Genomic DNA, 72089 nt, shown 5'->3' on the forward strand with positions numbered 1-72089 from the left:
CAGGTGAAGACAGGACGCGAGCCTCCGCCTCCGCCATAGGACCAACACCATCGACGACTTCCTCGAGTGCCTGCACCAAGAGAGGAAGCAGCTGGGCGGGGCCGTCCTTGTCGGTGGCCAGCGACCTCTCCAGGCCGTGCTTGTAAAGCATCTTCAGCGCCTTGCGGGACCTCTTCTCGAGATCGGCAAAGGTGAAAGTGCAACTATCCCTAGGTGGTTTTGGTAATTCCTAACAACATATAGCTCATTGAGCTAATGCTATTCCAAGATTAATATTTCACGAAAAGCTCAATGAATGGCATGGCATGGATGAGGAAAGTGGACCCCTCAAAATATTAAGGACAAAAAGATTAGCTCAAGCTCAAAGCTCAAGACTCTACATTTTATATTTTAGTGATCCAAGATCACATTGAGTCTATAGGAAAAGCCAATACTATCAAGGAGGGATGAGGTGTTGCTTGATGAGGTTCTTGCTTCATAGTGCTTAGTGATATGCTGCAAAACCCTCAACTACCTTCCCACATCCACATATGACCTAAACCAAAAGTCAAACTCGGCCCCACCGATTCTTTCTATCCGGCGCCACCGAGTTCAGATGTCATAGCCACTGCCACAAACCCTAGGCAAATCGGTCTCACCGATAGGGATCTCGGTCACACCGAGATGGGGTTGTAATCTCTCTGTTTACCTTCGTAACGTTTCGGTCCTGCCGAGATGAGCGATCGGTCCCACCGAGATTGCAATGTAAATTCTCTGTTTCCCTTTAGTAACATTTTGGTCCCATCGAAATGAGCGATCGGGCCCACCGAGTTTACCTGACCAACTCTCTGGTTAGCTTATTACCAAAATCGGTCCCACTGAGTTTGTGTAATCGGTCACACCGAGATTACGTTATGCCCTAACCCTAACCATATCGGTCCTATCGAGTTGCATCTCAGTCCCATCGAAAATCCTAACGGTCACTAAGTTTGCTAAATCGGTCTGACCGAGTTTCTTATTTCGGTCTCACCGAGATTGGTAAATTGTGTGTAACGGTTAGTTTTTGTGTGGAGGCTATATATACCCCTCCACCCACTCTTCATTCGTGGAGAGAGCCATCAGAACATACCTACACTTCCAATACAGATTTTCTGAGAGAGAACCACCTACTCATGTGTTGAGGCCAGGATATTCCATTACCACCATATGAATCTTGATCTCTAGCTTTCCCCAAGTTGCTTTCCACTCAAATCTTCTTTCCACCAAATCCATATCCTGTGAGAGAGAGTTGAGTGTTGGGGAGACTAGCATTTGAAGCACAAGAGCAAGGAGTTCATCATCAACACACCATTTGTTACTTCTTGGAGAGTGGTGTCTCCTAGATTGGCTAGGTGTCACTTGGGAGCCTCCGACAAGATTGTGGAGTTAAACCAAGGAGTTTGTAAGGGCAAGGAGATCGCCTACTTCATGAAGATCTACTGCTAGTGAGGCAAGTCCTTCGTGGGCGATGGCCATGATGGGATAGACAAGGTTGCTTCTTCGTGGACCCTTCGTGGGTGGAGCCCTCCGTGGACTCGCGCAACGGTTACCCTTCGTGGGTTGAAGTCTCCATCAACGTGGATGTACGATAGCACCATCTACCGGAACCACGACAAAAACATCCGTGTCTCCAATTGCGTTTGAATTCTCCAAACCTTTCCCTTTACGTTCTTGCAAGTTGCATGCTTTACTTTCCGCTGCTCATAGACTCTTTGCATGCTTGCTTGAATTGTGTTAAGATTGCTTGACTTGTGGTAAGATAGCTAAAATCTTCCAAACACTAAAATTGGAAAAGGATAGATTTTTAATTGGTCAAGTAGTCTAATCACCCCCTCTAGACATACTTTCGATCCTACAAGTGGTATCAGAGCTTTGGTCTCCATTTGCTTTGATTTCCATAGCTTTTGGTGGTCATAGCCTTGGTTTCACAACCTAGGAGAGTATGGCGTCTAGTGACGGAAATTAGCACCGTAGAGGTCCTTACTTTGATTGTACTAATTTTGCTAGTTGGAAGCATAAGATGAAAATGCATATTCTTGGACATAACCCCGCTATTTGGGCTATTGTGTGTGTCGGCTTGCAAGGTGAATTCTTTGATGGGAGAGAACCGAATCATGAAGCTACCGCGGAAGAGTTGAAAATGCTGCAATACAACGCTTAAGCTTGTGATATCCTCTTCAATGGATTGTGCCCCGAAAAATTCAACAAAATCAGCCGTCTTGAGAATGCAAAGGAAATTTGGGATACTTGATTGACATGCATGAAGGTACCGACTCCGTTAAGGAATCCAAGTTGGATGTGCTTCAAAGTCAACTTGACAAGTTCAAAATGAAGGATGGTGAAGGTGTCGCTGAAATGTACTCTAGGCTTGCTCTTATCACAAATGAGATTGCCGGCTTAGGAAGTGAAGAGATGACCGACAAATTCATCATCAAGAAGATCCTAAGAGCCTTGGATGGAAAATACAATACCGTATGCACATTGATCCAAATGATGCCAAATTACAAAGATCTCAAGCCAACAGAAGTCATTGGAAGAATTGTTGCTCATGAGATGTCATTCAAGGATAAGGAGGAGCTCCATAACAAGTCAAGTGGTGCTTACAAAGCCTCATGTGAAGCTCCCACATCATCAAGTGAGAAACAAACCTTCAATGAAGAATTGAGCCTAATGGTGAAGAACTTCAACAAGTACTACAAGAATAGAAGCAAAGAGAGAAGTTCCAAATCAAGGTTCTACAATGACAAAAGATCTTCTAGTTGAGAGCGAAACTGCTACAATTGTGGAAGACCCGGACACTACTCCAATGAGTGTACAACTCCCCATAAGAGAAGAGAATATTCTCCCAAAAGAAGAAGTAGAAGAGAAGAATCACCATCAAGGGAGAGAAGGAGTAGGGATGATCAATATGAACGAAGACCCTCTCGAGAAGCAAGGATTCGGAAAGGAAGGACAAGTCATCAAGGAGCTACACAAAACGAAGACATCAAGCTCATGTTGGTTAATGGGTATCCAGCTCCGACTCCGACAATGACTCCGAGAGAAGCTATCACTCCAACTCCGAATATACTCAAGATGAAGGTGTTGCCGGTCGAGCACTTGTGTCAACCAACTCCTACGACATATTTGATTCACCAAATGAAGGAATTGGAAGATGCTTCATGGCCAAAGGTCCAAAGGTATCACACCCCGAGTATGTTGATTTCAGTAGTGATGAAGATGACTTGTTAGGTGATGATGATTTACTTGTTGACAACTATAGTGATGAATACTATGATGAAAGGTCAATTAATCATGCTAATCAAGATGAAACGAATGACAATGATAAGGAGAAGATTGAGTCTCTAACTAAAGAACTAAACACTCTTAAGTTAGCTCATGAAACTATCTTAGGAGATCATCGAGAACTTTTAAGGACTCATGAGAAATTACGTTTTGAAAAGCTCAACCTTGAGCAAGAGCATGAGTTCTTAAAGGAAATCAATGATGATCTTTGCAAGAAAAGTTCTTCTTACATTGCCAAGCGTTTACTCTTATCCACTTACATGCCTCAAGTCAAGTCTAGTAATAAGAACAAGAAAGATTCTTCCTCTAGTAGTAACAATAATCATGCTAAATCCAATGTTGTTGCTTCTAGTAGTTCTCTTGATTCCACTAATGATTCTCTTAGCCAAGTTACACTTGAGCAAGAAAATAGCTTATTGAAGGGAATTATAGAGAAAGGTGTTTACAAGAGCCTTGCCGGGAGTAAGCAATTCGAGGAAATTGTACGCAAGCAAGGAAGGCACCGGAAGAATCAAGGTATTGGTTTTAAACGAAAGTTCAATGCCAATGGAGTTGAGTGGGAAGAAGATCAATACCCCAAGATGAAGTTTGTTCCTCAACAAGAGAAGTATGATCCTACTTCTTTCAAAGGGACACAAGCTCAAGATGATCTTCCACCACAAGACCACAAGCAAAAAGGCAAGGACAAGCTTCAAGAGGAAATTGATGCATTTTAAGAAGCTCCTAAGGCCTTGGTCAAGTGGGTTCCCAAGACTACATCAAGTTCCACTTCATCAAGTACAACTACAACTCCGAGGATTCCCATCAAGATGGTGTGGATCCCAAAGAAGAAGAACTAGAGAGTTCTTGAGGGTGACTCCGCCAACATATTTCACTCTTATCATTTTGGCAAGAACAAGTGCAATCAACTTCCACATCTTTCACTAGTTCAAGGAGTCACAAACCCTCTTATTGGTAAGACAAGGGACAAGGTAACCTAAAGCTTTCATAGACATCATCTTGTGTGTGCATCACTCTATGCCTATGGATATCCTTGTTTGTTCCTTGTGGGACTAACCCGTGTAGGTATTGGAAGTGCAACTCACTCCAAAGGATAGCTCCAAATGATCTACATCAACATTGAGCATCCACATCTTCAACATCTACATGAAGTCATCATCGACAAAACCCAAGGTTAGTTCATACCTCTTAGGGGGGATCTCACATCTAGGGGGGGCTTTACTCTAACAATTGAGTTAAAGCAACTCTAATGGTGTGAACACAACAACGCTTTATGTAAAAGTGGTAACCCCACTTGTGCTTAAATGATGAGTATGACCTATGATCAAATGTTCTCATTTGACTCCTAAGTCAATATACTCATATATAGATGACCTAGTCATCGCCAATTGCTTGATAGATGCTAGAATTGTTTGTGCATGTTTTGCCACATATTTCATTTGTCATTTTATTGCGTGAGCGTGTTGGTTGCATAATTTCCTCATTCGAGGACATCCACTTGTTGTTTTGATTGATTGGTTTCCTTTTCTTTTGGCCAAGTGGATGGACAAGAATGCCTAAGAACCTTCTCTAGCTATCTATGCTTTTCTCGTCTCAAACTCTATTCATGCTGCATCACAAAGTTTGATCAAGTCAGATTCGAACCACTCTATGTGAGGAGCACTCGGAGTCCCCGATTCGTCATAGACTTAAACTTCCAAAACTTCTTTGTGTGTTTCGGTCTGACCGATTCATCCATTTCGGTCATACCGAGATCACTAAGTCAATCTAGGTTTTCAATCTCGGTGCAACCGATTCAAACTTTTTGGTCAGACCGAGTTTCAGTACCTGCTTGCAGTTATGAATCTCGGTGCCACCGAGTTGTTCCACTCGGTCACACCGACAGGGTCAGGCTATATATATCCACGGGTCAAATTTTGGAAAACTTTCCGAACCTCCTCGCTCGCGCTTAGCATGCTCTGCCTCCCTGGGTCTCCGGATCATTCTCCTCGTCGCCAGCCGCCTCCTGTCGCCGGTCTCTGCCGCCGTCAACGGGATCATCTTCGCCGTTGTCGCCGTAGCAAGTTCATCGCCGAACTAGGGTATGGACTTGAACTTTGTGCTATTCTAACTCCGATTCCCCAGCACATTGCTTTGCCATGTATCTTGCCACGATTGAGATCATTCTATCCATCGAAAACACTTCGTAGTTTAGTCGTGAATTGAAAATTTAGGGTTAGGTTTCCGCCGAAACCATCTCGGACCGACCGAGTTGATGAAATCGGTTCCACCGATTTGGCTCAGGCCATTGCACATGTGATTCTCGGTCTGACCGAGAATTGCAAATCGGTGTGACCGAGTTCAGCACTTTGTGAAACCCTAGCAGTCTCGGTGCCACCGAACTGTGACTCGGTCTGGCCGAGTTCACTAGTTTAGGTTCCAAAAGCTGCTTCGGTATCACCGAGTTTACAAATCGGTTTATCCGAAATGCTTTCTGAGGAAAACTAAAACTAAGTTTTTGATTCATTCTTTTGCAAAAACCTCTGTACTTTGTGATGCTCATCCACTCTACCTCATCTATAATCTATTCACGGGGTCAGCTGTCAGAGATTGCATTATGTCTGATCAAAGTGACAATCAGAATAAGTCAAAGGAGCAGGTTCACTTGAGTGAGGGCACTAGTCCCTCTAGCAGCTCAGATGATGGCAGCAGGAGCACACCAAGCAATCTGCCAAAGGCTGCCACCAGGGCCAGCAAGAAAAGAACCTCAGAGTCAAAGGATGAGGACTATGTGGCCGAGGAAGAAGAAACCACCTCAAAGAGGAAAGTCCTCAAGAAGGAATATGGCACAGCTGCTGCCACCAAGCCAGGAATGAAGCAAAAGGTTCCTGCCAAGAGAGCTCCAATGTCTAAAGCCAGAGCATCTACTCAAGAGACTTTGGGATCTGCACCCAAAGAGCAGGTTGTGGCAGAAAAGAAAAGGAAGGAAAGGGTCAAAAAGACCACTGCCAGAGTGCTTGGAAGATCTTCAATCATGAAAGACTCTGAAGAAGAGGAAGAGGAAGAGGATGCAACACCAGCACCCAAAGCTCAGAAGCTTATGGGAGATGCCATAATATCCGGGGCTGCTCAATCTAAGCCCAAAGGAACTTCCAAGCCAGCTGCTCCAAAACCCAAAACTGCACCAAAGAGGAGTACCAGGAACATTCCAGCTGCTAAGAAAAACAAGGCCCCAGTGCCTGAAACTGTTGCTGAAGAAGAAGATGATGAGACACATGTTTTGAGGAAGTTAAAGCCAAAAATTCTAGATCATAGTGATGCTCATCCTGTAGCAGAAAACATGAAGATCAGGAAGGACTCAAGATTGAGGCTATGGAGAGAGTCAAATCCATATGCCACCAGAAGGAGAACTGCTGTGGACTACAGGTTCCATACCAAAGAACAGCATGATTTTTATGAGACAGTGTTGCTTGACAAGAAACCAATAGTATGTGACATGAGATGGGTCAACTGGGAGTACATCAAGGAGAATGAAGAACATTATCCAGGAGTATATGACAGTTTCAAGGCTTGTGGAGTTGATGAGTTTGTGGCTCAGAAGCTCACAAAGTGGAATGATGAGCTTATCATGTAGTTCTACTCCACAGCTCACTTCTACCCAGATGGCAAGATAGTCTGGATGTCTGAAGGCACTAGATACCAGTCAATAGTAGCAGAATGGGCTCAATTGATCAATTCTCCTCAGGACCAACGCCATCGACGACTTCCTCGAGTGCCTGCACCAAGAGAGGAAGCAGCTGGGCGGGGTCGTCCTCGTCAGTGGCCAGCGACCTCTCCAGGCTGTGCTCGTAAAGCATCTTCAGCGCCTTGCGGGACCTCTTCTCGGGATCGGCAAAGGTGAAAGTGCAACTATCCCTAGGTGGTTTTGGTAATTCCTAACAACATATAGCTCATTGAGCTAATGCTATTCCAAGATTAATATTTCAGGAAAAGCTCAATGAATGGCATGGCATGGGTGAGGAAAGTGGACCCCTCAAAATACTAAGGACAAAAAGATTGGCTCAAGCTCAAAGCTCAAGACTCTACATTTTATATTTTAGTGATCCAAGATCACATTGAGTCTATAGGAAAAGCCAATACTATCAAGGAGGGATGAGGTGTTGCTTGATGAGGTTCTTGCTTCATAGTGCTTAGTGATATGCTCCAAAACCCTCAACTACCTTCCCACATCCACATATGACCTAAACCAAAAGTCAAACTCGGCCCCACCAATTCTTTCTATTCGGCACCACCGAGTTCAGATGTCATAGCCACTGCCACAAACCCTAGGCAAATCGGTCTCACTGATAGGGATCTCGGTCACACCGAGATGGGGTTGTAATCTCTTTGTTTCCCTTCGTAACGTTTCGGTCCTACCGAGATGAGCGATCAGTCCCACCGAGATTCCAATGTAAACTCTCGGTTCCCCTTTTGTAACATTTCGGTCCATCGAAATGAGCGATCGGTCCCACCGAGTTTACCTGACCAACTCTCTGGTTAGCTTATTACCAAAATCGGTCCCACTGAGTTTGTGTAATCGGTCACACCGAGATTACGTTATGCCCTAACCCTAACCATATCGGTCCTACCGAGTTGCATCTCAGTCCCATAAAAAATCCTAACGGTCACTAAGTTTGCTAAATCGGTCCGACTGAGTTTCTTAATTCGGTCTCACCGAGATTGGTAAATTGTGTGTAACAGTTCGTTTTTGTGTGGAGGCTATATATACCCCTCCACCCACTCTTCATTCGTGGATAGAGCCATCAGAACATACCTACACTTCCAATACACATTTTCTGAGAGATACTCATGTGTTGAGACCAAGATATTCCATTCCCACCATATGAATCTTGATCTATAGCCTTCCCCAAGTTGCTTTCCACTCAAATCTTCTTTCCACCAAATCCATATCATGTGAGAGAGAGTTGAGTGCTGGGGAGACTATCATTTGAAGCACAAGAGCAAGGAGTTCATCATCAACACACCATTTGTTACTTCTTGGAGAGTGGTGTCTCCTAGATTGGCTAGGTGTCACTTGGGAGCCTCCGACAAGATTGTGGAGTTGAACCAAGGAGTTTGTAAGGGCAAGGAGATCGCCTTCTTCATGAAGATCTACCGCTAGTGAGGCAAGTCCTTCGTGGGCGATGGCCATGATGGGATAGACAAGGTTGCTTCTTCGTGGACCCTTCGTGGGTGGAGCCCTCCGTGGACTCGCGCAACCATTACCCTTCGTGGGTTGAAGTCTACATCAACGTGGATGTATGATAGCACCACCTACCGGAACCACGACAAAAACATCCGTGTCTCCAATTGCGTTTAAATTCTCCAAACCTTTCCCTTTACATTCTTGCAAGTTGCATGCTTTACTTTCCGCTGCTCATAGACTCTTTGCATGCTTGCTTGAATTGTGTTAAGATTGCTTGACTTGTGCTAAGATAGCTAAAATCTGCCAAAGACTGAAATTGGAAAAGGATAGATTTTTAATTGGTCAAGTAGTCTAATCACCCCCCTCTAGACATACTTACGATCCTACAAAAGGCCGCACGGTCTTCCGTCAGGACTCGTGCCTTGGCGTCGAGCTCAGCCTCCCTTGCCTTCGCCTCCTGCTCCAGCTCTTCCAACCGGTTGCGCTCGGCGGCCTGCGTCTACCCCAACTCCGCCAGCTCGGCATCACGGTTCTTGACGGCGTCCTCCCGGGCCTTCATTTCCCCCTCCTTTGCTTGGTGGCAGTGTGATTCTTCGGTGAGCTTGGTGCGTAGGCCATGCAATTCGTCCTCCAGCGCCTGGCAGCGGTCACGGGTGACCTCGGCGTCTTTCAATGCCATCTCACGACCGGCTGCGGCGTTGGCGGCACTCTGCTTCTCCTTCGCAGAAGCCGCGGCGGCCTGGCCCAGCGCTGCGCGAACCGCCAAGTCGGAATGGAGCCAGCCTAAAGCCAGCTCCAGGCGCCCGGCCACAAGGCATGGGTCCGCACCCAGGACATCCGCCTGCAGCTGGGTCATCCCCGAGAGAGCATGTTCCAGAGTAGCACCCGGAGCAGAAGAACCTAGAAGTGGAGGTGCAGCAGTGGGAGGAGGCGACATCATCACCAGGGCCTGGGAGACCGCGACCTCCGGAGCAAATGGGACCTCGTTAGCCGCACCAGGCGCCGACACTTCTAGAGCTAGCAGGGCCATGGGGGCTGGTTCCACGTGGCGATGCTCTTCTTGGCCCTGCGAGGACGACCGGGCCGGGGAGATGCGGGCGCTGCTCCCACCTTTCCCCGAGGAAGGAGGCACGGACGCCGCACCCTCCTTCATCTTCTTCCTAGAAGACGTCGACCTGACCAACCAAGGGCCAACATCAAGAAATGAAGAGTACAAACAGGGACAAGGCAAAGCTTGAAACACTTACTGATCCACCGCGACATACTTCCACTTAGGAAGCCTGAAGCCTGACAGCATCGGGGCGGAGGCGGCATCGGGAGGCACTAACGACGACCTACCCCTCGTCGGGATGGGGGGCTGCTCCCTCTCCCTTTGGCGGGCGTCGGCCTCGACATCGTCAGGAAGGGCACGGAGGATCTTGGCCTTGCTCAGAGGGGAAGTCTCCCCCACCTCTTCCAGAGTCTTCGCTGGGTCCACCTCCTCTCCCCCCTCCCCGCGGGGCTCGCTAGAAGACACCTCCACCGGTTTCGGTGTCGCGGGGGCTCCGAGGTGTTGGGGAACGTTGCAAAAAACAAAAAAAATTCTCTATGTTTCACCAAGATCTATCTATGGAGTCATCTAGCAACGAGAGGGGAGTGCATCTACATACCCTTGTAGATTGCGCGCGGAAGCGTTCAAGAGAACGGGGATGAGGGAGTCATACTCGACGTGATCCAACTCACCGGAGATCCTAGCGCCGAACGGACGGCACCTCCGCGTTCAACACACGTACGCTGAGCGTGACGTCTCCTCCTTCTTGATCCAGCAAGGGGGAAGGAGAGGTTGATGAAGATCCAGCAGCACGACGGCGTGGTGGTGGATGCAGCAGTCACCGCAGCAGGGCTTCGCCGTTCTTCTGCGAGAGGGGGAGGTGTAGCAGGGGAGAGGGAGGCGCCAAGACTTCAGGGTGCGGCTGCCCTCCCTCCCCCCATTTATATAGGCCCCCTAGGGGTGCGCCGGCCCTAGGAGATGGGATCTCCTAGGGGGGCGGCGGCCAAGGCGGTGGAGTGCCCCCCAAGGCAACTGGAGGCGCCCCCTCCCCTAGGGTTCCCAACCCTAGGCGCATGGGGGGCCCAAAGGGGGGGCGCACTAGCCCACTATGGGCTGGTTCCCTCCCCACTTCAGCCCATGGGGCCCTTCGGGATGGGTGGCCCCACCTGGTGGACCCCCGGGACCCTTCCGGTGGTCCCGGTACAATACCGTTGACCCCTGAAACTCCCCCGATGGCCGAAACTGCACTTCCTATATATAATTCTTCACCTCCGGACCATTCCGGAACTCCTCGTGACGTCCTGGATCTCATCCAGGACTCCGAACAACTTTCGGGTTACTGCATACTCATATCTCTACAACCCTAGCGTCACCGAACCTTAAGTGTGTAGACCCTACGGGTTCGGGAGACATGTAGACATGACCGAGACGGCTCTCCGGTCAATAACCAACAGCGGGATATGGATACCCATGTTGGATCCCACATGCTCCTCGATGATCTCATCGGATGAACCACGATGTCGAGGATTCAAGCAACCCCGTATACAATTCCCTTTCTCAATCGGTACGTTACTTGCCCGAGAGTCGATCGTCGGTATCCCAATACCTTGTTCAGTCTCGTTACTGGCAAGTCACTTTACTCGTACCGTAATGCATGATCATGTGACCAGACACTTGGTCACTTTGAGCTCATTATGATGATGCATTACCGAGTGGGCCCAGAGATACCTCTCTGTCATACGGAGTGACAAATCCTAGTCATGATCCGTGTCAACCCAACAGATACTTTCAGAGATACCCGTAGTATACCTTTATAGTCACCCAGTTACGTTGTGACGTTTGGTACACCCAAAGCACTCCTACGGTATCCGGGAGTTGCACGATCTCATGGTCTAAGGAAAAGATACTTGACATTGGAAAAACTCTAGCAAACGAACTATACGATCTTGTGCTATGTTTAGGATTGGGTCTTGTCCATCACATCATTCTCCTAATGATGTGATCCCGTTATCAATGACATCCAATGTCCATAGTCAAGAAACCATGACTATCTGTTGATCAACGAGCTAGTCAACTAGAGGCTTACTAGGGACATGTTTGGTGTCTATGTATTCACACATGTATTACGATTTCTGGATAACACAATTAAAGCATGAATAAAAGACAATTATCATGAACAAGGAAATATAATAATAATCCTTTTATTATTGCCTCTAGGGCATATTTCCAATAGTCTCCCACTTGCACTAGAGTCAATAATCTAGTTACATTGTGATGAATCGAACACCCATGGAATTCTGGTGTTGATCATGTTTTTCTCTAGGGAGAGGTTTAGTCAACGGATCTGCTACATTCAGGTCCGTATGTACTTTACAAATATCTATGTCTCCATCTTGAACATTTTCATGAATGGAGTTGAAGCGACGCTTGATGTGCCTGGTCTTCTTGTGAAACCTGGGCTCCTTGGCAAGTGCAATAGCTCCAGTGTTGTCACAGAAGAGTTTGATCGGCCCCGACGCATTGGGTATGACTCCTAGGTCAGTGATGAACTCCTTCACCCAAATTGCTTCATGTGCTGCCTCCGAGGCTGCCATGTACTCCGCTTCACATGTAGATCCCGCCACGACGCTCTGCTTGCAACTGCACCAACTTACTGCCCCACCATTCAAAATATACGCGTATCCAGTTTGTGACTTAGAGTCATCCAGATCTGTGTCAAAGCTAGCATCGATGTAACCCTTTACGACGAGCTCTTAGTCACCTCCATAAACGAGAAACATTTCCTTAGTCCTTTTCAGGTACTTCAGGATATTCTTGACCGATGTCCAGTGTTCCTTGCCGGGATTACTTTGGTACCTACCTACCAAACTTGTGCCAAGGTTTACATCAGGTCTGGTACACAGCATGGCATACATAATAGACCCTATGGCTGAGGCATAGGGGATGACACTCATCTCTTCTATATCTTCTGCCGTGGTCGGACATTAAGCTGAGCTCAATTTCACACCTTGCAACACAGGCAAGAACCCCTTCTTAGACTGATCCATATTGAACTTCTTCAATATCTTATCAAGGTATGTGCTTTGTGAAAGACCTATGAGGCGTCTTGATCTATCTCTATAGATCTTGATGCCTAATATATAAGCAACTTCTCCAAGGTCCTTCATTAAAAAACTCTTATTCAAGTAGGCCTTAATGCTGTCCAAAAGCTCTATATCATTTCCCATCAAAAGTATGTCATCTACATATAATATGAGAAATGCTACAGAGCTCCCACTCACTTTCTTGTAAACGCAGGCTTCTCCATAAGTCTGCATAAACCCAAATGCTTTGATCATCTCATCAAAGCTAATATTCCAACTCCGAGATGCTTGCACCAGCCCATAAATCGAGCGTTGGAGCTTGCACACCTTGTCAGCATTCTTAGGATCGGCAAAACCTTCCGGCTGCATCATATACAATTCTTCCTTAAGGAAACCATTAAGGAATGCCGTTTTGACGTCCATTTGCCATATCTCATAATCATAGAATGCGGCAATTGCTAACATGATTCGGACGGACTTCAGCTTCGCTACAGGTGAGAAGGTCTCATCGTAGTCAACCCCTTGAACTTGTCGATAACCCTTAGCGACAAGCCGAGCTTTATAGATGGTCACATTACCATCCGTGTCTGTCTTCTTCTTAAAGATCCATTTATTTTCTATGGCTCGCCGATCATCGAGCAAGTCAGTCAAAGTCCATACTTCGTTTTCATACATGGATCCTATCTCGGATTTCATGGCTTCCAGCCATTTGTCAGAATCCGGGCCCGCCATCGCTTCTTCATAGTTCGAAGGTTCACCGTTGTCTAACAACATGATTTCCAAGACAGGGTTGCCGTACCACTCTGGTAGGAACGTGTCCTTGTGGACCTACGAAGTTCAGTAGCAACTTGATCTGAAGTTTCATGATCATCATCATTAACTTCCTCTCTAGTCGGTACAGGCACCTCAGGAACATTTTCTTGAGTTGTGCCACTTTTCGGTTCAAGAGGTAATACTTCCTCAAGTTCTACTTTCCTCCCACTTACTTCTTTCGAGAGAAACTCTTTCTCTAGAAAGGATCCATTCTTGGCAACAAAGATCTTGCCTACGGATCTGAGGTAGAAGGTATACCCAATAGTTTCTTTAGGGTACCCTATGAAGACACATTTTTCCGACTTGGGTTCGAGCTTTTCAGGTTGAAGTTTCTTGACATAAGCATCGCATCCCCAAACTTTTAGAAACGATAGCTTAGGTTTCTTCCCAAACCATAATTCATACGGTGTCGTCTCAATGGATTTCGACGGAGCCCTATTTAAAGTGAATGCGACAGTCTCTAAAGCATAGCCCCAAAATGATAGCGGTAAATCGTTAAGAGACATCATAGATCGCACCATATCTAATAGAGTGCGATTACGACGTTCGGACACACCATTACGCTGAGGTGTTCCAGGCGGCGTGAGTTGTGAAACTATTCCACATTTTCTTAAGTGTGTGCCAAATTCGTGACTCAAGTATTCTCCCCCATGATCTGATCGCAAGAACTTGATTTTCCTGTCACGTTGATTCTCAACCTCACTCTGAAATTCCTTGAACTTTTCAAAGGTCTCAGACTTGTGTTTCATTAAATAGACATACACATATCTACTCAAGTCATCAGTGAGGGTGAGAACATAACGATAGCCACCGCGAGCCTCAACACTCATTGGACCGCACACATCAGTATGTATGATTTCCAATAAGTTGGTTGCTCGCTCCATTGTTCCTGAGAACGGAGTCTTGGTCATTTTACCCATGAGGCATGGTCCGCACGTGTCAAATGATTCGTAATCAAGAGACTCTAAAAGTCCATCTACATGGAGCTTCTTCATGCGTTTGACACCTATGTGACCAAGGCGGCAGTGCCACAAGTATGTGGGACTATCATTATCAACCTTACATCTTTTGGTATTCACACTATGAATATGTGTAGCATTACGCTCGAGATTCATTAAGAATAAACCATTCACCATCACAGCATGACCATAAAACATATCTCTCTTATAAATAGAACAACCATTATTCTCGGATTTAAATGAGTAGCCATCTCGAATTAAACGAGATCCTGATACAATGTTCATGCTCAAAGCTGGCACTAAATAACAATTATTGAGGTTTAAAACTAATCCCGTAGGTAAATGTAGAGGTAGTGTGCCGACGGCGATCACATCGACCTTGGAACCATTCCCGACACGCATCGTCACCTCGTCCTTCGCCAGTCTCCGCTTATTCTGCAGCTCCTGCTTTGAGTTACAAATGTGAGCAACTGCACCGATATCAAATACCCATGAGCTACTACGAGTACTGGTAAGGTACACATCAATTACATGTATATCACATATACCTTTCGTGATGCCGGCCTTCTTGTCCGCTAAGTATTTGGGGCAGTTCCGCTTCCAGTGACCACTTCCCTTGCAATAAAAGCACTCAGTCTCAGGCTTGGGTCCATTCTTTGGCTTCTTCCCGGCAGCTTGCTTGCCGGGCGCGGCAACTCCCTTGCCGTCCTTCTTGAAGTTCTTCTTACCCTTGCCTTTCTTGAACTTAGTGGTTTTATTCACCATCAACACTTGATGTTCCTTTTTGACTTCTACCTCTGCTGATTTCAGCATTGCAAATACTTCAGGAATGGTCTTTTCCATCCCTTGCATATTGAAGTTCATCACAAAGCTCTTGTAGCTTGGTGGAAGCGACTAAAGGATTTTGTCAATGACCGCGTCATCCGGGAGATTAACTCCCAGCTGAGTCAAGCGGTTATGTAACCCAGACATAGTGAGTATGTGCTCACTGACAGAACTGTTTTCCTCCATCTTACAACTGAAGAACTTGTCGGAGACTTCATATCTTTCGACCCGGGCATGAGCTTGAAAAACCATTTTCAGCTCTTCGAACATCTCATATGCTCCGTGTCTCTCAAAACGCTTTTGGAGCCCCGGCTCTAAGCTGTAAAGCATGCCGCACTGAACGAGGGAGTAATCATCGGTACGTGTCGGCCAAGCGTTCATAACGTCTTGTTCTGCAGGGAGAGCAGGTGCTTCACCTAGCGGTGCTTGTAGGACATAATCTTTCTTGGCAGCTATGAGGATGATCCTTAGGTTCCGAACCCAGTCCGTATAGTTGCTGCCATCGTCTTTCAGCTTGGTTTTCTCTAGGAACGCGTTGAAGTTGAGGACAACGTTGGCCATTTGATCTACAATACATGCTGTAAAGATTTCAGACTAAGTTCATGATAATTAAGTTCATCTAATCAAATTATTCAATGAACTCCCACTTAGATAGACATCCCTCCAGTAATCTAAATATAACATGATCCGAGTTAACTAGGCCATGTCCGATCATCACGTGAGACGGACTAGTCAGCATCGGTGAACATCTTCATGTTGATTTTATCTTCTATACGACTCATGCTCGACCTTTCGGTCTTCTGTGTTCCGAGGCCATGTCTGTACATGCTAGGCTCGTCAAGTCAACCTAAGTGTTTGCATGTGTAAATCTGTCTTACACCCGTTGTATGTGAACGTTAGAATCTATCACACCCGATCATCACGTGGTGCTTCAAAACAACGAACTGTCGCAACGGTGCACAGTTAGAGGGAACACTTTCTTGAAATTATTATGAGGGATCATCTTATTTACTACCGTCATTCTAAGTAAACAAGATGCAAAAACATGATAAACATCTCATGCAATCAAATAATAATGACATGATATGGCCAATATCATATAGCTCCTGTGATCTCCATCTTGGGGCTCCATGATCATCTTGTCACCGGCATGACACCATGATCTCCATCATCATGATCTCCATCATCATGTCTCCATGAAGTTGCTCGCCAACTATTACTTCTACTACTATGGCTAACATGTTTAGCAATAAAGTAAAGTAATTTACATGGCGTTTCTCAATGACACGCAGGTCATACAAAAAATAAAGACAACTCCTATGGCTCCTGCCGGTTGTCATACTCATCGACATGCAAGTCATGATTCCTATTACAAGAACACGATCTCATACATCACATATATATTCATCATTCATCACAACTTTGGCCATATCACATCACAAAACACTTGCTGCAAAAACAAGTTAGACGTCCTCTAATTGTTGTTGCAAGTTTTACGTGGCTGCAAGAGGGTTCTAGCAAGAACGTTTTCTTACGTACGTTAAAGCCACAACGTGATTTGTCAACTTCTATTTACCCTTCATAAGGACCCTTTTCATCAAATCCGCTCCAACTAAAGTGGGAGAGACAGACACCCGCCAGCCACCTTATGCAACTAGTGCATGTCAGTCGGTGGAACCGGTCTCACGTAAGCGTACGTGTAAGGTTGGTCCGGGCCACTTCATCCCACAATACCGCTGAAGCAAAATAAGACTAGTAGCGGCAAGAAAGTTGACAACATCTACGGCCACAACAAATTGTGTTCTACTCGTGCAAAGAGAACTACGCATAAACCTAGCTCTGATACCACTATTGGGGAACGTTGCAGAAAACAAAAAAAATTCTCTATGTTTCACCAAGATCTATCTATAGAGTCATCTAGCAACAAGAGGGGAGTGCATCTACATACCCTTGTAGATTGCGCGTGGAAGCGTTCAAGAGAACGGGAATGAGGGAGTCGTACTCGACGTGATCCAAATCACCGGAGATCCTAGCGCCGAACGGACGGCACCTCCGCGTTCAACACACGTACGGTCAGTGTGACGTCTCCTCCTTCTTGATCCAGCAAGGGGGAAGGAGAGGTTGATGAAGATCCAGCAGCACGATGGCGTGGTGGTGGATGCAGCAGTCACCGCAGCAGGGCTTCGTCGTTCTTCTGCGAGAGGGAGAGGTGTAGCAGGGGAGAGGGAGGCGCCAAGACTTCAGGGTGCGGCTGCCCTCCCTCCCCCCCCTTTATATAGGCCCCCTAGGGGTGCGCCGGCCCTAGGAGATGGGATCTCCTAGGGGGCGGCGGCCAAGGGGGTGGAGTGCCCCCCAAGGCAAGTGGAGGCGCCCCCTTCCCTAGGGTTCCCAACCCTAGGCGCATGGGGGGCCCAAAGGGGGGGTGCACCAGCCCACTATGGGCTGGTTCCCTCCCCACTTCAGCCCATGGGGCCCTCCGGGATGGGTGGCCCCACCCGGTGGACCCCCGGGACCCTTCCGGTGGTCCCGGTACAATACCGTTGACCCCTGAAACTCCCCCGATGGCCGAAACTGCACTTCCTATATATAATTCTTCACCTCCGGACCATTCCGGAACTCCTCGTGACGTTTGGGATCTCATCCGGGACTCCGAACAACTTTCGGGTTACTGCATACTCATATCTCTACAACCCTAGCGTCACCGAACCTTAAGTGTGTAGACCCTACGGGTTCGGGAGACATGTAGACATGACCGAGACGGCTCTCCGGTCAATAACCAACAGCGGGATCTGGATACCCATGTTGGCTCCCACATGCTCCTCGATGATCTCATCGGATGAACCACGATGTCAAGGATTCAAGCAACCCCGTATACAATTCCCTTTCTCAATCGGTACGTTACTTGCCCGAGACTCGATCGTCGGTATCCCAATACCTTGTTCAGTCTCGTTACCGGCAAGTCACTTTACTCGTACCATAATGCATGATCCTGTGACCAGAAACTTGGTCACTTTGAGCTCATTATGATGATGCATTACCGAGTGGGCCCAGAGATACCTCTCCGTCATACGGAGTGACAAATCCCAGTCTTGATCCGTGTCAACCCAACAGATACTTTCGGAGATACCCGTAGTATACCTTTATAGTCACCCAGTTACGTTGTGACGTTTGATACACCCAAAGCACTCCTACGGTATCCGGGAGTTGCACGATCTCATGGTCTAAGGAAAAGATACTTGACATTGGAAAAACTCTAGCAAACGAACTATACGATCTTGTGCTCTGTTTAGGATTGGGTCTTGTCCATCACATCATTCTCCTAATGATGTGATCCCGTTATCAATGACATCCAATGTCCATAGTCAGGAAACCATGACTATCTGTTGATCAACGAGCTAGTCAACTAGAGGCTTACTAGGGACATGTTTGGTGTCTATGTATTCACACATGTATTATGATTTTTGGATAACACAATTAAAGCATGAATAAAAGACAATTATCATGAACAAGGAAATATAATAATAATCCTTTTATTATTGCCTCTAGGGCATATTTCCAACACCAGGAGCATCGGCGGCACCAACCCACGCGCATCAAAGTTCGGCCTGGAGGCGACAAATTCCTCCCGATCCTTGCGCTGGAACAGGGGGACGAAGGCGCTTGGTGGGTACTCCTGGTTGTCCCCAACTATGAGGCGCAGGACAGCGGCCAATTCATCGTCAGGCAGGGCCCCCGGCCTCAGGCGGGTCATGTTCCCCTCTTCTTCAAGCTCCCACAAGGGGGGTGCACGCGCCTGGAGTGGAGCTACTCGCAGGGTCAAGAACTCCCTCAGAAGCATGACCCCCATCACCTTTGCCGCCCTCGCGTTGCCCGGTTTCAGGTTGGTCACCATCTGCCCCAACACTGACGAGGCCCGCTCATCAGCAAGCTCTGCCCTGGGCCATCCCCCGTGGAAAGAGGGCGCCGCCGCGGGCAACGCCTGACGCGGATCGGCGCACTTGACGTCCATCATGACCCATTTGGACCGAATGTTGTCGGACCTCTTCCCGGTGCTCGAGATCGAGTTGGCCTTGCCGGATGCAACGAAGTTAGCGCATCCAGAGATGTTACCCTCGCTGACGCGGAGGAAGAAGAAATGGCGCAGGAGCACCACGGACGGCATCACGCCCATGTACGCCTCACAGTAGTAGGCGAAGATGGAAAGGAGGAGGACATAGTTGGGATGGAGATGCAACGCCTGCAGCCCATAGTGGTCGAGGACTTCGTAAAAGAAATCGGAGAAGGGAGGAACCAACCCGACGGCGACGCTGCTCGAGAAGAAGGGGAAGAAGGTGCTTTTCTCGGGCTCCGGCGCATCAGAGGCAAGCCGGAGCTCGGTCTTCCCCCACTCATTACTCTCGCCTGCCGTCAACAGTCGCACGGAGGCGAGGCTCTTCTCCGTGACGGTGGGCGCCTCAAGGGCCGGCTCATACCAAGCTGGTGCTGAGGAAGCCTTGGCCTTGCACGACACCATGGATCGCAGCTACGGGATGAGATTGGAGCGGATCTGGAGATAGCGGTGGCAGAGAGCAAGGAAGGGGATCTGGAGCAAGGCAAGGAAGAAGCAATGAAGGCAAGTGCTGCCTGCGCCAGCCTTTCGTTAGGTCGAGCAGTTGTCGAGGCAGCGTGGGGAAGCGGAGACGCCCACGTCCAATCAACCGCCATGCGTCAATCGAGGTCGCAGGCTTTTGGGCCCTGCGGTGCTCCGTACTTGGCCCTTGGCTTCGCCGCAAAGCTAAGCCCGAGCGCACCTTGGGCCCGGGGGCTACTGTCGGTGTTCTGGGAACGGGGGTCCCCAGACTTGCCTGCCTGCGGCCCGTGGCGTGGCTAAGCTAGCAGGTCGTACGACCCATCTTCATCAATAAGGCATCCAAGACCCTCGCGTGGGGCCAAGCCTCGCAAGGCGGACGACACAAGACCTCCTCTGGAGTGTCCCAGTCGGGCAGGCTCACAAGGAGCGGAGATACCAAGGCGAGGTGAACCTCACGAGGCTCTCATGACGTGAGCCATGACGATCGACACCAGGCGGGCGCCAGCGCGCGCAGCGTCCTTGTTTCCTCTTTGGTGCTAAGGAAACCAGCGTAGGCGAGGAGTACCGAGGATCAGGCAAAGGTTGCCATTTTGGTGCAACAAGACCAAGACCAGAAGGATGGCAAGGCGGAGGTCATTGTGGAGCCCAAGACGGTGTCACCACCAGAGCCTTTCGCAGGCGCAGACCACCTTTTGTCAGGATAGCTTGTACTAACTGTCCCCCTTCAAATTTGCCCACCATTGTTGGCTCCCTTCCCGATCAGTATTTGGGAAGAGAACCAGGGCCTCTATAAGTAGGACTAGCCACCACCATAGGCAGGGAGAGGACATCTTAGATCACTCTCACCCACACAAGTTAGCCTAGCACAAGAACACATCAACCTCAGGAGGATGTTCTTCCCATTGTATTGTTCATCATCAGCCCAAGAGGCAATCCACCACCACCATACTGGAGTAGGGTTTTACACCACAACGGTGGCCCAAACCAGTATAAATCTTGTGTCTTTCTGTGTTGCAGTGCGTCGAGTTCGTCCGCGAGATCTTAGCGAGCTAGGGCATAGATCGGTGAGAGGAAAAGACTTCGCACGCCCCCCAGTGTTCGAACCTTAAGGGTTTGCCGGAACCCCACATCCGACAGTCGGGGCTTGCTGCACCGTCCTAGAACACCTGACAGTTCGGCTTACTGACGCGTAGACGTGTGGCGCGATCTCCTGCAGCCGGAAGCCACCGAGCCACCGGTCTTACCATAATAGGGTGTGCATTCCGTTCCCGGCGATGGAGCACATGGCCGCCGCATAGAGCGCCCTTGCTTTCTTCGGGACTTGGATGTCGAATTCTGCCCATGGCCTGGTGGCATCAATTCGCTGCAGTCATGGCCATTGTGCTTGCATAGCGACGTTGAGCCAACTCAGGTTCGGAACACCTAAGCCCCCTGCCCACTTTGGTGTGCATAGCTTGTCCCACGTGACCATGCACTGTCCCCCATTGGCTATGTCCTTGGCGCACCACAAGAAGCTGAAGGAAATATGCCCTAGAGGCAATAATAAAGCTATTATTTATTTCCTTATATCATGATAAATGTTTATTATTCATGCTAGAATTGTATTAACCGGAAACATAATACATGTGTGAATACATAGACAAACAGAGTGTCACTAGTATGCCTCTACTTGACTAGCTCGTTGATCAAAGATGGTTATGTTTCCTAACCATAGACATGAGTTGCCATTTGATTAACGGGATCACATCATTAGGAGAATGATGTGATTGACTTGACCATTCCGTTAGTATAGCACTTGATCGTTTAGTTTGTTGCTATTGTTTTCTTCATGACTTATACATGTTCCTATGACTATGAGATTATGCAACTCTCGTTTACCGGAGGAACACTTTGTGTGCCACCAAACGTCACAACGTAACTGGGTGATTATAAAGGTGCTCTACAGGTGTCTCTAAAGGTACTTGTTGGGTTGGCGTATTTCGAGATTAGGATTTGTCACTCCGATTGTCGGAGAGGTATCTTTGGGCCCTCTCGGTAATGCACATCACTTAAGCCTTGCAAGCATTGCAACTAATGAGTTAGTTGCAGTATGATGTATTACGGAACGAGTAAAGAGACTTGCCGGTAACGAGATTGAACTAGGTATTGAGATACCGACGATCGAATCTCGGGCAAGTAACATACCGATGACAAAGGGAACAACGTATGTTGTTATGCGGTCTGACCGATAAAGATCTTCGTAGAATATGTGGGAGCCAATATGAGCATCCAGGTTCCGCTATTGGTTATTCACCAGAGACGTGTCTCGGTCATGTCTACATTGTTCTCGAACCCGTAGGGTCCGCACACTTAAGGTTTCGATGACAGTTATATTATGAGTTGATGAGTTTTAATGTACCGAAGGAGTTCGGAGGAGTCCCAGATGAGATCCGGGACATGACGAGGAGTCTCGAAATGGTCGAGACGTAAAGATCGATATATTGGGCGACTATATTTGGACATCGGAAAGGTTCCGAGTGATTCGGGTATTTTTCAAAGTACCGCAGAGTTACGGGAATATGTATTGGGCCTTATTGGGCCATACGGGAAAGAAGGAAAAGGGCCTCAAGGGTGGCCGCACCCCTCCCCTTGGTCTGGTCCGAATTGGACTAGGGAAGGGGGGCGCACCCTTCCTTCCTTCTCCTTTTCCCTTCCTATTTTCCTATTTCATATGGGAGGTGGAATCCTACTAGGACTAGGGAGTCCTAGTAGGACTCCACACTTGGCGCGCCCCCTCCTAGGGCCGGCCTCCTCCTCCCTTGCTCCTTTATATACGGGTACAGGGGGGCACCCCAAAGACACAACAAGATGATCTTCGTGATCGTTCTCTTAGCGTGTGCGGTGCCCCCTCCACCATAATCCTCGATAATATTGTAGCGGTGCTTAGGCGAAGCCCTGCGATGGTAGAACATCAAGATCGTCACCACGCCGTCGTGCTGACGGAACTCTTCCCTGACACTTTGCTGGATCGGAGTCCGGGGATCGTCATCGAGCTGAACGTGTGCTAGAACTCAGAGGTGCCGTAGTTTCGGTGCTTGATCGGTCGGGCTATGAAGATGTACGACTACATCAACCGCGTTGTGCTAACGCTTCCGCTTTTGGTCTACGAGGGTACATAGATGACACTCTCCCCTCTCATTGCTATGAATCACCATGATCTTGCATGTGCGTAGGAAAATTTTGAAATTACTACATTCCCCATCAGTGGCATCCGAGCCTAGGTTTTATGCATTGATGTTGTGCACGAGTAGAACACAAGTGAGTTGTGGGCGATATAAGTCATACTGCTTACCAGCATGTCATACTTTGGTTCGGCGGTATTGTTGGATGAAGCGGCCCGGACCGACATTACGCGTACGCTTACGCGAGACTGGTTTTACCGCCGTGCTATGCACACAGGTGACTAGCGGGTGTCGGTTTCTCCAACTTTAGTTGAACCGAGTGTGGCTATGCCCGGTCCTTGTGAAGGTTAAAACAGCACCAACTTGACAAACTATCATTGTGGTTTTGATGCGTAGGTAAGAACGATTCTTGCTCAGCCCGTAGCAGCCACGTAAAACTTGCAACAACAAAGTAGAGGACGTCTAACTTGTTTTTGCAGGGCATGTGGTGATGTGATATGGTCAAGACGTGATGAGATATAAGTTGTTGTATAAGATGATCATGTTTTGTTGAAGTTATCGGCAACTGGCAGAAGCCTTATGGTTGTCTCTTTATTGCATAAGATGCAAGCGCCAAATAATTGCTTTACAATTATCGCTATGCGATAGCAATAGTTGCAAGAGCAATAGTTGGCGAGATGACCATGTGACGACACATTGATATAGATCAAGATGATGGAGATCATGGTGTCATGCCGGTGACGATGGAAATCATGACGATGTTTTGGAGATGGAGATCAAAGGCACAAGATGATGATGGCCATATCATGTCACATATTTTGATTGCATGTGATGTTTATCTTTTATGCATCTTGTCTTGCTTTAATTGAGGTAGCATTATAAGATGATCTCTCACTAAATTTCAAGATAAAAGTGTTCTCCCTGAGTATGCACTGTTGCCAAAGTTCGTCGTGCCCAGACACCACATGATGATCGGGTGTGATAAGCTCTATGTCCATCTACAACGGGTGCAAGCCAGTTTTGCACACGCAGAATACTCAGGTTAAACTTGACGAGCCTAGCATATGCAGATATGGCCTCGGAACACTGAGACTGAAAGGTTGAGCGTGAATCATATAGTAGATATGATCAACATAGTGATGTTCACCATTGAAAACTACTCCATTTCACGTGATGATCGGTTATGGTTTAGTTGATTTGGATCATGTGATCACTTAGAAGATTAGAGGGATGTCTTTCTAAGTGGGAGTTCTTAAGTAATATGATTAATTGAACTTAAATTTATCATGAACATAGTCCTGGTAGTATTAGCATATCTATGTTGTAGATCAATAGCTCGCGTTTAGCTCCCCTATTTTATTTTTGATATGTTCCTAGAGAAAACTAAGTTGAAAGATGTTAGTAGCAATGATGCGGATTGGATCCGTGATCTGAGGTTTATCCTCATTGCTGCACAGAAGAATTATGTCCTTAATGCACCACTAGGTGACAGACCTATTGCAGGAGCAGATGCATACGTCATGAACGTTTGGCTAGCTCAATATGATGACTACTTGATAGTTTAGTGCACAATGCTTAACAGCTTAGAATCGGGACTTCAAAGACATTTTGAACGTCATGGATCATATGGATGTTCCAGGAGTTGAAGTTAATATTTCAAGCAAATACCCGAGTTGAGAGATATGAAGTCTCCAACAAGTTCTATAGCTAAAAGATGGAGGAGAATAGCTCAAGCAGTGAGCATGTGTTCAAATTGTCTGGGTACTACAATCGCTTGAATCAAGTGGGAGTTAATCTTCCAAATAAAATAGTGATTGACAGAATTATCTAGTCACCATCACCAAGTTAGTAGAACTTCGTGATGAACTATAATATGCAAGGGATAACGGAAACTTTTCCAAGCTCTTCGTGATGCCGAAATCAACTAAGGTAGAAATCAATAAAAGCATCAAGTGTTGATGGTAAACAAAACCACTAGTTTCAAGTAAAGGGACAAAGGGAAGAAAGGGGAACTTCAAGAAGAACGGCAAGCAAGTTGCTGCTCAAGTGAAAAAACCAAGTCTGGACCTAAGCCTGAAACTGAGTGCTTCTACTGCAAAGGGACTGGTCACTGGAAGCAGAACTACCCCAAGTAATTGGCGGATAAGAAGGATGGCAAAGTGAACATAGGTATATTTGATATACATGTTATTGATGTGTACTTTACTAGTGTTTATAGCAACCCCTCCGTATTTGATACTAGTTCAGTTGCTAAGAGTAGTAACTCGAAACGGGAGTTGCAGAATGAACAGAGACTAGTTAAGGGTGAAGTGACGATGTGTGTTGGAAGTGGTTCCAAGATTGATATGATCATCATCGCACACTCCCTATACTTTCGGGATTAGTGTTGAACCTAAATAAGTGTTATTTGGTGTTTGCGTTGAGCATAAATATGATTGGATCATGTTTATTGCAATACGGTTATTCATGTAAGTTAGAGAATAATTGTTGTTCTGTTTACATGAATAAAACCTTCTATGGTCATACACCCAATGAAAATGGTTTGTTGGATCTCGATCGTGGTGATACACATATTCATAATATTGAAGCCAAAAGATGCAAAGTTAATAATGATAGTGCAAATTATTTGTGGCACTACCGTTTAGGTCATATTGGTGTAAAGCGCATGAAGAAAATCCATGCTAATGGGTTTTTGGAATCACTTGATTATGAATCAGTTGATGCTTGCGAACCATGCCTCATGGGCAAGATGACTAAGACTCCGTTCTCCGGAACAATGGAGCGAGCAACAGATTTGTTGGAAATCATACATACTGATGTATGTGGTCCGATGAATATTGAGGCTCGTGGCAGGTATCATTATTTTCTGATCTTCACAAATGATTTGAGCAGATAGAAAAGAGTATATCTACTTGATGAAACACAAGTCTGTAATATTTGAAAAGTTCAAAGAATTTCAGAGTGATGTGGAGAATCATCGTAACAAAAATAAAAGTTTCTACGATATGATCGCAGAAGTAAAATATTTGAGTTACGAGTTTGGCCTTCAGTTAAAACAATGTGAAATAGTTTCACTACTCACGCCACCTGGAACACCACAATGTAATGGTGTGTCCGAACGTCATAACCATACTTTATTAGATATATATAGTGCGATCTATGATGTCTCTTACCGATCTACCACTGTCGTTTTGGGGTTATGCATTAGAGACAGCTACATTCACGTTAAAAAGGTGATGTAGGGTAGAACCCTAGTGGCCCGATCTTTCATGAAAGGAGCAGATCCCGCGAAGAACGCGAAGAACGCGAGGAGGGAAACAAGGGGAAAATCACGAGGGGGACACAAGAGAACACTCAAACCAACAAGTATGATCACACATGTGCTAGATCCTCGAAACACAAAGAGAGATACAAGATCCAAAGTCAACAACGGACGATACAAGAGGTAACCGGTTCTTCTCCGTGAGGAGGTCTTGAATCCACAAGGGGATCTTCTCCACAAGGAGGTCTTGAATCCAAGGTGGATCTTCTCCAAGGAGGGGCCGCTGTCTCTCTCAAGGAGTAGATCCGATATGGATGAGCGTAGCTCTATCTCTCAAATGAGCTATCACAACGCTAACCCTAACTAGGAGGAGGGAGAGATCTATTTATAGTCTTAGTGCAAATGGGGGTGAAGTGAAGGGGTACATGGGGCTCAGCCCGCAACTGGACATAGCCAGGTACCGGATGTCCGTTGGGGATCGGTCGTCCGGTGGCTCGTGGGCGGCCGGACGTCCGGTAGGGGCCGGTCGTCCGCTCGTTCTGGCTCGGATGCTGGTGTAGCGGATTTCCGGTCTAGACCGGTCGTCCGGTCGCCGGTCGTCTGGTGGCGTCGGATGTCCGCTCGTTTAGCTCGGGTGCTGGGACACCGGTCGTCCGGTGGATCTTCAGGCGCCGGACGTCCGGACCCGACCGGTCGTCCGGTGGCTGGAGCTTCTTCGACAACTCTTCTTGTTGCGTCTTCGTTTCCACGCTTCCCTCGCGGATGGTGTAGGTGTTCCTTGGCGCTTTCACTCCTCCACGTCGTCCGCAGCGTTCCGACAATACCTATGCATGCACACGGGAGAAGTGTCAAGTAGTATACCATCCTCGAAGGGGTCAAGTGAGCACGTGTAAAGGAGATGATTCACCTTTGTGTATGTGAAGTAGATGTCGCACGTGTCACTTGCCAAATGGACTCTTGACATGGTGGTGCCCGTAGGATGCTCCGCATCATCTCCCCTCCCTTGGGAAAGATCCGACCTCAGATCGAAATCCAAATCACCATGGGAAAGAGATGGTGTCACCGTGTAGGAGTGGTCGATCACCAAGTTCTCGTGATCTTGAAGCTCGAAATGGGCACTCTCCAATGTTGCACCGTCTCATGATTCCTTCAAAAGGAGCAAGGAGAACAAACACTTGGAAAAACAAATGCGGTTAGCATTAGTGCAAAACCAAGCATTCGAGAGGTGATTCACCCAACAAGTGTTGTCATCAAGCACAGCATATGGTGTGACAAAGGATTGTGACATGGCATGTAAGCACATAAATTGAGCATAATCAAGGATATCATGAGGACAAGCATGTAAATGTGAGGTATTGATGCAAATATGTTGGACAAGTGAAGAAGCATCTACCTCAAGTTCATAGCAAGCATTCACAAATTGCTCAATGAAAGGTCTATGGTAGGCATAGGAATCATTCACAACACCAAATAAAATGAAGTGTCTAAACCATGTGTCAAGTGCAAGACAATCCAAGCATAATGTGAATTGGGTGTAGTGAATATCATGTGGCACTCAACACAATAGAAAGAGCAATTGTTCATCATGTGTGAGGCAATCAAGTCAAGCATAGTAATCGAGTCGTGCAAGCTAGTAGTGCGAAGATGCAACATACTAGAGGAAATCATGGCAATCATGTCATGTGAGCAAATAATAGACATAGACAATGCACATGACATATCGCAAGCACAAACACAAAGCAAGATCATAGTATAATCATAGGCATGGGGCACAAAGCAAATATGGCAATGAACAAGTGATATCTCCACCAAGCTTGCAAATACACATACAAGTATGAGAATCAATCATCTTGTGTAATGCAAAGCATGGGTCACAAATGCATGGCAAAGTCATGGGAATGAGCATATCATGCAAAGTGAACATGGCAAGATGGGCATAGAATATGTAATGGACAATAATCCATAACCATGTGAGGGACATGTAGAATAAATGCACGAAGACTTCGCGTGAAGAGAGCGGCGGGAAATGCAATCCATGGGATCCCAAGTCATCATTGCTCTCTAGAGCTCGTTTTGTCAACTCATGGGATTGCGAGGTTGACAAGAATTCATGGGTACCTACACAAAAGAGACACAAACCAAAGAAATTGTGCGCGTGGTAAATTTACACATCATCCATCATGATGTGTATGTGCACGTGTGAGTTAGCACAAGATAAGCATCGGTCAAAGAAATTTGATGCATGGTATAAGAACATGTCATCCATCATGAAAGAATAGTTATTGTGTATAACATGATGGGGATGCAAATTGAGCATACAAGTATATGGCACATCAATAGCATGTTTATTCATGGGAAGCATATTGTGCACATAAGTATTGGGATCATGCAATGGATGGGAGTGATCAAAATCTCCAAAAATGTATGAGGAAACTATGGGGGTCTCCTCATGAGCAATGTTGGAAACATCATATGGAGAAAATGGACAACATCCAAAACAATGCATATCCTAAGCTAGGTGGTCATGGCATGGCATATGAGATAAATGATGCAAAGATAGCATGTCAATACCATCACAAGAGAAACAAATGCCAATAACCATAGGCTTGTCATCTATGCCATAAGTGCAAATTGGGTTAATCTTAATGGCATATGCATAGTCACTATGAAGATATTGCAAATATGACATGTGGTCGATCCCATGCATAGCATATGACAAGTCAAGCGGATTGGCAAACATGATGTGACCGAGAGAATTAGCACAAGAAATTTGTAACCTGGCATCACAACTAATAGATTCCACATGGCAATCATCATACTCATCATAAATGGGTAAATCATCGCATGGGGAAGTCACACTAGCATGAAGCATGGAAATAGGTTGATCAACATCATGCAAGCAATCAATGTCATGATAGTCCACTAGTGGGACAAGAGCATCACCTTCACCTATGTTACCTTTGTCATTCCACTCACGTGGTGTAGGTGAGGTGGGTAAGACCGAATGGTGGTCAAGATCATCATTGTGATGGAACCATGTGGGGGTGCATCATATTCCACCATGGCCATCGTCTTGTCCAAAGGTAGGGCGAAGTCGTCGAGAATCGGCGCGTCATCATATAAGGGACCTAGCACCAAATGAGAAGACACAATAGAGGTAGAGGTCAAGTCGTTAGTGTTAAAAGTGGCCTCACATGACCTATCAACTATCTCACTCTCTCTATGTGGTGGTTCACTCACTCCCACAAAATAGGTGCACTCAATCTCACGTATGGTGGAGTCACTCATCTCACTCAAGTGGTGGGGGTTGTGCCTCTCCTCACATGGGAATTGGGGTAACACATCTATGGGGCTAGTGGTGAAGTCACTCTCACTCTCAATATGGTGGCACAAGTCACTCAAGTCATCATACATCGCCGTGGTCGAAGGGAAAATCCCATGCTCAACCATCTCGTTGTCGTCACCGTGTATGAAGGCCGAAGATGGCACATCATCACTCTCGCCTCTAAGATGGAAGCATCATCCTTGCTCGCCACCTTGTCGCTCGCCTCCAAAGCTTGGTCCTTGAGGGTCTCCGCAGTCGTACTCGTCGCCGCACCATCTTGAAAAAGAGTCATGGAGGACTCGGCATCATCAATGCCACAAAGAGAAATGTCGGTGAAGTCGACCTTGGGAGCATCGTCTTGGAGCTCGTCGGGCTTGGACATCTTGGTGGTACTATCCTCATGCTCGTTCTCATGGAGCTTGGTCGTTGCGAAGTGAGCTTGGGGTCGAGAAGCCTTGGCCTTCATGAGTTCTTGTTTCGCCTTGAGAGCACCAATGTAGTTGTTGTCGAGGGACTTGTAGTTCTCGAGGAAGATCGTCTTGTAGATGTCGTTGTGCAATCCCATCATGAAGTGGAACTTCATCAAAATGGGGTCGTCCACGCCGGCTCGTCGCAAGGCAATCTTCATCTCCTTGAAGTACTCGTTGATGGACTTGGATCCTTGGATGGTTTTCTCCAATTAGCGTTGAAGTTGTTCCGTGTAGGTTGGAGGCACAAACTCTCGCCGCAAAGCTCTCTTCGTCTTGGGCCAACTCATGGCGTAGCTCTCCGAAGGTGTGTGACGCCACCATGTGGACGCGTAGTCGTGGAAGTTCCTTGTGGCGCACTTCACGTGATCTTCGGGAGGGACTTGATGTAGCTCGAGGTAGTCGTCCATCAAACGCTCCCACTCGAGATACTCCTCGGGTTCTTGAGTCCCATAAAAAGGAATCGTGTGGTCGATGTCGAGGTCGTAGTAGCTCGTGGAAGTCGCGGACTTGAGCTTGGGGAGCTTCTCTTGAGCGTAGTCTTGAGGTGCTTGTTGGCGAAGATGCCATATATCCGAAGGCGAAGATGCCTTGAAGTCGCTTGGCGAAGATGCCAAAGTGGTTGGTGTAGCCGTAGCTCCGTCTTGGTGGTGCTTGTCTCGCGGTCTTCTCTTGTGGTCATGAAGTTTGGACTTGGCGTGAAGTAGGGCTTGTTGCGACTTGTAGGTAGGCGCATCTCGAGCATCTTCATGATGATGTTGTCGTTGTCGTGCTTGAGCTCGATGTAGATGTCGTTCGTCGTCGTCGTGCACATGTTGCTTGGAGGTGACTTGCCCTTCATGACGAGGTGGATCACAAACGTGATGGTGGTCGCCATGGAGATGTGGACGAGGACGACTTGCGCTTGCATCATTTTTGCGCTCCGAAGACTTGTGACTTGAACGTCGCCGCCTTGAGGATGATGAAGGGGAAGAACGGTTGATCAACAAGGTCCGAATCTCCTCCATCCTTGCATCTTGCTCCTCCTTTTGTGCGGAAAGCTTGTTGTTGATGTAGTTGTACACGCCGTCGTTGTTGTGGAAGACCGGAGATGAAATGCCTTGCCTATCCATCACAAGATTCGAGCCAATATGAGTGGAGAAAGAGAAGAACGAATACCAAATGTACCTTGACCGAAGTTGAAAGTGGATCAATGATCACTCCAATGTGGACAAGGAAATAGCACAATTGGTACCAATTCTTGTCGGTTTCTCACACCTACACAAGTAAGGCTTATGGTGGAGCTCGGTGAGGATAGTGGCACAAAAATTTAATGCAAAATGTTAGCAAGAGTCAATAATGTTGAAAGAGATTCACAAATTCGCAAGTGTAACAAGTAGACCAATAGCAATATGTGGCACACGGAAACACACACACGGATAGATAAATGGGGTCGTGCAACCAAGGATGAGCACAAAATGTGGAATCCACGAAAAACGCTCGTGTTGCACAACTCAAGAGAGACGCTAGCACGATTGCTCACTAGGCGGATACGACACTTGTGCACAACCTATAAGATGCAAAATGGATAAACTTTCTATCCCAAGTATGCTATGTATGTATGGTTCCCGGTGTTTGATCCAAGATGATCGGATATGACAATCTTATGCAATGTGGTGGATGCTATGGCTATTGCTTACAACCTTCTTTGCTCTTTCTCTTTTGCTTAAAAGCTTATTCTTTTTTTATATCCACTTTGCGGAATGCACAAACCAAGATAGCAATTGTGTATATGCGGGAACAAACTTGAGGCACAAGGATGATATGATGATACCAATATGATATGGTATGCATGCAATGTATGGTGTAGATCACTAATGTGCACACGTAACATTGCCGGCAATACTCAAATGGCTAGTCTCGATAGGCAAGTAACGCAAAATGGGCTAGGGGTTAACAATGCAATTGCAACGGGAATGAACAATGGAGGGGTACCACGATACCAAGATGATATGGAGGTTACCATCCTTGGCGATGATGAGTGGCGGTGATCTTGATGGAGATACCAAGATGATGGAGACTCGTCCCTAAGTAGCCGAAACACCTTAGGAAACGGAAAAACCACGAACTCAAAATCTCAAATGTCAAATGGTGGTAGCGGGATGTGGTGGTGGTTGCGGAAATGCAATGATGGGTTTTGCGAGTAGGCAATGCGGAAATGAAGGGTAAGGTGGTGTACTATACACGGTGTCGGAGTTGGAAGCACGGTCCCTAAGTAGTTGAAACACCTTAGGAGACACAACTCACAACACAAACAAAATTGGATTAAGTTGGGGTGGCGGAAGTGTATAGTGGTCAAGCCTATGCGGAGGTGGTGGTGCTGGTTGATGAAGAAGCAACCGTCCCTAAGTATCCTAGACGCCTTAGGAGACTCAAGTCACTCCTCAAGCAACCACATATGCGTTGGGGATCAAAATGGGTTAGGTTGCGGAAGTCGGAGGTGGTGTAGCGGATGATATGGTGGAGGGCCTAGGCAAACTTGCCAAATTTCAGAAAATTTGATGGAGTGAAATGATGTTGGTGGTATTTTTGTGGGGAGGAGGATGTCAAGAGCTTCAAAACGAGCTAAAGAACGTCAAAATCGGAGTTCGGATGAATTAGTTATGGGCGAAACAAAAATCAGCCGAAGTCAGTTCGAAACTGTTGTGTGCACGACACTGCCTGCACGACAGCGGGACGATGCCCGATCCAGCCGTCGACTGAACTCTACTGATACGCATAGACGGACTGATATATGCTATCGTTCACACGTCGTCCGTATATCATCGTGTGCATAGCAGCGCTCAAGTCAGTTTTTACACGTAGCGGACGTCCGGAAATGGATGGATGTCCGGTCGCCGGACGTCCGGTCGGGTCGGAAATCCGCTGATTCTTCTCGGGTTAGGGGGTTCCGGTCGTCCGGTAAGGTCGGATGTCCGGTGGTTCCTGCGGCTCCGGACGTCCGGTAAAGTGACGGTCGTCCGGTGGGTCTGGGTCAACGCGAGATGCGAGTTTCGGGATGCGATTTTGGGCGGAAATTGGGGGTTTTGAGGTCAAAATTGATGATATTTCGTGGATGGAAAGTGGGAAAACTTGGGAAAATGCTAGATCCACTCGAAACCAAGCAAGTCCATGGATCAAAATCAACAAAATATCATCAAACCAACAAATCACAAAAAAATGGGGCTATTTTTGGTGGGGATTTTCGAATTTAGGACGAAATCAAGCAAACGAAGGCTAGAAAACGGTGGGGGAGGCTCCGAAATCGTGATCAACCTGACTCATGATACCAAGATGATGTTATCAAGAGACAAGCTTGCTCTGATCCAAGATGATGTAGGGTAGAACCCTAGTGGCCCGATCTTTCACGAAAGGAGCGGATCCCGCGAAGAACGCGAAGAACACGAGGAGGGAAACAAGGGGAAAATCGCGAGGGGAACACAAGAGAACACTCAAACCAACAAGTATGATCACACATGTGCTAGATCCTCGAAACACAAAGAGAGATACAAGATCCAAAGTCAACAACGGACGATACAAGAGGTAACCAGTTCTTCTCCGTGAGGAGGTCTTGAATCCACAAGGGGATCTTCTCCGCAAGGAGGTCTTGAATCCAAGGTGGATCTTCTCCGAAGAGGGGCCGCGGTCTCTCTCAAGGAGTAGATCCGATATGGATGAGCGTAGCTCTATCTCTCAAATGAGCTATCACAACGCTAACCCTAACTAGGAGGAGGGAGAGGTCTATTTATAGTCTTAGTGCAAATGGGGGTGAAGTGAAGGGGTACATGGGCCTCAGCCTGCAGCTGGACACAGCCAGGTACCGGACGTCCGTTGGGGACCGGTCGTCCGGTGGCTCGTGGGCGGCCGGACGTCCAGTAGGGGCCGGTTGTCCGCTTGTTCTGGCTCGGATGCTGGTGTAGCGGATTTCCGGTCTGGACCGGTCGTCCGGTCGCCGGTCGTCCGGTCGCCGGTTGTCCGGTGGCGTCGAACGTCCGCTCGTTTGGCTCGGGTGTTGGGACACTGGTCGTCCGGTCTGGACTGGTCGTCCGGTGGATCTTCAGGCGCCGGACGTCCGGACCCGACCGGTCGTCCAGTGGATGGAGCTTCTTCGACAGCTCTTCTTCTTGCATCTTCGTTTCCACGCTTCCCTCGCGGATGGTGTAGGTGTTCCTCCGCAGCGTTCCGACAATACCTATGCATGCACACGGGAGAAGTGTCAAGTAGTATACCATCCTCGAAGGGGTCAAGTGAGCACGTGTAAAGGAGATGATTCACCTTTGTGTATGTGAAGTAGATGTCGCACGTGTCACTTGCCAAATGGACTCTTGACATGGTGGTGCCCATAGGATGCTCCGCATCAAAAGGGCACCATCTAAATCCGTTGAGACGACACCGTATGAACTGTGGTTTGGCGAGAAACCTAAGCTATCGTTTCTTAAAGTTTGGGACTGCAATGCTTATGTGAAAAAGTTTCAACATGATAAGCTCGAACCCAAATCGGAGAAGTAAATCTTCATAGGATACCCCAAAGAAAATGTTGGGTACACCTTCTATCACAGATCCGAAGGCAAGTTATTCATTGCTGAGAATGGATCCTTTCTAGAGAAGGAGTTTCTATCGAAAGAAGTGAGTGGGAGGAAAGTAGAACTTGATGAGGTAACTGTACCTGCTCCCTTGTTGGAAAGTAGTTTATCACAGAAATATGTTCATGTGACTACTACACCAATTAGTGAGGAAGCTAATGATGATGATCATGTAACTTCAAATCAAGTTGCTACCGAACCTCGTAGGTAAACCAGAGTGAGATCCGCACCAGAGTGGTATGGTAATCATGTTCTGGAGGTCATGTTACTTGACCATGATGAGCCTACGAACTATGAGGAAGCGATGATGAGCCCATATTCCGCGAAATGGCTTGAGGCCATGAAATCTGAGATGAGATCCATGTATGAGAACAAAGTATGGACTTTGATTGACTTGCTCATTGATCGGCGAGCCATTGAGATTAAATGGATCTTCAAGAGGAAGACGGACGCTGATAGTAGTGTTACTATCTACAAAGCTAGAATTGTCGCAAAAGGTTTTCGACAAGTTCAAGGTGTTGACTACGATGAGAGTTTCTCGCTCGTATCTATGCTTAAGTCTGTCCGAATCATGTTAGCAATTGCCACATTTTATGAAATCTGGCAAATGGATAAACAAAACTACATTCCTTAATGGATTTATTAAAGAAGAGTTGTATATGATGCAACAAGAAAGTTTTGTCAATCCTAAAGGTGCTAACAAAATATGCAAGCTTCAGCGATCCATCTATGGACTGGTGCAAGCATCTCGGAGTTGGAATATACGCTTTGATAAGTTGATCAAAGCATATAGTTTTATACAAACTTGCGGTGAAGTCTGTATTTACAAGAAAGTGAGTGAGAGCACTACAACATTTCTGATAAGTATATGTGAAAGACATATTATTGATTGGAGATAATGTAGAATTATTCTGCAAAGCATAAAGGAATATTTGAAAGGAGTTTTTCAAAGAAAGACCTCGGTGAAGCTGCTTACATATTGAGCATCAAGATCTATAGAGATAGATCAAGATGCTTGATAAGTTTTTCAATGAGTACATACCTTGACAAGATTTTGAAGTAGTTCAAAATGGGACAGTCAAAGAAGAAGTTCTTGCCTGTGTTACAAGGTGTGAAGTTGAGTAAGACTCAAAACCCGACCACGATAGAAGATAGAGAGAGAATGAAAGTCATTCCCTATGCCTTAGCCATAGGTTCTGTAAAGTATGCCATGTTGTGTACCAGACCTATTGTATACCCTGCCCTGAGTTTGGCAAGGGAGTACAATAGTGATCTAGGAGTAGATCACTGGACATTGGTCAAAATTATCCTTAGTGGAATAAGGATATGTTTCTCGATTATGGAGGTGACAAAAGGTTCGTCGTAAAGGGTTACGTCGATGCAAGTTTTGACACTGATCCAGATGACTCTAAGTCTCAATCTGGATACATATTGAAAGTGGGAGCAATTAGCTAGAATAGCTCCATGCAGAGCATTGTTGACATAGAAATTTGCAAAATACTTACGGATCTGAATGTGGCAGACCCGTTGACTAAACTTCTCTCACAAGCAAAACATGATCACACCTCAGTACTCTTTGGGTGTTAATCACATAGCGATGTGAACTAGATTATTGACTCTAGTAAACCCTTTGGGTGTTGGTCACATGTCGATGTGAACTATGGGTGTTAATCACATGGTGATGTGAACTATTGATGTTAAATCACATGGCGATGTGAACTAGATTATTGACTCTAGTGCAAGTGGGAGACTGAAGGAAATATGCCCTAGAGGCAATAATAAAGCTATTATTTATTTCCTTATATCATGATAAATGTTTATTATTCATGCTAGAATTGTATTAACTGGAAACATAATACATGTGTGAATACATAGACAAACAGATTGTCACTAGTATGCCTCTACTTGACTAGCTCGTTGATCAAAGATGGTTATGTTTCCTAACCATAGACATGAGTTGTCATTTGATTAACGGGATCACATCATTAGGAGAATGATGTGATTGACTTGACCCATTCCGTCAGCATAGCACTTGATCATTTAGTTTGTTGCTATTGTTTTCTTCATGACTTATACATGTTCCTATGACTATGAGATTATGCAACTCCTGTTTATCGGAGGAACACTTTGTGTGCCACCAAACGTCACAATGTAACTGGGTGATTATAAAGGTGCTCTACAGGTGTCTCCGAAGGTACTTGTTGGGTTGGCGTATTTCGAGATTAGGATTTGTCACTCCGATTGTCGGAGAGGTATCTCTGGGCCCTCTCGGTAATGCACATCACTTAAGCCTTGCAAGCATTGCAACTAATGAGTTAGTTGCAGGATGATGTATTACGAAACGACTAAAGAGACTTGCCGGTAACGAGATTGAACTAGGTATTGAGATACCGACGATCGAATCTCGGGCAAGTAACATACCTATGACAAAGGGAACAACGTATGTTGTTATGCGGTCCGACCGATAAAGATCTTCGTAGAATATGTGGGAGCCAATATGAGCATCCAGGTTCCGCTATTGGTTATTGACCGAAGACGTGTCTCGGTCATGTCTACATTGTTCTCGAACCCGTAGGATCCGCACGCTTAAGGTTTCGATGACAGTTATATTATGAGTTTATGAGTTTTGATATACCAAAGGAGTTCGGAGTCCCGGATGAGATCGGGGACATGACGAGGAGTCTCGAAATGGTCGAGACGTAAAGATCGATATATTGGACGACTATATTCGGACATCGGAAAGGTTCCGAGTGATTCGGGTATTTTTCGGAGTACCGGAGAGTTACGGGAATACGTATTGGGCCTTATTGGGCCATACAGGAAAGAAGGAAAAGGGCCTCAAGGGTGGCCGCACCACTCCCCTTGGTCTGGTCCGAATTGGACTAGGGAAGGGGGGCGCCCCCTTCCTTCCTTCTCCTTTTCCCTTCCTCTTTTCCTATTACATATGGGAGGTGGAATCCTACCAGGACTAGGGAGTCCTAGTAGGACTCCACACTTGGCGCGCCCCCTCCTAGGGCCGGCCTCCTCCTCCCTTGCTCCTTTATATACGGGTGCAGGGGGGCACCCCAAAGACACAACAAGTTGATCTTCGTGATCGTTCTCTTAGCCGTGTGCGGTGCCCCCCTCCACCATAATCCTCGATAATATTGTAGCGGTGCTTAGGCGAAGCCCTGCGATGGTAGAACATCAAGATCGTCACCACGCCGTCGTGCTAACGGAACTCTTCCCCGACACTTTGTTGGATCGGAGTCCGGGGATCGTCATCGAGCTGAACATGTGCTAGAACTCGGAGGTGCCGTAGTTTCGGTGCTTGATCGGTCGGGCTGTGAAGACGTACGACTACATCAACCGCGTTGTGCTAATGCTTCCGCTTTCGGTCTACGAGGGTACGTAGATGACACTCTGCCCTCTCGTTGCTATGCATCACCATGATCTTGCGTGTGCGTAGAATTTTTTTGAAATTACTACGTTCCCCATCAGAAGCCTCTGCAGATTTTGGTCATGGTCAAGATCACCTTCTGCGGAATGTTGAGGGCCATCATCGCGTGGATCGGGATAGCACAGAGTATAGATTTGACAAGCAGTAGTCGGCCACTTCTTGGCATGCTGGCCGCTCTCCATTTTGGTAGTCTCTTTGCAAGGCAGTCCATGATGCTCATAAGCTGGGCTGCCATCTGTTTCCTGATCGTGAGGGGTAAGCCGAGATACTTGCACGGGTATGAACCGGTCGGACATCCAAGCATGGCCACCACCCGCTGCATGGTATGCTCGTCGCACTTGATTGGCAGTGCCTCACTCTTTGATAGATTGACTCATAGCCTTGACGCGTGGCCGAAGAGGTCCAGCATGAAGGAAGTGGCGTGAAGATCCAGATCATTGGGCTTGATAAACAACATGACGTGGTCCACGAACATAGATATGCGATGCCTGAGTCCGGTCCTCGCAAGCGGCGCCAAATTCCCCTAGACGAGGTGAGCTCCACCATTTTGTGCAAAGGTTCCATGACTAGGATGAACAACATCAGGGATAGTGGGCCTCCCTGGCGTAATCCACAGCAGTTGTATATGGGCCGACCCGGCAGCCCGTTCACCAAGATCCTCGTGGAGGAGCTTCCCAGAAGGCCGCACACCGAGTCTATCCATCTTGTGCCAAACCCCATCGCACTAAGAATTTCCACTATGTTTAAGTACTTTACTAGAAAACTAGTTTCAATAAAATCTTAAACCATGTCAAGAAATTTATATAACTTTCAATCAGCAATGTGTCATGCACACGCAATGTTTATAAATATTATGCTCCCACTTAATTTCTTGTAAATACAAGTATCTTTGCTTCTATCGATGAAATCATATTATTTGATCAATTCATCAAAACAAAGATTCCAACTCCACTATACTTCCTTCAGATCATTATAGGATCTCTTGAAGTTTGCATACTTACTAGCATCCTCTAGATCAACAAAATTACCTTGGACCATATCAAATATACAATCTTGGTTCTATTTCCATCTCATGGGAATCATTTTGACATCCATCTATTATATTTCATAATTAAAATATTTAGTGTTTGCTAGTTTAACCTGAACTGACTTTAAGTACTTTATTATGAGACAATCTCGTCATAGTCAACTTATTTGTAACAAGTCAATTATTATAAAATCTTTTATCTTTGTCAGTCTATAGATCCATTAGTACATTTTAGGCTTTAAGTCTTTTAGGGCTCCATCAATTTCTAAACTTGATTTATGTGTATGGATACTATCTCTTATTATTTTGGCGTGTAGCCAATTCCGGAGTCAGGTCTCATCAACGCTTCTTTGTGCATTATAGGTTCATTATTTGTTTCAACAATATTTCATCTACATATCATGAAGGCCTGCACGAATTTTCCCGACCTATATGGTTTAGCTGCAAGTTTGACTAAATTCTATATATCCCATGTAGAGTCTTTCGTATCAGTCTGGTAGGAAATTCTAGAATCACTTCTAGCATTTCTTTTCTTTGACCTGATCATGAAGATTTTGCAATCTTGTCGAGTTGCACTCCTATTAATTTGAATATGAGTGTGAGGATAGTGTATCATGGTCACTTCTTATCGTACGGTGGACTTTCGGGTTACTTAAACGTCACCTGTAACACGGTGATCATGACGACAACTTACAGGCTCATCAGAAAGTTTGACAAGTGGTCGGATAGCTCAAGAGTGGGATTTGCTCCTCCGGCGATGGAGATATATTCTTACGGCCCTCTCGGTGCGACGACATCCATCATCGTTCATCCAGACATAGGTGACTACGCCACGGGGATGCCGGAACACAATAACGAGAAAGAAGAAAAAAATCGGTAACGAGGATTTTTGGTATATTGAGCATAGTGATGACTCAAGAGGATACCGACGCATCCCGGGTTTTGTGAGGTATCACGAAGCAAAAGGAACATCACATGATAACCATAGCTTCACTCGAATATCATTCTTGTGCTCATAGGTATCGATATGGACATCCACGGTCCCGCTGTCGGTCATTGAACAAACAGTTTCGTTCATGTCTGAACTACCGAACCTACGGGGTCACGAGCTTAAGACAATCTCAATTTGTTGAGTTTTAGTAGGATAGGAGTGATGAGAATATATTTGTGGAATTATTTCATTAATATTCAGAATAGTTCCGAGAGGATCCGAAACGTTTCGGGGTCACCGGAAGGTTTTTAGTGAATGTTGGGTAATACCGAATATTACCGATAATTATATATAGGTGGAAACTATTTATGGGGATGTTAAATTATATATAAAAGGGTATAATATTCATTATAAGACTTTCATAATTTATTTAATATCAACGGGTCTTAAAAGGCCAAGTGATGGAACTCTACTTGGGCCACTTGGGCCCAAGTGGAGGTGGCACCCTCCTTTCCACTTGGGGAAGGGAGGGGAGGCCGAATTGGAGGGGGGGTCCCCTCCTAGGCCGTCCAAAGGGAGGGCTTTTCCTCCCTTGTGGCGCCCCTCTCCTTCTTCCTCCAACCTATATATATTTGAGGGGTTTTGCTCTTTATAGACACAAGTTTTGGAGTCTCCCCTTGTTCTTCTGGTTCTAGTTCTAGTTGACTAATTAGAGCTAGGCTAATCCTATTGTCCTCATAATTGGAAGCCTCGTGTGGTTCTAATCTCCTCCCTCTAATTCTCCGGCGACGATTGGCTCTGGATGGTGAAGCACTGCTGGATCGTGAAGGTTGCACACTTGCAACCAAGCAGAGAGGCCGTGCTTTCGGTCTTTAGTTCGAGGGACCGTTCTTAGGCGGTTCGCGGGATCGTCCATCGACGATTCAATGGACTCCAAGTATGATCTACACCGACATGTTCTTCTTTCGCTGCAACTCGGTTATGGTAACGATCATGATCCCAACCTGTTATGCATCTTCATATTGATATTAGGTGTGCGTAGGCGTGATTTTTTTTGTTTTCTACTACATTTCCTAGCAATTATTAGTCCAACTTAGAGTGCTTTCATGCGTGGAAGATTGATTACAGATAATGTATTGGTGGCATATGCATGCTTTCACACCATTAAGAAAACGAGAGCAGGCAGAGAAGTTTGTGCGCAATTAAACTGGATATGCATAAAGCTTATGATCGGGTTGAATGACCTTTTCTCAAGGAGATTATGCTCAAACTTGGATCCCGTGAGGTGTGGGTAAATTTTATTATGAAGCGTGTTTCCTCTGTTGAATACCGAATTCAGTGTAATGCAGAGGAAAGTGAAAGTTTTAAACCTACTAGGGGTTTGAGGCAGGGAGACCCGCTAACTCCTTACCTTTTATTGTTATGCATGAAGGGTCTCAGTGCCCTATTAACGCATGCGGAAGAAAATGAAAATATTTCAGGAGTAAAGATATGCAGAGATGCTCCACCTCTTACGAACCTTCTATTTGTTGATGATTCTTTAATCCTTATGAAAGCAAATTTGCAAAGTGCAGAAGCGCTGAAATCAGTTCTAGATTCGAATTGCGCAGCCTCGAGGGCAGATGATTAGTGTTGATAAATCCAACATCTTTTTTAGTCCTAAGACAAGTGTGGACTAGAGAACAAATATGTACAATTCTTAATATTACAACTGATGCTCTAAATGACAAAAAATTAGGACCGTCAAAAATGTGGGTTTAGATAAAACATATTCTTTCCAGTGCTTAATTGATCCTATCGTTAAGAGAATCAGTGGTTGGAAGGAAAGACTTCTATTGGCTGGAGGAAAGGAGATTTTGCTTAAAGCGGTTGTTCAAGCCATACCCACCTACGCAATTTCGGCCTTTAAAATTCCTATTTTTTGCAAAGAAATTATTGACGCGATGGCGCATTTCTGGTGGGGAGATGAGGACAACCCGAGGAGGATGCATTGGATGGCTTGGTGGATATTGTGTGCACCCAAGAATCAAGGAGGAATGGGCTTTCGGGAGATCCACTATTTCAACTAGATGATACCCCGCACATTGTTGCGGGAATATTTTGCAACATATTTCAATGTGATTCGTTGTATGAATAATGAATAACTGAAGTAATAATATAAAAAGTTAAAACTGAAATTACATATAATTTATTATGTTTGATTACTATATAATTGTAACTTTTTTATTAAATCTAAATAGCATAGTAGATGAAAATTCTCTTGGATGTTTGCATGTTGAGATGAGTCTTTTTTCATGCATGTTTAATGATGAAGTGACATGCTTGCATGTTGAGAAACATATGATAGTGGAGGTGGGCCTTTTCTCATGCATGCTATGGGATGATGTGGCATGCTTGCATGTTAAGAGAAATAGTTAGTGGGGGCTAGCTATTTAGATATAGAAGATTTGGCTATGCTCGCTAAACAGGCTTGGCGTCTTATCGAGAATCTGGATTCTCTATGTGCTACCATTTTGGGAGTCAAATACTATCCTAACAGTGACTCGTTGAACACTAATTTTAAGAAGGGCTCTTCCTTCACTTGATAAAGTATCATGGCGGGTGTGAGTATCCTGAAATGTGGTCACATTTAGCGAATGGGGAATGACTAAAATATTAATATCTGGGAGGATGCCTGGATTCTAAGTTGTGCAAACCGTACAATTGTTACTCCTAAGGGAGGTCAGTTGCTATATAAGATAGCAGATTTGATTGACCCCGTTCTTAATATTTGGGATGAAGACCTTCTCAGACAGACCCTATGGCCTATTGATGTTCAGTGAGTAATCACGATCCCTATCTCGCAACATGATATGCTAGGTTTCTAGCTTGGAATTCCACAAAAAATTGTACGTTTTAGGTTCGGTCTGCTTACTTCGTGGAATGGGATCATCAATATGCAAACAAGTTGCGACATACCAATGGGGCGTGACATACCACAATTAATCCTACTTGGGGTAGGATTTGGAAACTCTCTTGCCCAACAAAGGTTAAAATATTTATTTGGAGTACGCTTCATGGCATTCTTCCGTGTCGTGTTAAGTTAGCTAATAGACATGTGAAAGTTTTGCCCAATTGCCCTGTCTGCTCGTATAGACCAGAAGACACAAAGTTTTTGTTGTTTCTATGCAACAAGGCAAAAGAAGAATTGAGGAGGCTAGGGATGGGTGATATTATTGACAAAGCTTGTGAAGTAGATTATGCGAGTGAGGCAGTTTTGGAATATTTACTTTCAATGCCAAATTAGGAGTTATGTATTATGGGCAATCAAAATGTGCGCGAAATGATTGCCGTATCAGCTTGGTATCTGTGGTGGGAAATGTGTAAATTAGTTCATAATGAGACAACTCAAAACGCACAACAATTTTTCATGGCGATACATGCTCTTACAACCATTTTTGTTACTACCTCCTCGTTGAAGGTTTCCATGAAGAGAGGGGGATGGTCTTGTCTCCCGACGGGGTTTGTGAAACTTAAAGTTGCTCTTCTTTTGACCATGACTTACTTAGGGGTATGATGGGGGCGGTCCTAAGAGACGACAAAGGTAGGTTCATCCCTGAAAAAATGGTAAAATTGACTGGCGTGTGGTTGTACTAATGGCTGAAGATATAGCCCTAAAATTCGGCCTATCGCTGACGCAAAAGACAGGATGCAACCGCATTATTATTAACTCGATAATACGGAGGCGATCGACACCATGAAGGAAGGAGGACGATCGTCGGGAGCAGCAACGACATTTTTTAATGATTGTTTCTGGTTAGCTTGTGATTTTTCTATTTCTAAATTTGAGCACTACAATAGAGAAGCAAATAAAGTCGTTTATGAACTTGCTAAACTGGTTAGATTTTCTTTCATTTTTGAATAATGAATGGTTCGAGGAGCAGATGGTACCAATCCTCATAAACGATGTAATGGTTATTCTTAATGAATAAAGATCTATTTTTTTAAAATACTTAGGTCAAAAAATGTAGTGGTATTTTTGGGAATCACTAAAATTACAGCGGTATTAATCCGATTAATTCTTTTTCTTTGAAGCATATTGTCTCTTGAAAAAGAAAAGGCCTTTAATAAAAAAGGCCAAGGCCGCATCTAGGTTTTTCGTTGCCCCCAAGTCAGGCGAGAGTCTACAAATACGGCCCATGGTTTCCCGTCTGAGAGATAAACGCCTGGCAAACAAGTGAGAGAGAGAAATAAAGTTAAGAGCTCTCGACGATTGAAACCCTACCCGGAGCCCCGCCGCCGTCGCCTCTCCCTCTCGCTGTAAGAGCTGGAAACCCTTTCACCCGAAAATCCGTCTCTCCCCCAACGAACCCGATCTGATCCGGCTCCTGCGTTCTCTTTTCTAGGTTTAGAGCCGTAGCGCCGCCAGCAGAGGAGGGGGTGAAGAAGGCCAGCGTCACCATGGCGGACGAGGAGCAGATGATGGAGAGGAAGGAGGAGGCCACCGAGGTGAAACGCTCTCTTCTCCTTCTCGCTCTGCACGTCTGCTTCGGCGGATTCGTCTCTGGTTTGGACGGTGAATAGGCTGCCAAAGCAAGGGGACGGATATAATTTCGTGTTTGTTGTTTGTTTTGTTTGTGAATCCGAGACGACGGGGGCGATCTGTTTGATTTGTATGCTTTGGTTGAAGATGTCTAATCTGCAAGAGCGATTTAAGCTGCTAAGCCAATGGTTGTCGTGTGATGTGCAGTCAGATGCGGGGCTGCCCTGGTTCGCTCTTCGGGCAGGAATTCAAAACCAAATTATTTAACTCCCGTGTATTCTGATTTGCTTAACGTACGAGACTTTAACAATTAAGCATAGGATTTGAAGCTCGTGTAGCATTGAACAGCAGTCCGTGATTTTATAGGACAATTGAACTCTTAATGTTTGCGTATGCCTGTAAGTAGGCTTTTGTATCAGATGCGCTAGAGTTTTGTATCAGACCAGCTAAACAATTTATGTTGGAGATAGTGGTGTTGTTATGAATCCCTGCCAACGATTATCATAGGCAACAAAAGTGTAATGCTAAAATTTTAAATTATATATCACCATAATGTTGCCTTGTACTGAAATTACTGGATTGCTTCACTATTTTTTTTTTGAATGAAGAGGTGGGAAGAAGACGCACTTCACTGTTTATTATTATGTTTAGTTTGGTTCCAAATAGTTGTATTCCCTAGTTAATGTTTTATATATTTGTCATTCCATGCTTGTATTTCCCTTGTCTTGTGCATACTTGTTGATAATGTTTATGATGTTTTGCAGATTGCACCTTTTGATCCAACCAAGAAGAAGAAGAAGAAGAAGGTCGTCATCCAAGATCCTGTTGATGAGGTTGATAAGCTGGCAGAGAAGACGGAGGGCTTGTCAGGTCCGTGTATTGATGCAAAAAAAAAATGATCTCATTATCTGCTGTCCGTTGTTGCTGAAAGTTTTCTGCATTGTTTTTAGTCACTGAGTCTGGCGAGGCAAGCTTCGTGGGATTGAAAAAGAAAAAGAAGAAACTTGTGAGTTCATTTGGCTCAGTTTGTGGCTCTGTGCCGTGTTTTGCTTATTTTTAATGCTGTTTGAGAAAGTTGTGGGATGTCTACTATTCTATTTTGTATATGACATTAAATTATGTTGTCACGTTTCTCCTTGTGCATGCCAAACATAATAAGATGCCAATGGAATAAGCCACTACAATGCCCAAGCCTCAGGCTTCCATCACTCGGTTGAAAGTACCGTTTAGACTATCAGTTCCGTCTTGCTATTTGCTCTAACTCACCGATGTTCAAATTTCAGGTGGAACTTGATCCATCACTTGTTGAGGCTGGAGATGGTGAAGACACTCTTGGTAAATATTGCTTGTTAGTATTTTAATTATCTTCATTACATTTGCTGCTGCGTCTGAGCATGTATGTAATCTTCAGATGATCAAGTTGGAGAGGATGAACAAGGAGAGGGGATTGTGCTGGGTGGAGCAACCCAGTACCCATGGGAAGGAACTGATAGAGATTACAAATATGATGAGGTAATTGTTCTTCCATGTCTGTTCAATTAACATTTCACTATCCTATTTATTGAATGTTGACAAATGACAGACAAGAGTTCTGTGAACAAACTAATACTAAAAATCATTCATTTGACCCTTTCATTTCAGTTGCTTTACAGTGCATATTGAGAAGCGTTCTTAAGTTTTTTCTGTGTGCTTCTTGATGTAGTTCTTCGTTGTTTATTTTTGACTGCATTCTTTTTGGTGAAGCCTAATCATCAGGCTGTTTATTTTTTATTACTAATATGCTATCGGTGCATGGCTAGCATATTGGATAGTGCTCAGTTGTTCCTTCTATTTTGATTGCATTCTTTTTGGTGAAACCTAATCGTCAAGGCTGTTTGGTTACAGCTGCTTGGCAGAGTCTTCAATATCCTGCGTGAGAATAATCCAGATCTTGCTGGTGATAGACGAAGAACAGTTATGCGGCCTCCTCAAGTTCTTAGGGAAGGCACAAAGAAGACAGTTTTTGTGAACTTCATGGACTTGTGCAAAACGTAATTCTTCTTTGTTTTTGCTCTAATTGATCTTGTTTTCTGTTACTTTGTTTTATTTTAATATTTTTAAATTTTATTTGAAAATTGTAAGGCTATCATGAACAGTTACTTTGTTTTCTGTTACTGAAGTGATATTTCTACTTTTCAGAATGCATAGGCAACCTGAACATGTGATGATGTTTTTACTTGCTGAGATGGGAACAAGTGGATCCCTTGATGGGCAACAAAGGTTGGTTATCAAAGGAAGATTTGCCCCGAAGAACTTTGAAGCTATACTCAGGAGATATATCAGTAAGTTTCCTTATTATCACATGACCTTGTTCCTGCTCCTTTTTGGCTTAACTTTATGAGTCCTGGCTTTTTACGTGTAAGCATAATGTTGAACTAAATATTTCAGCCTGCAGCTGTGTTGCTAAAAAATTATTAGGTTGTTTTTGTTTTCGATTTGTAAGGTTAGTTATTGTTGTGCGTGCCCATTTTACCCTGTGGAATCAAGGGAATTATTCCAACTGTAGTGAAAATCAATGTTCTGCTTTGAATGTATAGGTTGGCAGTTTTATCTGAAAATAAAAGGCACCATGATGCCAACTAATCCTTCAAAGTTTCTCTCATGGCCCCAGTAAGAAAGACATAGCTATGGCGTAAGAAGTATGATGGTCACTTGCTGTGAATGAGCTTTATATTTTTCTTGTGGCATGATCATCCAATCATAACCCAGAGCTTCTCGACGTGGAAGAGTAGCTCCTTGTTTTCCCATGTGATGATGGGGAGAGCCGACACCAATTTTCTATTTTCTAATCTCTCAGCTGCTTTTGATTTCCTGTAAGCTCAATGGACTAACTTTTGCTGCCGCCATGTTCACTTGTTTCAGATGAATATGTCATATGTAATGGATGCAAGAGCCCAGATACCATCCTTTCCAAGGAGAATCGGTTGTTCTTCCTTCGTTGTGAACAAGTAAGACTGTTACACTCCCCACTTGTCGTTCTATTCGCATTTACATTATTAGTTACTAGTGGTTCCTGGATTTCTTGTTTCTGCCTATGATGAGTTGCAAACAGTATTGCCTACATTGTTTGATCAATCTTATGAGAACTTCTGCAACCTCTGAGGATGGAACGGTGCCTTTTATTAGACCCAGCTTCAATCTAGTCTTTTATGCTGTATAATCAAAAATCTGTTTACAGTTTTTGCACCTCTTGATTTTTGCTGATGATTAGTTGCAGAGGCATTTAGCCTTGCATTGTTTGAGAAATATTTTGTGATAATAATTGCAACATCTGAGGTTTTTCAGTACGATAGTTCTTCTGTTTGTGTTTATTCTTTTTAGCTAAACATGGTGTTATTTGCGTTTTTTATTGCTTATTAAAGTAGTCGTCCTTGGCTGCCTACCTATGATGAGTTGCAAACTTTATTGCCTACATTGTTTGATCAATCTTATGAGAAGCTTCTGTAACGTCTGAGGATGAAAAAATGCACTAAAAATCCTTTGATTATTTTTTCTCTATATTTTTGTTATTTACATTCGGTTACTTGTCTTGTGGGCTTTCCACCTATGATGAGTCGCAAACCTTATTGCCTACATTGTTTGATCAATCTTATGAGAAGCTTCCTCAAGGACAGAGGATGAAAAAATGCACTAAAAATCCAATGTTTTTTTCTATATATTTTTATTATTTACGTTCAGTTACTTGGGTTGTGGCTTTTCTACCTATGATGAGCTGCACACCTTATTCCCTATATCGTTTGACCAATCTTGTGAGAACCAGTGTATATTTTGTTTGGTCTAGAGTTCAGATGTCAGTTTGCACTTCTGGGGTAGTGCTGATGATGAGTGAAGTTCTTGCCTACATTGTTTGACAAATAGTATGTGATGATAATTGCTGCATCTGAGGCTTGTGCATTATTATATTATCATGGCTCTTTTGGCTCTCCTGTTTTTTGCCTGCTGCCTCTAGCTAAAGACTTACCGATGATGAGTTGCAAACCTTATTGCCTACATTGGTTGATGAACCTGCTGCAATTTAGGATTTTCTTGTACCCACATGTTTTAACCATACGCTAACCCATCGATTTATTTTTCTTGATCAGTGTGGTTCGTCAAGGTCAGTTGCTCCTATCAAGGCTGGATTCGTGGCGCAGGTTGGGCGTCGGAAGGCTGGAACTTAAGTTTGGTAGTGTGCGGATTTACAACAATCTTTATTGTCCTGTTTTCACTGTGCCTAGACCGCTTTGTGGATTTTGTTACTTCCTGTACTATGAATGCTGCTGGTGTGAATTTCTATTTATCTCAGAGGATCTAAGTTTGGGGCCTATTGCCGGCTCCTTTGCCTTTGGTACTACTAGTTTTAGTTATCTGCATGAGATGAATCTACCTGTCTGACATGTTATTTCGCTCAAAGGACCCAGAAACATCGTATTAAGAGAGATGTGGTGGTATGGTACGGTAGCCATTTGGGCGTTGTAATGACGTGTTGTTCCGAAATCCAACCACGCAGCCCCGTCGACGAGAAAAGGAAAATCCTTGCAACTGAAACACAGCCTTACATGTAAACAAGTCATGATAAGAGGATAAGCCGACGTGTCGCCTATTCCTGACCTAAGCTATCAAACGACTCAACCAAAGCTCGCTGCCTCCCTTTCCACAACCTCCAATCATCCCCGCGCAAGCGCAGTGAGCAGAAAGAAAGAAAGAGATGAGGTCTCCCGTCCCCGCCATGCTCACCGCCCCATCAGCAGCGGCGGCCGTCGCCAAGCCGCTCCCCGCGGCTCGCTCCAACACGACGGCGGCGGCGCTCCACGCGACGGCAGCCAGCAGCAGGCGGGACGTGATCGCGGGCACGGGCGTGGGAGCGGCGCTGCTGCTGGCCCTGTGGCCGCAGCGCGCGCGTGCGGCGTCGGACGACGAGTACCTGGCGGAGACGACGGAGGTGATCGGGAAGGTGCGGTCGACGATCAGCATGGACAAGACGGACCCCAAGGTGGCGGACGCGGTGACGGAGCTCCGGGAGATGTCCAACTCGTGGGTGGCCAAGTACCGGCGCGAGAAGGCGCTGCTGGGGCGGCAGTCGTTCCGGGACATGTACTCGGCGCTCAACGCCGTGTCCGGCCACTACATCAGCTTCGGCCCCACCGCGCCCATCCCCAACAAGCGCCGCATCCGCATCCTCGAGGAGATGGACGCCGTCGAGAAGTCGCTCAAGCGCGGCCGCTGAAGAGTACTAGCAAAATGTACGTGCGTGCGTGCGTGCGTCAAACAGGCAGGATAGGATGAGAACGTCGCGTTGCTTGTCCCGTGGGTCATAAGCGCTCCGATTTTGAGCCTCGAGTTTATCAATTGTTTGTACGACTTGTCTGAATCGGCTGAATGTTCGACATGGTGAGAATATTGTTGGGGGCATCCTTGATTTTGTGTATCACCGTCTTCCTTGTTTCAATGTGCCTCCACGGTGCCCAACACAGTTCAGGTGCTAAGAACATCTTCAGCCGTTCGGCCCCAGGACTCGAAAAAGCGTCGTGTGGAACCGAACCGGCGTTTAATCTAGACGTGGTGGCAATTGTGTTCCTAGTCGCCGCCCCAGGTCAGTCACCAAATCGGCGACAAACTCGGCGATTTGATTCAAATTTGTATAAACATGGCAAAAACTCGACGATTTCATTCAAATTTGTAAATAAAACAGAAATCAAACTATGCCTAGCCTACGCCGCTGTCGCCGTCCTTCTTCTACATGCCGAGGAGACTGTAGAACCGGGTGTAGTCGTCGCCGCCGCCATCCTGCGTCCCGCCAGAGCCGCCGCCGTCCCTGCTGCACCCCTGACCAGGTGTGACGCCCCAAGACCGATGCTCGAAAAGACTTCCATAGGTTTCGGGTTTCTCCGTGTGTTTCATTTTTGCTTGCTCCCTTTTTTTTGCATTGCGTCATGTCATCATGGCATAAATCTTTTGCATCTCAACTAAATAATTTATGTGGATCTTCGATCCATTTAAATCGAGGGAATAGTGACTTCTCTTTATAACTTTATTCTCCTAATATTTAGGGAGCTATTATAAATATTCCATTAATTTGGAATCATCGTAACAAACGTGCAAAATAATTCCCATGTCTATTCCTCTTCGAGTTGGACCTTCAAACCTTGCCAATATCTCTCATCTCTTTTATCGAGGCTCCTCCTAAAACCTCAACATTTTTGTACACTTCTATAACCAAGCCCTAGTTCAAACCCATTTGAATTAAATTCAAATGAGTTTGAATGACATCTTTCAATCATGTGTCTCCTATTTTTCGTGGACCGTGCACATTTTTACGAGTCTGTAAAAATTATCCCCATGCCTAGATTCCACCGCTACCTTCTCTTTCTTTTCTTCATCTTTTCTGTTTTGTTTTAAAATGGGAAGAGGAGTGAGAAGAGGGAGCCAGGCCGGCCCATTTACCTCTAAGCCCATAGCCAAGCCTGCCCGTTTCCCACCTAACCCTAGGCCCAGCCTCTCCCCTCGTAACCTTTCCCTCATGATCCCTCCCTCGCACCTCGCGCCGCCAGGAGAGAAGCGCATCGCGCTCGACCCCGCTTTCCTTCTCGATCCCCATCTTCCTCCTCCCACTCGATCTTTAACACCAGCGAGCCACGCCGCCGCGCCTCCTGCCACTCCACCTACGACCTCCTGCCATGGCCTCCTCCTCGCCTTGAGAGTCCCGCACGCCCGATCCCCATGGTTCGCGCCTGCCTCTGCGCGCGTCGTCCCACCTCAGCACACGCGTCGTCCCGCCTCAGCGCCGCCGTCCTCCATGGCGCCGCGCCCGGCCTCCCGCGCCACCACCATCTCCAGTCGCCCGCGCCATCACCTTCCCTCGTCGGCCTCCTCCGCATCACCAGGCCGCTTCCTCTGCCCTGTTTCCTTTCTTCTCCATCCCGTCCCCTTCCCTGAGTTCGTGCTCTCTCTCTTGGACAGCAGGGCCCCATGGACGCCAATCCGCCGGTCCTCCGCGCCCTCACACCCTGCCAGACCTTCGCCTGGCCCCGCTTGTTCGCTACCGCCGCCTGTTGTTGCCTCGGCGCTGACAGCCATCACCGCTGCTCTGCTTCGTGTCGAGAAGGAACACCTCGTTGCCGGGCGTTGACCCCTTCTCTTGCTCCAGCTCTGTCCGGCAAGGGCCTCGCGCCCGCTGCCTCTCTTTGTCGGGACCAGGACCATTTCCTCACGCCCCTGATCGCCTCTCCACGACCATCTCCTCCCTGATGCCCTGGCTGCTGCTACAAGACCACCACAGCGCCATCATGGAACCCTAGGGCCGAAGATGACCATGATTGTGCATCTCTCCTTGTGCTACTTTGGAGATCAAGACTGCCCCGGACCATGTTGTCTCGCCGGATCGTCAAAAACCCCGGTTGTTGCCAAGTTCCTTGACGCCCGATGCCTGGAACGACTACCGTCGCCGAAGACCCTTGAACCAATAACTTCAAGTTCAACTATTGTCGCAAGAACGAGACTGGCGGGTTCGAAGACCCCAAGTACCACGACAACCCCGAAGGGATTCGAGTTCGTCAAGTTCACCTTCGAAACGTGTACCACTACCGACGACTGAGACCCTGGATTCGACAAGTTCCTCACAGTGACCTTGAACATCTACGGGACATGCACGACTTCGAACCGTGTACCACGTCGAACATGTACGGCTACACGACGAACCGCCAAGACCCTGAACGACTACCGCCGCCGGAGTCCGCGAGTACAACTACTCCCACAACGCGTCGTGTACGACTACTGTCGCTTAGGTTTTGACAAGCCTCCGAGTACCACTACATTTGCCATGTACAACTACACCAAGTTCGGACCGACAAGTGCCTTGAGAACGTCTGTACCTCTTTCGTCGCCGAGGACCGAAAGTACCACTACGTCCCATCGAACCCGAACCGTCTCGTTTGCACGCTTCGAAGGTATAACCCCGAGACGACATCCGTGAACGAATGCTTGCGATGTTTGAGATGCTCGTGTTTGCACCGTGTCCACACATGCGCCAGGTGCCGTTTTTCTTAAGGACCAGCACCGGATTGGCAAGCCACTCAGGGTGAAAAACTTCAACAATAAAGCCAGCTGCTAAGAGCCTGGCTACCTCTTCTCCAATTGCCTTGTGTCTTTCTTTGTTAAACCGGCGGAGAAACTGTTTCACCGGTTTGTATTTAGGATCCACATTGAGGGTGTGTTCAGCGAGTTGCCTCGGTACACCTGGCATGTCAGAGGGCTTCCATGCAAAAATGTCCCGATTCTCACGGATGAACTCGATGAGCGCGCTTTCCTATTTCGGATCCAAGTTGGCACTGATGCTGAACTGCTTGGACGAATCGCCAGGTACAAAGTCAACAAGCTTAGTTTCTGCTGCCGATTTGAACTTCAGGGCTGGATCATGCTCCGTAGTTGGCTTCTTTAATGGAGTCATGTCCGCCGGATCAACATTGTCCTTATAATACTTCAGCTCCTCGGTGGCACAAACCGACTCTAGTAGGCCGCATCTCCTTCCTCACACTCTAAAGCGATTTTACGGCTTCCATGAACTGTTATTGTCCCCTTATGACCCGGCATTTTGATCTGCAAATACACATAACAGGGCCGTGCCATAAACTTGGCGTAGGCTAGTCGCCCAAACAGGGCGTGATATGGACTTTGGATTTTCACCACTTCAAACGTCAATGTCTCCGACCTGGAATCATGATCATCTCCAAAGGCCACTTCCAGAGCTATCTTACCAACAGGATATGCTGACTTGCCAGGTGCCACACCATGGAACACCGTATTGGACGGTTTGAGATTTTTATCTGTTAGTCCCATACGACGGAAGGTCTCATAGTACAAGATATTAATACTGCTCCCTCCATCCATGAGCACCTTGGTGAACTTGTAACCTCCCACCTGAGGTGCCACCACCAGAGCCAACTGACCCGGATTATCAACCTGGGGAGGGTGATCCTCTCTGCTCCATATGATTGCCTGTTCAGACCAGCGTAGATAACGGGGCACGGCCGGTTCAACAGAGTTGACTGCCCGCCTCTGAACCTTCTGGTCTTGCTTGTCCAAGCTAGTGGTGAAGACATGGTACTACCCACTATTCAACTGCTTTGGGTTGCTCTGGTAACCTGACTGTTGCTGCTATTGGTTGTAACCACCCTGGTTGTTCCGATTATTTTGATTATTATGTCCGCCCGGATTACCATTAAATTCTAAACCAGAATTTCCTCCACCATAACCCAGCCCGGATCCTGAGCCACCACTGGAGCCGTGATCATACCGGAAAGCATTAGAATTCTTGAACTCCTGCATAATGAAGCAATCCTTTCAAAGGTGGTTTGCTGGCACCTCCTTCGTTCCATGTCTTGGACAGGGCTGGCTCAGTAGATAATTTAGGCGGTCCGGGTTAGGGTTGGGTGCTCCATTGCGATTTGGCGGTTTACCCCTGTGTCGCTGGCCCTTGTCCTGCGCGTTGGTGTTAGCCACAAAGTCCATATTACCATCCGCTTTACGCTTGCCTCCGCCACCATTGCCTGCCAAGTGATGCTGCTGACCTTTGGAGTTGCTGTTCCTCTTTCCCTTCCCTGCCTTGTCATCATCAGATTCGAGATCTTTGGTACTATCAGAATCAACATACTTTACCAAAGCAGCCATGAGGGTCCCCATGTCAGTGCAATGGCGCTTCATCCATCCCAACTTCAGCTTTAGGGGCCCAAACCGACAGTTGCCTTCTAGGGTTAAGACTGCGGTGTCAGCGTTGATGCGGTCTAATGAATGCAACACTTGTGAGACCCGGCGCACCCAATGATTCGTTGATTCTCATTCCTCCTGGACACAGGCAGCTAAGTCCACTATCAACATAGGCTGCTTACATGTATCCTTGAAATTACTGATAAACCGGGCTCGTAATTGGGCCCATGAACTGATAGAGTTGGCCGATAAGCTTTTTAACCAGGTGCGGGCCGTTCCTTCAAGCATCATGGTGAAGTATTTCGCACATGCCGCATCATCCACCTCAAGCATCTCCATGGCCATCTCATAGCTCTCCACCCATGTCTCTGGGGGTTGATCCGCCGTGTAATTTGGTACCTTGCGCGGGCCCTTGAAATCCTTGGGCAGGCGCACATTGCGTAAAGCGGGGACAAGGCAAGGCACCCCCAAAGAGCTAGAAGTAACACCGGGTTCGACCGAAATAGTTGGGCGAGCCGGCGTAAGCTGCCGAGCGTGATACTGTGCGGCTAACTCGGCCTCCCTGCGCGCTCGGGCCCGGTCCACCACTTCCTGAGCGTTATCAGCACCACTCGCCGGGTTGTTGCCGCGGGGTGCTCCACGTCGTTCATTGCTTGACACTGCTGGTTCGTCCATACGCCTGCTATAGCTCCGGCTTGGACAAGGGGTCGAGTGGATCCGGTCGCGGCTGTAGGAGTACGCTTCCTGTTGGACCAAAGCTGTCCTAAGAAGCTCCTTGACCCGTCGTGTCTCTACCGCCTGTGGCGAGTCACTTTCAATTGGCATGGCCTCCAGCCATGCAACAGCGGCAACGAGATTGTCCATTGGGTTGGAGTAGTGACCCGGAGCTGTTGAAACAGCCTGAGGTATAACAGTGTTTTGACGAGGCGGATTCATCGAACGGGGCTGAACCGGCGCACCGGTCCCAGGAGCTTCCGCCCGGTTCCCCTCCAGCGGATTACTGGTTCCTGCTCCTGGGGTGTTGAAAAGGTCTCTGGCCTCAAAAACCGAAGGCAAACGGGATCGGTACTTCCTCCTCATGACTTCATGCGACGCGTTCTGGTCCAACATGAGCCTGTAGGCTTGTGCGTCTAAAGCGGCCCGCTCTGTGATCATCCTGGCATTCTCAGCTGCCAGGTCCGCCTTGGCCTGGGTGATCTGTTCCTTCACCTTTGCAATCTCCGCGTTGTGGACTTCCTGATCTGCCGGATTAGCTTCTGCCATAAGCGCAGCCAATGCATCAAATAGATCTGATAGAACTTGAGCCGGCGGGCGTGCAGAGCTTCCTGCCCCGGCAGCTGTCGCCGCTGCTGAACTGGAGGTTATTGGCGCGGCGGTCAAAGAATGAAGCGCTGCTTGTGTGCCGGCCATGAATATTCCAACTCGGTTGGGTAGATCAGAGGGGTCCGGAATACTGTCGCCGTCGGAACAGCCCCCAATCCGGCCATCTTGTAGCTGATATAGAGATTCGGTTTCTCCGGTTGATGACTCGTCGCCGGAATAAACGACGGTCTTGCCGCGAGATTCCGATCCATCCTCATAACTTCCTCCATGGATAACTCCCACGAAGGCACGCTTCACGGCCGGTTTAACCCGGGCGGACCGCGCACGCTGAGCCGTTTCGACGAGGTCGGTGCAGATGTCCGGCTCAGGGCCCGGTTCACCGATCTTGCCAATGAAAACATGTATGCCGCCAAAGGGGACCCGGTACCCGTACTCAACTGACCGGCCTTAGGGCCCCAGCCTGCATCATCGATGTAGAGCTTGTCGCGACGACTCTTAGTCATCCGGCCCACAGCGTAGCCCTCGAATCCTTCAAAGCGGCCCTCCAAGAACTTGAAACCATCGTGCGATAGCCCCACGGTGGGCGCCAACTGTCGTGGTTTTGTCACGGCAGATGTCCTAGAGAAAGGACTTAGTCGTGGAGCCATCGCGACGGGTTAGCTTGAAGGGGTTAAAGGGACACAGGGACGCAAGAGAGTTTATACTAGTTCGGCCCCTTCGATGAAGGTAAAAGCCTACGTCTAGTTGTGATGGGATTGATGGGGTTTCGATGACTAGGGAGCAAACAAGCTTCGCCTATGTCTCGAGTTGTTGTCTGTCCTCCTTGAACCGCCGCCGGGTCGTCCGCTTATATACACGGGTGACGCCTGTCGATTCACGGATTCCCAATACCGGCTCATAGATGTGTCCTGTTTGGTCTCTACTTATTCCTAACTTACAATACAAGTTACATACCAACGCCGGTTTACGGCTACAGGCCTTGAACCGGCTATGGGCCTTGAGCCCTCATCTGCCTTCTTGGGTTTCAACATAGTTAACTACTGAAGAAGTTAACCCGGCCCAGATAGGCCGGTTTACGCCCAGTAGTGATATCCTCAACAGAACCCGAACCGTCTCGTTTGCACGCTTCGAAGGTATAACCCCGAGACGACGTCCGTGAACGAATGCTTGCGATGTTTGAGATGCTCGTGTTTGCACCGTGTCCAAATTGTCACTCTTTTCCTTGCCGCCAACTCGTGGGACACCCGTAATCCAGGATCACCCCACCATCTCTAGCATGTTCCGAACATCCGCACCCTTGCTTCCTTTGCACCGGTATCTCCGGGAGCTACCGGAACCGATATGGTGCCGTGGCATCATTTCGGATTTGTTGCCGTGGCACCCTTTTCGTTTCCGCCACGATGACTAATGCTTCATAAAATGCTCTTATCAACATTTTCGTACACTTGCATAAACTTGCATATGTCATCCGCATCATGATAACAACATTTAAACATTTAAAATTGTTGTTTGCTTTAATTACTAAATGCATATGGGGATTTACCGGATTTGTTATTCGTTATATCCGGCCCCATTTAAATTGCTTAAATGGTATAGTTTTGTTATGCTTCACCTCTTTCCATGTTAACCAACATTTAATATTGTCGAGTATCCAACCAAGAGAGAACTAAATAATTGTTGTGGTGTTCCGTCAATATGCAACTCGTTGCATATTGAGCTCCACTTAACTTGTAGTTTTGTTTGTGCCCTTTGCCATGCCATGCATGTTTAAACCAGACATGCATCATACTTGGTTGTGCATCATGCTATGTTTATGTGGTGGTTGTTTACTATGTTGTGTGCTTCTTTTCGGTGTTGCTTCTTCGGGTTGGTTCCGATAACGTCGCGTTTGTGAGGACCCGTTCGACTACGTCCGTTTGTCTTCTTCATGGACTCGTTCTTCTTCCTTGCGGGATCTCAGGCAAGATGACCATACCCTCGAAATCACTTCTATCTTTGCTTGCTAGTTGCTCGCTCTTTTGCTATGCCTATGCTGCGATACCTACCACTTGCTTATCATGCCTCCCATATTGTTGAACCAAGCCTCTAACCCACCTTGTCCTAGCAAACCGTTGTTTGGCTATGTTACAGCTTTGCTCAGCCCCTCTTATAGTGTTGTTAGTTGCAAGTGAAGATTGGAGCTTGTTCCATGTTTGGAACATGGTTATTTTGTTGGGATATCACAATATCTCTTATTTAATTAATGCATCTATATACTTGGTAAAGGGTGGAAGGCTCGGCCTTATGCCTGGTGTTTTGTTCCACTCTTGCCGCCCTAGTTTCCGTCATATCGGTGTTATGTTCCCGGGTTTTGTGTTCCTTACGCGGTTGGGTTATAATGGGAACCCCTTGATAGTTCGCCTTGAATAAAACTCCTCCAGCATGGCCCAACATTGGTTTTACCATTCTCCACCTAGCATTTTCTTTCCCTTGGGTTCTGCAGACTCAAGGGTCATCTTTATTTTAAACCCCCGGGCCAGTGCTCCTCTGAGTGTTGGTCCAACCTGAGCGATGTCCGGAGCTACCAGGGGCAACTCTGGGCTGGCCCACCCGATGTCTGGCTCATCCGGTGTGCCCTGATAACGAGATATGTGTAGCTCCTATCGGGATTTGTCGGCACATCTGGGTGGCTTTGCTGGTCTTGTTTTACCATTGTCGAAATGTCTTGTAACCGGGATTCCGAGTCTGATCAGGTCTTCCCGCTAGAAGGAATATCGTTCGTTGACCGTGAGAGCTTGTGATGGGCTAAGTTGGGACACCCCTGCAGGGATTTGAACTTTCAAAAGCCGTGCCCGCGGTTATGGGCAGATGCGAATTTGTTAATGTCCGGTTGTAGAAAACCTGAAGTTGATCTTAATTAAAATACATCAACCGCGTGTGTAACAGTGATGGTCTCTTCTTGGCGCAGTCCGGGAAGTGAACACGGTGTTGGAGTTATGCTTGACGTAGGTTGTTCTAGGATCACTTCTTGATCATAGATTTCTCGACCGTGCTTTGCCTTCTCTTCTCGCTCTCTTTTGTGAATAGGTTAGCCACCACACATGCTAGTCGCTTGCTGCAGCTCCTCCTCATACCTTTTACCCTTACCTATAAGCTTAAATAGTCTTGATCGCGAGGGTGCGAGATTGCTGAGTCCCCGTGACTCACAGATACTTCCAAAACCAGCTTGCATGTGCCGATGTTACCGAGCAGGTGACACAACCAAGCTCAAGGAGGAGCTCGATGAAGATCTTGTCCTTTGTGTTGTTTCGTTCTAGTTGATCAGTAGTGGAGCCCAGTCGGGACGATCGGGGATCTGTGTAGCATTTGGGGTAGTCTTCTTTTATTTTGGTTCCGTAGTCGGACCTTGTGTGTATCTGGATGATGTAATGCTTTATTCATGTAATTGTGTGAAGTGGCGATTGTAAGCCAACTATGTATCTCTTTCCCTTATGTATTACATGGGTTGTGTGAAGATTACCTCACTTGCGACATTTGCTTTCAATGCGGTTATGCCTCTAAGTTGTGCTTCGACACGTGGGAGATATAGCCGCATCGAGGGCGTTACAAGTTGGTAATCAGAGCCTTCCCCGACCTTAGGAGCCCCCCTGCTTGATCGAATTGTTGGCATTGTTGAGTCTAGAAAAATGTTTTGAGTCATTTAGGATTATATATATCGGAGAGTTAGGAATTATTTTTACTCCTTAGTCCCTTCGTCGCTCTGGTGAGACATCCTGACGTAGAGTTTTGACTCTTCTCTTCTTAAATTTCACTAAATTATTTTTAGGATCACGCGGGTATCTTGGAATCGTTTCGATGGTTTTGTGATGAGAACATTGTTCTTGGTGCCTCCTGACATTTAGGGGTTGTGGCAGTGTCCCGGGTAGTTGAGCTCTGAGGTGTTGTCGTCACAATTTTATCGTTACAGTTCTGGAATACCTGAGTTCGCCGACATCGAAAATATCTTTTATGCAGTTGTTGGTGAGATAACCTCGATGCCACCCATTACTGGGGCGGGAGTTCGGGAGTATTGCCATAACTCGTATAACGGATGCTTTTCGAAGGTTGAGGTAAACGATTTCCGAAGGTTTCTTGGTTATGTGTTGAAGGATGGATACAGCTGGGTGTAGGATTTACTAGATTTGGGTGAAATATTATGCTTCCCCTGTATCCCCAACACCTGATTGCATAACCGGAAAGTTTCAGGAGTTTATAAGTGGGAATTCAAGTAGGTCCTAGGATATCTTTCCGACAGATGTATGATATGAAATTGGGGTTCGACGTCTAGTGGTCCGCCTATCCACGGTTGGTTTTACAGTGTTCTCGTTGTGTCTTAAAGAGTCCTTGGCTATGCCGACTCGGGGACGCTTCGTATGTCATGTGCACTGCCTTGTACATGATGGTGCTATACGATCGAGCCCATGTAGGCCCCACTACGAAAACTTCGGACGAAATCTCTATCATATGTTTGTTCAGGTTTATTCTGCAAGCCAATCCTTTTGTTTTGTTTTGAGTTGTGTCATTCGAGTTGCCTCGAAGTCAAGTGTGATTCCATACCTTTTTCCTAAGCGGTGTTGTAACGCCACGAGACTGTTGCGCCAGGTGTCTTCCAGTTATTCGTTGTTGTTGTCTTGTCATTTGCTTGCGTGTTGCATCTTGCCATGATTGTCATAATAAATTGTTGCATCATCATGCTTGTGTTATCTTTTATTCTCACCTTGTGCTTTCCATCTTCATGCATATGATTGCTTGCTTGATTGTGATGTTTTATTATTATTATTATTATTATTATTATTATTATTATTATTATTATTATTATTATTATTATTATTATTATTATTATTATTATTATTATTATTATTATTATTATTATTATTATGCATCATGCATTCGTCTCCATATGATTGTTGTGCTTGTTTACTTTTACTTGTTCATGTGCATTACAACTCCTTCTTCTTGTCCTTGATCCTTTCTCTTTTACTATTTGCTCAACTTCAACGTGGATTCACCCAAGTTTCTATCCCATCCAAACTTCTCCATTCTTCTTTATTCCATTTATTTTTCTTGTGGCATTTTCCCTATTCGAAAAAATGTACAAACCTATCCCTATAAATCCTAAATGATGCCTACACCCTCTCTGCCAAATTTCAGATCCTTTGGAATTGTTTTGGTTGGGTTAAAAAAATGGCTCAAGTTTGAATTTAATTCAAACTTGAATTATTTTTATATCCTTAAAAATGTCCAAACCATTTTATTCAAAATGTGCAAAAATCCAGGATCTTGTTTATATATTTCTTCATCAGCCTACTTCCTTCCTCATCTCCCTGTGCATTTCTGCTCTTGTTATTTCTGTCTAAAGGATTAAGGAAAAGAAATGAGGAGAGAAAGGAAGAGCAGCCCAGTAGAGCCGGCCTAGTAGCAGATCCCGCAGCCCACCGAAGCCACTTACCTGTTCGCTTTCAGCCCACCAGCACCAGCGCCCTGTTCATCTTCTTCTCTCGTGTACGGCAGCGCATCCAGGACATCCACGTCGGCAGCCGGCTTGATTTGACAACCGGGACAACCTCCCTACCTCCTATAAATCTTTCCTCGGTACCCTAGGGTATCTTATCTTTCCATTCCTCCCTCCTTCTCGTCTAGCCGCCGCAAGGTAAGCCACTCCACGCCATAGCCGTCGCCAACGTCATGCCCGAGCTCTACTCCGACGCGATCAAGCTCGACACCGTCGTCTTCTTCCTCGGGGAGCGACGCCCGCGTCTCCCTCTTCTTCCTCGACCTCGCAAGCGTCCATTCGAGCCCGGATCGAGCTCCTCCTCGACGTCTTCTTCCCCTGCTTCATGGACCCGAGCACCCTCGCCACGATCAGGGCCCCTTCCCGCCGTCCATGGCCACTTGATCTTGAATGACTCCAGCAGCACTCCCAAGGTGACGCTCTGCTCCTCCTCATGCCTTTCTCCCATCATTCGTTTCCCCTAGGTGTCATCCACACGAGCAAAAGCTCCACTCCCGATGTACCTTAGCCGTTTTGAACCAAGCCGAACCTCTGTTTCTGCGTCCTCTGCACACAGGCCGCCCCATTGCTGCACCTTCGCTGCCACACCTCCGCGCACGTCCGCGTCGCCTCGCCTCATGCACCTGCCGCCGCTCGCTTACTGCATCCACAGCACGCGCACGAGTCCCGCACACCTCTATTGCAGCCGGCAGCCATGGCCAAGCTAGGCTCGGCCTGGCGCAAGCTCCTGTACTCGCGCACGCCCACACTCGCAGCACACGCCATCTCTCACTCGCGAGCCCCGTTGCCCTCCTTCACCTGCCGTTGTAGCTCCCGCCTCGCCTAATTGTGCACCGCAGCCGAGACGAGTCCCAGCTCGAAGCTCGAGCTCCGGCGTCCTTCCTCCGCTCCCTTCATGAACACGCGCACCCTCACCTATTTCCGCACCCCCGCCGTTGGCCTGTGGTTCTGAAGGTCGCTGTCTTGCTCGCCGGCGTCGTCACCGAGTTCCTCTGTTACCCAGGAAGAAGAAGGTCTGGCCTCTAGTTTTGTTCAAGTCGAGCCACGCCCTTGTTTTTCACAAACATACAGCAGCAGCGCATTGTTCAGCACTCTGCTCCTCTATGCAGTAGGTCGTGTGTTCGAGTCCCAGCCGCCCTCTTTTTTTCTTTCACTATTTCCTTGTTATTTTGCACACTCAGCGCTTTCGGGCCAAGTCCTTCTGGGCCGCTGTAGATTGCTGCAATCCGGCCCGTGCATTTTTTTCCAGTCTGGGTATTTTAGCTTTTTCCAGTGCATTCATATTTTCAGTAATGCCATCATTTTGAATTATAAAAAATTAAATATCCATGCATCCAAATAAAAATATGTCATATATGCACCGTGCTTAGAATTTCGTGTATTTTCATAATATGCAACTTTCATCCATATTTAAAATGTTATTTGATTAAATTTGCTCCTATGTCATGTTAAAATGCTTTAATTCATAACTATTTAACCGTAGCTCCAAATTTAATAATCTTTATATGTATTTGGGGTAGAAAAATGTCTAGTTTAACATGGTGCATTCACTTTGCATGTTTAACAACTCTAAAATTGTGATTAGGGCAGAACAATACCAAATCGTAAAATATGCACATGAGGTTTTTCCGGAATTGTTGTTTGTTATTTCCGGCCTCATTTAAACTTGCCTAGATAGATAGTTTCTTTATGCTTCATCTCTTGCCATGCTAACAATATTTAATCTTGTTGGGTATATAAACGACAGAGAACTAAATAAGTCATGTGGTATTTTCTTCAATATGCAACTCCGTTGCATAATGGGCTCCACTTAATTTGTAGGATTGTTTGTGCACTTTGCCATGCCATGCTTCATTAAACCAGACATGCATCATACTCGATTGTGCATCATGCCATGTTGATGTGTTGGTTGTTTACTATGTTGTTTGCTTCTTTCCGGTGTTGCTTCTTCGGGTTGGTTCCGTTAACGCCGCGTTGTGAGGAACCGTTCGACTACGTCCGTTTGTCTTCTTCATGGACTCGTTCTTCTTCCTTGCAGGATTTCAGGCAAGATGACCATACCCTCGAAATCACTTCTATCTTTGCTTGCTAGTTGCTCGCTCTTTTGCTATGCCTATGCTGCGATACCTACCACTTGCTTATCATGCCTCCCATATTGTTGAACCAAGCCTCTAACCCACCTTGTCCTAGCAAACCGTTGTTTGGCTATGTTACCGCTTTGCTCAGCCCCTCTTATAGCGTTGTTAGTTGCAGGTGAAGATTGAAGTTTGTTCATTGTTGGAACATGAAGATGTTGTTCCTTGGTGGAACATGTTTACTTGTTGGGATATCATAATATCTCTTATTTAAGTAATGCATCTATATACTTGGTAAAGGGTGGAAGGCTTGGCCTTATGCCTGGTGTTTTGTTCCACTCTTGCCGCCCTAGTTTCCGTCATATCGGTGTTATGTTCCTGGATTTTGCATTCCTTACGCGGTTGGGTTATAATGGGAACCCCTTGACAGTTCGCTTTGAATAAAACTCCTCCAGCAAGGCCCAACCTTGGTTTTACCATTCGCCACCTAGCCTTTTCTTTTCCCTTGGGAGTCACACTCTCGAGGGTCATCATTATTTAACCCCCCGGGCCAATGCTCCTCTGAGTGTTGGTCCACCTTGTCAGCCGCCGGTGGCCACCAGGGGCAACTCTGGGCTGGCCTACCGGAAGTTTGGACAATCCGTTGTGCCCTAAGAACGAGATATGTGCAGCTCCTATCAGGATTTGTCGGCACATTTGGGTGGCTTTGCTGGTCTTGTTTTACCATTGTCGAAATGTCTTGTAACCGGGATTCCGAGTCTGATCGGGTCTTCCCGCTAGAAGGAATATCGTTCGTTGACCGTGAGAGCTTGTGATGGGCTAAGTTGGGACACCCCTGCAGGGATTTGAACTTTCGAAAGCCGTGCCTGCGGTTATGGGCAGATGGGAATTTGTTAATGTCCGGTTGTAGAAAACCTGAAGTTGACCTTAATTAAAATACATCAACCGTGTGTGTTACCGTGATGGTCTCTTTCCGGCGGAGTCCGGGAAGTGAACACAGTGTTGGTGTTATGTTTGACGTAGATTGTTCTAGGATCACTTCTTGATCATAGTTTCTCGACCGTGCTTTGCCTTCTCTTCTCGCTCTCATTTGCGTATGTTAGCCACCATATATGCTAGTCGCTTGCTGCAGCTCCACATCATACCTTTACCTTACCCATAAGCTTAAATAGTCTTGATCGCGAGGGTGTGAGATTGCCGAGTCCCCGTGACTCACAGATACTTCGAAAACCAGTTTGCAGGTACTGATGTTACCAAGCAGGTGACGCTACCAAGCTCAAGGAGGAGCTCGATGAAGATCTTGTCCTTTGTGTTGTTTCGTTCTAGTTGATCAGTAGTGGAGCCCAGTTGGGGTTGATCGGGAACCTTGTCGCATTTGGGGTTCTTCTTTTATTTTGGTTCCGTAGTCGGACCTTGATTATATTTGGATGATGTAATGATTTTATTCATGTATTGTGTGAAGTGGCGATTGTAAGCCAACTATGTATTCTTTTCCCTTATGTATTACATGGGTTATGTGAAGATTACCTCACTTGTGACATTGCTTTCAATGTGGTTATGCCTCTAAGTCGTGCTTCGACACGTGGGAGATATAGCCGCATCGAGGGTGTTACAAGTTGGTATCAGAGCTTTCCCCGACCTTAGGAGCCCCATGCTTGATTGAATAGCTGGCGTTGTTGAGTCTAGAAAAAAAATGTTTTGAGTCATTTAGGATTATATATATCAGAGAGTTAGGAATTCTTTTTACTCCCCAGTCCTTTTGTCGCTCTGGTGAGACATCCCGACGTAGAGTTTTGACTCTTCTCTTCTCAAATTTCACTAATTTTTTTAGGATCATGCGGGTAATATTGGAATCGTTCCGATGGTTTTGTGACGAGAACATTGTTCTTGGTGCCTCCTGACATTTAGGGGTTGTGGCAGTGTCCCGGGGAGTTGAGCTCCGAGGTGTTGTCGTCACAATTTTATCGTTGCAGTTCTGGAATACCTGAGATTAGTTTCGCCGACATTGAAAATCTCTTTTATGCAGTTGTTGGTGAGATAACCTCGACGCCACCCAGTACTGGGGCGGGAGTTCGGGAGTATTGCCATAACTCGTATAACGGATGCTTTTCGAAGGTTGAGGTAGACGATTTCCGAAGGTTTCTTGGTTGTGTGTTAAAGGATGGATACAGCTGGATGTAGGATTTGCTAGTTTTGGGTGAGATATTATGCTTCCCCTGTATCCCCAACACCTGATTGCATAACCGGAAAGTTTCGGGAGTTTATAAGTGGGAATTCAAGTAGCTCTTAGGATATCTTTCCAACATATGTATGATATGAAATTGGGGTTCGACGTCTAGTGGTCCTCCTATCCATGGTTGGTTTTTACAGTGGTCTCGTTGTGTCTTAAAGAGTCCTTGGCTATGCCGACTCGGGGACGCTTCGTATGTCATGTGCACTGCCTTGTACATGATGGTGCTGTACGATCGAGCCCGTGTAGGCCCCACCACGAAAACTTCGGAAGAAATCTCTATCATATGTTTGTTCTGGCTTATTCTGCATGCCAAAACTTTGTTTTGTTTTGAGATGTGGTATTCGAGTTGCTTCGAAGTCAAATGTTGATTCCATACCTTTCCTAAATGGTGTTCTCATATTTCTATGTGAATACTAATACTTCATGATAATCGAGATTGTCATGCCAATTTCTTTTAAACTGGCGTGTTTCTCTTCAAGTGGATCCGATCATTTCAACTTCTGCAAGATCAATTATCACTTCTTCTCAACGGTGTTTGTTTCATCCGTCTCCAAGTTGCCTTTGTTTTTCCCACCCTCCGACCCTTGTTTCTTCAAGGACTCAGATTTCTTAATCAACTATCTTGTTATTGATGAGAAGTCTCTCCATTCTTTTCCGTCAATGTTCTTATCCGTTGATTCTGAGGAAGATGCCAACGAAGCTTCAAGTTCGTCACTCTTCACTCGTTTTCTTCTCCGGTGGATTCAAATCAAGCTTTCGGTGTTTGATCATATTCTTTTCCTTATTTCAAATGCTTTCTCATGCCGGTGCACCTCTTAATCATCTACTTCTCGCTATTCAATTGTTCCGGAGTGTTGAAGATATCTCGAAGATTCATGTTTCCATTCTCAATCCGTTCAAGCTATTTCGAGATTGCTATCTCATTCAAGCCATTCAATTAAAATCGGCGCAATCTATCTTTTAAATCGTTCAACGATGTTTTCTTTTGAGTGGGCCCTAACCCACAGGTCTTTTCCCAGGATCTTACCCGACTCTTCTAATTTTACCGGAGTTATTCTTAAATTTTTCAAAGTTTGACGTAAGAATGAATTGTCATCAATCAATTGTCTTTCTCCAAGATCTTTCAAAATTCTTTTCATCGTTGGCTCAACCTTTCCATTTATCATCCCGGAGTACCTCTACAATTATTGGTGGTGTTTCTCGTCGTCATTCTCATATTTTGAAGAACGAAGAAGAGTTTTACCTCCATATCTTATCCGTTCTCTTAGAGATTCGTGATTCTAGTTCGAGCCCATCCTATCATAATTTTTTTTGATTGTCAAAATTCTTTTCACCTATCCGAAGCAATTCAAGAGTCTTCTCGGTTTGATTATCCGGAGTCCATCATTTCAGGTTTTTTCATTCTCAGCTTTCAGGTATGGTTCTCCAAATCTTACCGGTGCTTCGTTCAAGTGATCTCTAATCAGTTCGTGATCCCTTCGTTCTCATGTATCTAGTTTCTCTCGAGCATCTTTGTTCATTTGCAAATTCTTCCTGGTGATTCGTTATCTTTTATTCATTCTTTTTCAATTCTTACGGTGGTTCGTTCAAGATTCTTCTTCCTTCATTTATCATATCAATTTATTCGCCGTTTCAATTCTTACGGTGGTTCGTTGAAGATCTTCCCAAGTTTGTGCTATATCTATCTTAATCCTTTCTACGAGAATAAGTAGTATGCCAAAATCCATTGCTTGTCATCAATTTGAATTCGTGAAGGATAAGCATAATGTAATTCTTATTATTGTTTCATCCAAGTGATTTAATTCCTTATTCCGGAGGTTCATCAAAATTCTTGATTTCAGTTGTTTCATCTTTTCTTTTCCGGAGTTCCAAGTTTTTCTGCATTATATCGTCGCGAAGCTCCATCTATATCATCGCAAGTCTTCACCTTATATTCTCAACTTCTTTTTCTTTTGTCATTCTTTCATTTACCGAAGTTCTTCATGGAGGTTCTACATGATGGTTCATCAAAGATTTAATTCCTTCTAGAAGTTTTCATCAAGATTCTTTTCAAAGGAGCTCAAGCATTCTTCATCTTGCATCCCGAAGTGTAATTCCTTCTACCGTATCATTTGAGGTGGTGCTATGTCATTCTTCATAACTTGAGTTCATGTTTCATGATTCACATGTTGTAAAGAATGAGGTATCTTAAATCCATCAATCTCTTCATTGGAGTATCTTGGGTTATATTTCACCTAAAGCCTTCCCTAAGGTTTGTTGCTATTTATGGTGCTTATAAATGACGCAAGTTCTTCAGCTATCCTCCCGGTGAAATAAGTTTCTTGTCCCCTTGTTCATACCAATCCAATTCTTTTTCCTGTGAGTGGCAGGTTGTCACCTCATAATTTGAGATGTATTCCATAAGACCATATCAAGCTTATCCTTTTCGTTGTTGGTTTTCCAACAACTCCGTTCGACCCTTCTCCTAAGGATACCTTTTCAAGCTCTTTTGTAGCAGAAGTTGGCATTTTCTTCTACATTCTTTTTATCTCAATGATCTATCTTCTATTTCTTTCTTCCGGAGGAATTGTGTTGTTGCTCTCTTCAACCTTTCTTCTTGTTCTTGTCAGGACATTGTTCTTTCGTGCTTATCCTCTTAACCGGAGTGTTGTGTCCTCTGCTCAACTTCTTCTCATCTTATAAAGTTCTTATTCAATTCCTTTTCTTTTAACCGGAGTGCTGCCGAATGGGTTCTTCCTTGTTCCTCTTTTCTAACGGAGTGTTTTCAACTTTGTTCATCTCCGTTGTATTTTTTTCCTCGAAATGGTTTAACCTTTTCAAGGTTCTTGGTTTCACTCATTGGTCAAAGAAGCAACTTAGTTTTGCCTCTTCTCTTTCTCTTCCTTCCCTCCGGTGCCATTCTAAATCTCGGGACGAGATCCTCTCATAGTGGTGGAGTGTTGTAACGCCCCGAGACCGTTGCCCCGGTGTCTTCCAGTTATTCGTTGTTGTTGTCTTGTCATTTGCTTGCGTGTTGCATCTTCCCATGATTGTCATAATAAATTGTTGCATCATCATGCTTGTGTTATCTTTTATTCTCACCTTGTGCTTTCCATCTTCATGCATATGATTGCTTGCTTGCTTGTGATGTTTGTTTTATTATTATTATTATTATTATTATTATTATTATTTGCATCATGCATTCGTCTCCATATGATTGTTGTGCTTGTTTACTTTTACTTGTTCATGTGCATTACAACTCCTTCTTCTTGTCCTTGATCCTTTCTCTTTTACTATTTGCTCAACTTCAACGTGGATTCACCCAAGTTTCTATCCCATCCAAACTTCTCCATTCTTCTTTATTCCATTTATTTTTCTTGTGGCATTTTCCCTATTCGAAAAAATGTACAAACCTATCCCTATAAATCCTAAATGATGCCTACACCCTCTCTGCCAAATTTCAGATCCTTTGGAATTGTTTTGGTTGGGTTAAAAAAATGGCTCAAGTTTGAATTTAATTCAAACTTGAATTATTTTTATATCCTTAAAAATGTCCAAACCATTTTATTCAAACTGTGCAAAAATCCAGGATCTTATATATATATATATATATATATATATATATATATATATTTCTTTATCATCCTACTTCCTTCCTCATCTCCCTATGCATTTCTGCTCTTGTTATTTCTGTCTAAAGGATTAAGGAAAAGAAATGAGGAGAGAAAGGAAGAGCAGCCCAGTAGAGCCGGCCCAGTAGCAGATCCCGCAGCCCACCGAAGCCACTTACCTATTCGCTTTCAGCCCACCAGCACCAGCGCCCTGTTCATCTTCTTCTCTCGTGTACGGCAGCGCATCCAGGACATCCACGTCGGCAGCCGGCTTGATTTGACGACCGGGACAGCCTCCCTACCTCCTATAAATCTTTCCCCGGTACCCTAGGGTCTCTTCTCTTTCCATTCCTCCCTCCTCCTCGTCTAGCCGCCGCAAGGTAAGCCACTCCACGCCATAGCCGTCGCCAACGTCATGCCCGAGCTCTACTCCGGTGCGATCAAGCTCGACGCCGTCGTCTTCTTCCTCGAGGAGCGACGCCCGCGTCTCCCTCTTCTTCCTCGACCTCGCAAGCGTCCATTCGAGCCCGGATCGAGCTCCTCCTCGACGTCTTCTTCCCCTGCTTCATGGACCCGAGCACCCTCGCCACGATCAGGGCGCCTTCCCGCCGTCCATGGCCACTTGATCTTGAATGACTCCAGCAGCACCCCCAAGGTGACGCTCTGCTCCTCCTCATGCCTTTCTCCCATCATTCGTTTCCCCTTGGTGTCATCCACACGAGCAAAAGCTCCACTCCCGATGTACCATAGCCGTTTTGAACCAAGCCAAACCTCTGTTTCTGTGTCCTCTGCACACAGGCCGCCCCATTGATGCACCTTCGCTGCCACACCTCCGCGCATGTCCGCGTCGCCTCGCCTCACGCACCTGCCGCCGCTCGCTTACTGCATCCACATCACGCACATGAGTCCCGCACACCTCTATTCCAGCCGGCAGCCATGGCTGTAGCCATGGCCAAGCCAGGCTCGGCCTGGCGCAAGCTCCTGTACTCGCGCACGCCCATGCTCGCAGCACACGCCATCTCTCGCTCGCGAGCCCCGTTGCCCTCCTTCACCTGCCATTGTAGCTCCCGCCTCGCCTGATTGTGCGCCGCAGCCGAGACGAGTCCCAGCTCGAAGCTCGAGCTCCGGCGTCCTTCCTCCGCTCCCTTCATGAACACGCGCACCCTCACCTATTTCCGCACCCCCGCCGCTGGCCTGTGGTCGCGAAGGTCGCTGTCTTGCTCGGCGGCGTCGTCACCGAGTTCCTCTGTTACCCAGGAAGAAGAAGGTCTGGCCTCTGGTTTTGTTCAAGTCGAGCCACGCCCTTGTTTTTCACAAACATACAGCAGCAGCGCATTGGTCAGCACTCTGCTCCTCTATGTAGTAGGTCGTGTGTTTTCATAACAACTTTCATCCATATTTAAAATGTTGTTTGATTAAATTTGCTCCTATGTCATGTTAAAATGCTTTAATTCATAACTATTTAACCGTAGCTCCAAATTTAATAATCTTTATATGTATTTGGGGTAGAAAAATGCCTAGTTTAACATGGTGCATTCACTTTGCATGTTTAACAACTCTAAAATTATGATTAGGGCAGAATAGTACCAAACCATAAAATATGCACATGAGGTTTTTCCGAAATTGTTGTTTCCGAAATTATGATTAGGGCAGAATAGTACCTAGATAGATAGTTTCTTTATGCTTCATCTCTTGCCATGCTAACAACATTTAATCTTGTTGGGTACATAAACGAGAGAGAACTAAATAAGTCATGTGGTGTCTTCTTCAATATGCAACTCCGTTGCATAATGAGCTCCACTTAATTTGTAGGATTGTTTGTGCACTTTGCCATGCCATGCTTCATTAAACTGGACATGCATCATACTCGATTGTGCATCATGCCATGTTGATGTGTTGGTTGTTTACTATGTTGTTTGCTTCTTTCCGGTGTTGCTTCTTTGGGTTGGTTCCGTTAACGCCGCGTTGTGAGGAACCGTTCGACTACGTCCGTTTGTCTTCTTCATGGACTCGTTCTTCTTCCTTGCGAGATTTTAGGCAAGATGACCATACCCTCGAAATCACTTCTATCTTTGCTTGCTAGTTGCTCGCTCTTTTGCTATGCCTATGCTGCGATACCTACCACTTGCTTATCATGCCTCCCATATTGTTGAACCAAGCCTCTGACCCACCTTGTCCTAGCAAACCGTTGTTTGGCTATGTTACCGCTTTGCTCAGCCTCTCTTATAGCGTTGTTAGTTGCAGGTGAAGATTGAAGTTTGTTCCTTGTTGGAACATGAAGATGTTGTTTCTTGGTGGAACATGTTTACTTGTTGGGATATCATAATATCTCTTATTTAAGTAATGCATCTATATACTTGGTAAAGGGTGGAAGGCTCGGCCTTATGCCTGGTGTTTTGTTCCACTCTTGCCGCCCTAGTTTCCGTCATATCGGTGTTATGTTCCCGGATTTTGCGTTCCTTACGCGGTTGGGTTATAATGGGAACCCCTTGACAGTTCGCTTTGAATAAAACTCCTCCAGCAAGGCCCAACCTTGGTTTTACCATTCGCCACCTAGCCTTTTCTTTTCCCTTGGGAGTCGCGCTCTCGAGGGTCATCATTATTTTAACCCCCCGGGCCAGTGCTCCTCTGAGTGTTGGTCCACCTTGTCAGCCGCCGGTGGCCACCAGGGGCAACTCTGGGCTGGCCTATCGGAAGTTTGGACAATCCGGTGTGCCCTGAGAATGAGATATGTGCAGCTCCTATCAGGATTTGTCGGCACATTCGGGTGGCTTTGCTGGTCTTGTTTTACCATTGTCGAAATGTCTTGTAACCGGGATTCTGAGTCTGATCGGGTCTTCCCGCTAGAAGTAATATCCTTCGTTGACCGTGAGAGCTTGTGATGGGCTAAGTTGGGACACCCCTGCAGGGATTTGAACTTTCAAAAGCCATGCCCGCGGTTATGGGCAGATGGGAATTTGTTAATGTCCGGTTGTAGAAAACCTGAAGTTGACCTTAATTAAAATACATCAACCGTGTGTGTTACCGTGATGGTCTCTTTTCGGCGGAGTCCGGGAAGTGAAAACGGTGTTGGAGTTATGTTTGACGTAGATTGTTCTAGGATCACTTCTTGATCATAGTTTCTCGACCGTGCTTT

The 72089-nt window shown here is 46.1% G+C and overlaps 2 protein-coding genes, 4 non-coding genes and 2 pseudogenes across 6 annotated transcripts; all 8 read left to right on the top strand.

Annotated features, from left to right (window-relative positions):
- The first annotated feature begins 44121 nt into the window (after positions 1-44121).
- LOC123085783 (eukaryotic translation initiation factor 2 subunit beta-like) lies at positions 44122-48847 on the top strand. The gene is made up of 10 exons (XM_044507491.1): positions 44122-44259; positions 44346-44448; positions 45247-45352; positions 45433-45488; positions 45766-45817; positions 45894-45994; positions 46367-46512; positions 46661-46803; positions 47384-47469; positions 48604-48847. Exons 2-10 carry the CDS (start codon positions 44401-44403, stop codon positions 48679-48681), a joined length of 816 nt encoding a protein of 271 aa, XP_044363426.1. The 5' UTR covers positions 44122-44259; positions 44346-44400; the 3' UTR covers positions 48682-48847.
- Positions 47549-47630, top strand: LOC123088885 (small nucleolar RNA SNORD34). Its single transcript, XR_006442147.1, has one exon. It is a non-coding gene; the product is annotated as a small nucleolar RNA SNORD34 (small nucleolar RNA).
- LOC123088890 (uncharacterized) lies at positions 47717-47803 on the top strand (annotated as a pseudogene).
- Positions 47900-47981, top strand: LOC123088886 (small nucleolar RNA SNORD34). Its single transcript, XR_006442148.1, has one exon. It is a non-coding gene; the product is annotated as a small nucleolar RNA SNORD34 (small nucleolar RNA).
- On the top strand, positions 48060-48143 carry LOC123088887 (small nucleolar RNA SNORD34). The gene has a single exon (XR_006442149.1). It is a non-coding gene; the product is annotated as a small nucleolar RNA SNORD34 (small nucleolar RNA).
- Positions 48333-48412, top strand: LOC123088888 (small nucleolar RNA SNORD34). Its single transcript, XR_006442150.1, has one exon. It is a non-coding gene; the product is annotated as a small nucleolar RNA SNORD34 (small nucleolar RNA).
- On the top strand, positions 48477-48546 carry LOC123088889 (uncharacterized; annotated as a pseudogene).
- Positions 48848-49108: 261 nt separating the features above from the next.
- On the top strand, positions 49109-49928 carry LOC123085784 (photosystem II repair protein PSB27-H1, chloroplastic). The gene has a single exon (XM_044507492.1). The coding sequence runs from the start codon at positions 49209-49211 to the stop codon at positions 49725-49727; it is 519 nt and encodes a 172-aa protein (XP_044363427.1). The 5' UTR covers positions 49109-49208; the 3' UTR covers positions 49728-49928.
- The last annotated feature ends 22161 nt before the right edge of the window (positions 49929-72089 follow it).

Source organism: Triticum aestivum, chromosome 4A (genome assembly GCF_018294505.1).
Source record: "Triticum aestivum cultivar Chinese Spring chromosome 4A, IWGSC CS RefSeq v2.1, whole genome shotgun sequence".
Classification (NCBI taxonomy): domain Eukaryota; kingdom Viridiplantae; phylum Streptophyta; class Magnoliopsida; order Poales; family Poaceae; genus Triticum; species Triticum aestivum.

Coding starts and splice junctions, on each gene's coding strand:
- LOC123085783 (XM_044507491.1), top strand. CDS start 44,401: ATGGCGGACGAGGAGCAGATGATGGAGAGGAAGGAGGAGGCCACCGAG. Junction 44,449..45,246: donor GGAAGGAGGAGGCCACCGAG/GTGAAACGCTCT, acceptor GATGTTTTGCAG/ATTGCACCTTTTGATCCAAC. Junction 45,995..46,366: donor GAGATTACAAATATGATGAG/GTAATTGTTCTT, acceptor GTTTGGTTACAG/CTGCTTGGCAGAGTCTTCAA.
- LOC123085784 (XM_044507492.1), top strand. CDS start 49,209: ATGAGGTCTCCCGTCCCCGCCATGCTCACCGCCCCATCAGCAGCGGCG.